At 43.8% G+C, this 72,089-nt stretch overlaps 1 protein-coding gene and 1 long non-coding RNA gene across 10 annotated transcripts in view; both read left to right on the plus strand.

Moving 5' to 3' along the window:
- The first annotated feature begins 1,061 nt into the window (after window positions 1-1,061).
- LOC109550763 (uncharacterized) lies at window positions 1,062-49,618 on the plus strand. Its single transcript, XR_002177422.3, has 4 exons — window positions 1,062-2,222; window positions 5,372-5,730; window positions 6,535-6,611; window positions 47,537-49,618. It is a non-coding gene; the product is annotated as an uncharacterized lncRNA (long non-coding RNA).
- Window positions 49,619-55,800: 6,182 nt separating this feature from the next.
- The window catches only part of ATXN7L1 (ataxin 7 like 1), a 360,884-nt gene continuing 344,595 nt past the window's right edge, over window positions 55,801-72,089 (plus strand). The window contains exons 1-3 of one of the 9 annotated variants that reach the window (XM_033862906.2): window positions 55,801-56,519; window positions 57,427-57,634; window positions 58,142-58,210. In XM_033862906.2, coding sequence (XP_033718797.1) covers window positions 57,454-57,634; window positions 58,142-58,210 — 250 coding nt within the window. In that variant the 5' untranslated portion in view covers window positions 55,801-56,519; window positions 57,427-57,453. The remainder of the gene's footprint in view (window positions 56,520-57,426; window positions 57,635-58,141; window positions 58,211-72,089) is intronic. The other 8 variants (XM_073810165.1, XM_073810164.1, XR_012334179.1 and 5 more) reach the window with 8 other exon arrangements.

Raw genomic sequence — 72,089 nt, forward strand, 5'->3', positions numbered from 1 at the left:
GCTGCAATGAACATTGGGGTGCATGTGTCTTTTTGAATTATGGTTTTCTCTGGGTATATGCCCAGTAGTAGGATTTCTGCGTCATATGGTAACTTTATTTTTAGTTTTTTAAGGAACCTCCATACTGTTCTCCATAGTGGCTGTATCAATTTACATTCCCACCAACAGTGCAAGAGGGTTCTCTTTTCTCTACACCCTCTCCAGCATTTGTTGTTTGTAGATTTTCTGATGATACCCATTCTAACTGGTGTGAGGTGATACCTCACTGTAGTTTTGATTTGCATTTCTCTAATAATTAGTGATGTTGAGCAGCTTTTCATGTGTTTCTTGGCCACCTGTATGTCTTCTTTGGAGAAATGTCTATTTAGGCCTTCTGCCCATTTTTGGATTGGGTTGTTTGTTTTTTTAATATTGAGCTGCATGAGCTGTTTATATATTTTGGAGATTAATCCTTTGTCCATTGATTCGTTTGCAAATATTTTCTCCCATTCTGAGGGTTGTCTTTTTGTCTTATTTGTAGCTTCCTTTGCTGTGCAAAAACTTTTAAGTTTCATTAGGTCCCATTTGTTTATTTTTGTTATTATTTCCATTACTCTAGGAGGTAGATCGAAGAAGATCTAGCTGTGATTTATGTCAAAGAGTGTTCTTCCGGGCTTCCCTGGTGGCGCAGTGGTTGAGAGTCCACCTGCCGATGCAGGGGACACGGGTTCGTGCCCCAGTCCGGGAAGATCCCACATGCCGCGGAGCGGCTGGGCCCGTGAGCCATGGCCGCTGAGCCTGCGCGTCCAGAGCCTGTGCTCCGCAACGGGAGAGGCCACAACAGTGAGAGGCCCACATACCGCAAAAACAAAAACAAAAACAAACAAAGAGTGTTCTTCCTATGTTTTCCTCTAAGAGTTTTATAGTGTCTGGTCTTACATTTAGGTCTCTAATCCATTTTGAGTTTATTTTTGTGTATGGTGTTAGGGAGTATTCTAATTTCATTCTTTTACATGTAGCTGTCCAGTTTTCCCAGCACCACTTATTGAAGAGACTGTCTTTTCTCCATTGTATACCCTTGCCTCCTTTGTCATAGATTAGTTGACCATAGGTGAATGCGTTTATCTCTGGGCTTTCTATCCTGTTCCATTGATCTATATTTCTGTTTTTGTGCCAGTACCATATTGTCTTGATTACTGTAGCTTTGTAGTATAGTCTGAAGGCTGGGAGCCTGATTCCTCCAGCTCCATTTTTTTCCCTCAAGACTGCTTTGGCTATTCGAGGTCTCTTGTGTCTCCTTACAAATTTTAAGATTTTTGTTCTAGTTCTGTAAAAAATACCATTGGTAATTTGATAGGGATTGCACTGAATCTGTAGATTGCTTTGGGTAGTATAGTCATTTTCACAATATCTTCCAGTCCAAGAACATGGTATATCTCTCCATCTGTTTGTATCATCTTTAATTTCTTTCATCAGTGTCTTATAGTTTTCTGCATACAGGTCTTTTGTCTCCTTAGGTAGGTTTAACCCTAGGTATTTTATTCTTTTTGTTGCAGTGGTAAGTGGAAGTGTTTCCTTAATTTCTTAGAAGAGGTATATTTTTAATGGAAACCTTCAATGACAACAATAATTAGCTATTCCATAGCTAATGGTCAGGCTGGTGGGGGGAGATGCTTTGAATAGGAAGCATCTATAGGGCCTCTCATGCCCCAGCTCTGCTGTGCAACTACGATCTTGTGTTTCACGGTGTTATGTATCTTGACTTAGATTTACATCTTCATTTGTTTGTTTAATGCCAGGCTCCCCAACTAGTCTGTGAGCTCCACTGGGGTGGGGGCTCGGTCTGTTTTGTTCACTGCTAAATGCCCAGAGCTTAGCACAGTGCCTGGCACACAGGAGCACTCTGATGAATGCTGGGGAGAAAAACCTCTAGAGTGACATTCGGTGAAGCGAGTGGAGACTGGGAAGCAGAGCCTACGACACTGGCACTGTCTAGTCAGAGAGGATGCAGTCTCATGATTCTCAGAGCCTGAGCCCCTGGTTCACCTGAAGTCTTAAGCTGGAGTCCCTTCCTCCTTTTTGAAGAGAGCATCGCTCACTGTCTCCTCGCCCCCTTCCACTGGGGCCCAGCCAAGCCTCCAAAAGGCCCCAGGCAGCACAGTTTGAAAACAACTGATTCAATCCCTTCATTTTACAGAGAAAGAAACCCATGGAAAGTGGAGAAACGTGGAAAGGTGACAAAGGTAAGAGACAGAAGACAAAAAAAGTGTATGTCAGAGAAAGAATCTGCTTTGTCATATTTTCCCCTGACAGCTCTTCACTGTAATTCAAGAACACCCGTCAGAGCTGTTCTCCCTCATCTGGGAATTAACTGTGAGAAACATCCCGCCTGGCCTGGAAACAAAAGAGGCCTGGAGAGAGTGTCAGGGGCTTGGTGTCCAAGAGGAACCAAGCGGCTGGAGGAGGTGGCTTTGAGGATCCTGATGATTAAGAGGGTGTGTACGTTGTAAAGGGCCCATCTGGGAAATAGCAGCCACGTTGAGACGTTGAGGACAAAGGCTTTTTTGTCCTTTGCCACCCGTGAGGCAATGCTTTTCTGAGCAGCTCTAATTATAAATCCCTGTCCCGCTAAGATGGGTAAACTTGGCAGCATTTGAGGTCTGCCTTGTGTCTTGACTATTTCTCAGTTGGTTTAGGTTTGGCAAAACCCCAAGTGCATTTTGCCAAGCACTCTTTCCCTTAATTTCTAATCCCCTGAGTGGCTTAAGGGAAATTTCATCCATATGTTTCTGAGTCATTTACTGTGAACTCATCTTTTTGGTAAAAGAAATATGTTCCCAAGCCAGCACAGTCTAGAGAATAGCAAATTTTTCAGGCTGAAACAGGTCATGCTTTCTTTGGGAAGAATTTCCTGAGTTTTCTGAGTACAAGTAGGAGGGAAGGAGAACAACATTTCCTGTTCTCATATTCCTTCCCCTGCCTGCATGTCCTTTCTTAAGGCTTAGTTGAAAACCTCCTCTATTTTCTAGGAAGCTGGTGAATGCCATATTTGCATTTGGATCTAAACAAACTCTATAGACTTGTCATTTCGACACAAATTCTCCTTTTTAACCTACGTTGGAAAAGAAACAAGCAATTATTGAACACATATACTACATGGCAGGTGCATCTTAGCGGCCTGGTGAGATAGACATTATTCTCACATATAAAGAGTCTGAGACTAAAACATATTAAGTTAATTAGACAAGGCATGAACTTAATAAAAGGCAAAGTCAGAATTCAAATCTGGGGCTGTCAGTTTCCCAAGTTCACGCTCCTTCCATCTGTCCATGCTCGTTCTCATGCACAGAGAGGAGGCCCAACACGTTCTAGTTGATAATCATCATGGAGCTAATGATGAATTCTGGCCAGATGTTTTTGGTAAAGTCAACAGAGACTAGATTTGACATTATTGAAAAATAGTTATCTTCTTTTCTATTACCTCAGGAGACTTTGGGACGTACTTACTCACTGTGGGGAGATGTCATACATAGAAATTACGAGTCTTGATCATACTACTATATATAAAATAATCAACAAAGATCTACTGTATAGCACAGGGAACTCTACTCAATATTCCATAATAATATATGTGGGAAAAGAATCTGAAAAAGAATGGGTATATGTATATGCATAACTGAATCACTTTGCTGTACACCTGAAACTAACACAACATTGTAAATCAACCATACTCTGATATAAAATTAAAATTAAATTATAGAAAAGAAATTGTCAGTCTTGGAAGTGAACTCCTCTATATTACTAATATCCAAGGTATAACTCTTAGTTTACAGAAATTACAGGTAATCAAGGAACACGTTAAACAATACCATGAGGATGCAATCAGCAAAATCCAGAATGTTGAAAATTCTGTGAGACAGATGGCCCAGTTTCTTCAATAAACAAATGGCTAGGGGGAAAAAAGAGGGCAAGGAAGCCTATAGATTAGAAAATGCAAGAGACATTTCAATGGAATGCAATGTGTGGATCTTATTCGGGTGCTGATTTGAGCAAACCAAGAGTAAAAAGAAATCATGAGCTAATCAGGGAAATTTAAGCGCTGCCTGAATATTTTATAATATTAACAAATTATTGGGTCTTTTTTTTAGATGTGATGAGGGTATTGTGATTGTTTTAAAAAAAAAAGAGAGATAGACCTTATCTCTTAGAAATACTACTTAAGTAAAACTTTATGTTGCCTTGGACTTGTTTTAAAGTAATCTGGGGTGGGGAGGATGTTGCGAATGGGATGAGGGGACAGATAAAAGGAGACTGGCCACATTTGAACAAGGATTGAAGCTGGGTGATAGGTACAAGGGGTTCATTATATTAGTCAGACAGATGTTTATATGTTTGAAAGTGTCCATAATTTTAAAATTGTTATGATTATAATGATCAAAGTTATTCTAATTAATTTAATATTTCCCCTTTTCTCCCACATTTGCATCTTAATCTTTACAACAACTCCATGAGGTCTGACATGAACATGCTATGGGTTTTTGTGGTGGTAGTGGTGGTTTAAAAGAAGAAAAGGAAGGAGGGAAGAAAGGAAGGGAGGGAGGGAGGAAGGAAGGAAGGGAGGAAGGAAGGGAGGGACTAAGGAGGAAAGAGAAGGAAATGGAAGGGAAGGGAAGGGAAGAAAAGCTGAGCTACTGGAGGAGAAGGGAAGTAATTTCTTGACAAAGAGAGTCAATTTTCTGCAGATTCAAGTCCCCAAATACCTGGAATTCATGTGTGTTCAGTCTTAGCCTCTTGACTCTCTGATATCTGGATTGTAGAACTGAACTACAGGCGTGGGCCTAGGTGCCAGGACCTAGGTAAAGGAGCACTTCACCTTGGCTTTTGTCCCTGACTCCATGGAGTTTCCTTTAATGTTGACCTTTTAAAGCTGCTCTCAATAATCTGCACCATAAAGGATATTGGACAGCAAGCGGCAGACATACTTGTAATACTCTTCTTTAAAAAAAAAAAAACAACAACTCCCAGATATTTTGTTTCTTGGATGAAGTTGCTGAGGAAACAATTATGAGTGATGTTAGGCTGATGGTAAAGTAAATGTATGCTCCCTCTCAGGTATCACATGAAAATGAGAGTAAGAACTTTACATTCAGTTGTATAACATCATGTGCTTTCTTCTGTAACTTTTTTTAACAGACATTTTCTAATATACATAAAGAGAACGCATAGGATATGACCTGCTTCCATGATGTCCAGCTCTAACAGTTGTCAATAACCATATTATGTCATCTATGCCTTTCCTTCCCTCCCTGCCAATGGATTATTTAAAAACAAATTCCAAGCATCCTTATCGTATCATCTGTAGAAGTTCTGTGTGCATCTCTTTTTATTTCAGATAAATGGGATTAATAGATGAGCCGCAGATGTATCTGTAGAGCGAAGACTACACCCAGAGATAACCAGTCTTGTGGCTTTGGAGGTAGGAGGAGACGGTAGGGCAGTTGGCAGAGGCTGCGAGGAAGCACGGCAGCGGGTACTGCGTCAACAGTGAGAACCGCAGATTAGAGGCCCAGAGCCCTGCCTGAGCGCTGCAGTTTCAAGGAGGGGACTTCCGTATCCGATGCCGGAAGCCGGGCAGGGCTGATTATGGAGCGGAGCAGGGAGCATCTGGTCCTCTACGATCACCACCTGGGCAGCGTCAACGTGACGGCATCAGAGCTGCCAGGGAGGGAGCCGCGCGGAGGGAGAGTCCAGGTTTGGGACACTGAAAATTGTTCATTTGGTCTGTCAAAACGTTTATTCCCACCCAATTTGATAGAACCCTTTCTAAACCTTTTTTTTTTTCTTTTTTGCGGTACGCGGGCCTCTCGCTGCCGTGGCCTCTCCCATTGCGGAGCACAGGCTCCGGACGCGCAGGCCTAGCGGCCATGGCCCACGGGCCCAGCCGCTCCGCGGCACGTGGTATCTCCCCGGACCAGGGCACGAACCCGTGTCCCCTGCATCGGCAGGCGGACTCCCAACCACTGCGCCATCAGGGAAACCCGTTTCTAAACCATTTTACACACTCCTCTGCCTTCCTAAGGAGAGAAGTGCAGGGAACTTTCAGCCGTTTCTTAATGACTTCAAGGCATTACCATCAAGGACAGTTTTGTGTTGACCTCACGTATGGCCATGCCTCCAGCGACTGAGAATTATTTTACATGTGTGCTCCTAAACCAAAGGGCCACTAGATTTTTCTTTTTTTTTTCTTTTGAAGTATTTATTTACTTGTTTTGGCTGCACAGGGTCCTAGTTGCAGCGTGTGGGATCTTTAGTTGCCGCTAGCAGGATCTAGTTCCCTGAACAGGGATCGAACCCCGGCCCACTGCATTGGGAGCATGGAGTCTTAACCACTGGACCACCAGGGAAGTCCCTAGATTTTTCTTTTTCTTTTTTAAATTGAAGTATAGTTGATTTACAATATTGTGTTGGTTTCAGGAGTGATTCAGTTACATATATATGTATTTTTTCAGATTATACTCAATATCTTATAATAATCTATCTTTTTTATTTTAATAGGATAAGGTGAAGGTGGAAGGCATTGTCTCTGCTCTCCTGTCAGCTGTCACTTTTTACAGCCATCAACATACCTGATGGTAAGAACCACTTCTGTTCTGCTTCTAATGTGATGCTTCTAACCAGGCTGTGAATATTGTTACACCTGTGTCTGAGGTAAGAGTAAACTGACTGTGCGTGAGAATCCAGGAGACTCACTTTGGGGTAAAGTGTATGGGTTTTGTGACACCAGTTTTGTGTCTTCAGAATCTCTTTGTGGCTTGCTTTTTAGTTATTAGCTAAGTCCTGGGTAGTTAAGGCTGCTGAGTAGGTGATACATTACTTCTGTATTGCTCACAGCTGTTTGACACAAGCTCAAGAAAGACCCTAAATCAGATCTCAGCATCTCCCAGAGATAAGAAAATGATAGCAAGGCATAGGACATGAGCAGTAAGTAGCCTGAAACTATAGATACACCATGGTAAAAACATCCTCTTGGATATCCCTGGGTCTTGGTGGGAGAGAATTGAGAATGGAAATAGTAATTTTCTAAAGTATGTTTTATTCAAAAAAACAAAACAAAAAGACACAGAACTTATCTTTAAGAATGCATTCAACTACATAAAAATCAGTAAGTCTGGGAGTGAAAAGATGCTCATCCAAGGAAGTGGATGAAAGATGGTTTCCCAAAACATAACATAAACCTTTGCATACAGCTAAGAAAGTAAGGCCAGAGTGCTCAACCCCCCAGACTTGTGCTACAAGTTTCAGTTGCCCACAGGAAGTGCAGGTAGTTACCTTTCCAGTTATCTTCCTGACAATTCCTTGCTCAGCAAGAAGACCCTGTGTTTTAGATTTATTTTGACCAACAGGGACGTGTAGTTGGCATGCTGGAAATGAGGACCGTCTTAGGTGAGAAGCTCCTGATGTTCTGGTGTTCTGAGTTACGGGAAATTGGGATGCAAGATGCTGGCAGACAAGGGTTCTGGGTGTTAGGAAAGAAGGTTCTCAAACTGCAGAGAAAAGATAGAAATTTTATGAACTGAGGCCCTGTAGCATTGACTCTCAACCCTTACTGTGCAGTAAATTCATCTGGGGAATTTTGTTCATTGAACTTTCCTGATTGAGGTATAATTTATATTAATCAAGTGTATAGATATAAATGTACCACATTTAAGACCCCACTTTGAAAATGAATTTGGACAAATGCATATGCCTTGTAACCCACACCACTATCAAGATGCAGGACAACTCTACCATCCCTGAATGACCCCTCGTGAGCTTCCCAGAAAGCCCCCCTTTTTTACAAGCAACCTATGTTCAGATCCCTGTCTCCATATCTTGTGCCTATTCTAGAACTTCGTATAAATGGAGTCATATAGTAGGTACTTTGTGTGTGTGGGGGGTGGTTTTCACTCAGCATCATGATTTTGAGGTACATCCATGTTGTCACATGAATCAGTAGTTTTCTCCTTTTCTGTTACCAGATCGTATCTTGTTATATGGATATACCACAATGCATTCATCCATTCTGTAGTTGAGGGACATTTGGATTGTTTCCGGTTTGGGGCTGTTATTAATGAAGCTGCTAAGTCTTTTTGTGTGCATGTATTTTCACTTCTCTTGGATGAAAACCTTGAAGCAATGTTGTCATTGGGTAGGTGTATGTTTCACTTTATGAGAACCTGCCAGACCAATTTCCAAAGTGGTCACATCATTTTGTTCTCCCAGCAGAAATGAATGAGAGTTCTAGTTGCTCTGCCGTCGTCAGTATTCTTTTAATTTTAGCCATTAGTTGGTATCTCATTTTGGTTTTAATTTGCATTTCCCTGGTGACTAATGATATTGAACACTTTTTCATGTGCTTATTGGCTGTCTGTATTTTTTCTTTTGTGAAGTGCCTAGTCAAGCTTTTTGGCCAGCTTTTCAGTTGGGCTATTTGTGTTTTTAATTACTGAGTTATAGGAATTGCTAAAATATCCTGGATACAAGTCCTTTGTCAGATACACATGTGGCAAATATTTTCTCCAGGTCTGACTTGTTTCCTCTTTTTATTAGCAGTATATTTTAATGGGCAGAAGTTTTTCATTTTAATGAAGTCCATTTTAACACTTTTTAAAATGATTATCTGGATAACCTAAAAAAAAATACCCATGACTTGGCCCTACCCCAGAGATCTGGTTCAACTAGTCTGTGTTGGGGCCAAGCATCAGTGCTTTTTAAAGATTCCTTCAGTCTTTCCACTGTGCAGCCAGGGTTGAGAACCCCAGAACTAAAGGGAAATACGACTTGAAATATAGAGGGCTCTAAAAAATGAAATTCTGAAAATATGATAAGGCATAATCCCAGTTAACGTCAAAGAGGTACCTAAAATCCCCTGTTCATCAGCACAGGAAATGTTTACAATGAGGAGACAGAGTCAGCAGGTAAGGACAGGCTATGGTGCTGTTACAGCTCTGGCCTCAGGCCTGTGGGATGCTCAGAGAGGAAGAAAATGGACCTTAGAAAATTGTGTTTGGGGCAAGAAGATGAACAAGAAAGGCAACATCCTAGAGTAGCTGGGAAAACAGATGATGGGAGTGCCCAGCTGGGGTTTTATTTCTGCCCTTGCCATCTGGAAACAGAATCTCCAACACCAGTAAAATGGAACATAGGTGGTTAAGAGGGAACAGAAGCTGAAGATGGATGAAGAGGCAGCGAGGGAGACCTGAGCGGCTCCCAATGAGTTCAGGTCTCCAGGCCATGTGAATCACAGCCCTGGGAACGGGAGGACCTTGAGAGGTAATTGAGGAATCACTCTGTAATCTTCGAAAATCACGGATCAAGGGAACAGTGCCAGAAAACCCCAAATGAGAAAATGCTCCAAGTTTCAAAAATGGCGCTGTCAGAAACCATCAGGTCACAACAGTGTCCAGCAGCTGTCCTGGGGATGTGCCTCTTGAAGACTGGGCAGCCCCAGGCAGTCCCCAGGAAGCTCAACCCCACCCTGCCCCCCTGCCACACACACACAAAGCAGCTTTGACTTCAAATCCAGTTGACAAGACTCTCCTCTGGGGATAAATCCTATGAACACAGGCCCTGCCCAGCCCTGCTTCACTACATTTTTAGCTTCTCTTATATGAGTAATAATTCTGTCATTAGTTATTTACATTTATTGCACACCTACTATATGCTATGCTACTATATACGTTTCTCAAGTTCTAAAACTCCCGAGTCCTCAGGAATACAGGCTCAGCCCAGACAGAGATCCAAAGACCTCTGTTTGAAAAGCACTGGATTAAAAGTTAAGAGCCAGTAGATGGATAAATAAACTGTGGGACATCTAGACAACTGAATATTGTTCAGCACTAAAACAAAATGAGCTATGAAGACACAAAAAGACTTGGAGGAACCTTAAGTGCATATTACTAAGTAAAAGAAGCCAATCTGAAAAGACTATGTACTACATGATTCCAACTATATGACATTCTGGAAAAGACCAAACTGTACAGTAAGAAGATCAGTGGTTGCCAGGGATGCAGGGGGAGGAAAAGAAGGATGAATACACAGAGCACAGAGGATTTTTAGAGAGGCGAGACTCTTCTGTATGATACTATAATGGTGGATACACGTCATTGTACATTTGTCCAAACCCATAGCATGTACAGCACTGTGAGTGAACCCTAATGTGAACTGTGGACTTTGGGTGATAATGATGTGTCAGTGTGGGTTCACTGATTGTCACAATGTACCCTCTCATAGGGGGGATGTCGATGGTGAGGGAGGCTCTGCATGTGTGGGGCACGGAGCATATGGGAACTGTGTACTTCCACTCAGTTTTGCTCTGAACCTAAAACTGCTCTAAACAATAAAGTCTGTGTTTAAAAATTAAACAGTTAAGAACAGAAAATAAAATTTTTGTAGAGAACATTTGGGCCCCTCAAAGTATACCCATGCACCCAATTGAAGAAATAGTGTGTGAGATGCTTCATATGCATTCTTTCTAATTCTTAAAGTCACCTGCAGGATACATATTATTATTTTTCAAATTTTAGAGATGATTTAACTGGGACAGGTTTTTGGTTTTGTTTTGTTTTTTCCACCGTACTTGGGCCTCTCACTGTTGTGGCCTCTCCCGTTGTGGAGCACAGGCTCCGGACGCGCAGCCTCAGCGGCCATGGCTCACAGGCCCAGCCGCTCCGCGGCATGTGGGATCCTCCCGGACCGGGGCACGAATCCGTGTTCCCCTGCATTGGCAGGCGGACTCTCAACCACTGCGCCACCAGGGAAGCCCTTAACTGGGACAGGTTTAAGGAAAGTGACCCAAGTCGCATTGCAAGTAACTGGCAGGACAGGATTAAACTCAGGTCTTCCATGAGGGTGAAAAATGCATGCCCTTGACAGTGACTCCTCACTGCCTCCCACCTCGACCTCCACTTACCTGTTGTGCACTTACCTGGATTCAGTACCGTCTCAGACCTTTCTCAGCCTGACTTTGTATGCATGCTCCTCCTTTGACCTCCTCTTAGCCCAGCCCTCAGTCTTAATTCCCAGGCCTGCTGACCAAATACTTGCCAACCTCATTCTAAGATGGCCAGCCCCTTATGCAGCACTCTTTCTATCTCTAGCTTTGATTCTGCCCTAACCCCCACCTGTATACCCAGCCGTGCCTTGCCCAGCCCAGCCCAGCAGCAGGAATCAGAGCCTTGTCCTGGCTCAAGGCCCAATCATAGCAATTTGAGCCATGAAATGGAAGAACTCAGGGCCTCTTCTGCTGCATCTAGAGGAGACCACATCTTTATCACTTCCAGGAAGTGATGCTGTCATATTGTCTAACATCAATTAGAGACCAGTGTGGGATACGATCTATGAATTTGAGGTGCTTTGCTTTGTGAAGAGGCTTATAGTCCCATTTCTGGTGCCTTTTGGAATGAATGGGTGTTATGTCAATACCCTGAGTGGTAGAAGGAGAGCAACAGTCATGGGCTTCCTCACAAAGTAAAAAATGTGAGTAAAAATTCTGGCATTGTTAGAATGAACAACTGTTCATGAACTAGTGCATCCACAATGCCTGTATCATGACTGCTTCTCTTCCCTAAGACATGGGCGCAGATGGTCCATACTTGTCTGGGAGCCAGGTTCAGTAATGCTGTTATTTGATCTGTCCGAAAATGGGTAGCAATATCTGTTACCAGCTTAAATACCTTCTGCAAGTTTGGATGGTACATATCTATAACATGGTATTTAAACTTTTTAATGAGCTCATGTTAAGTCTAATTGCCATTCTAACTTTGTATGTGAAGTCAAGTTCATAATAAAGCTGTTATTAAATGAAAAAAAGTGGACAAATGGTTAGCTAGCCAGTAGGAGTTAGAATTGGTGGGCAGAACTCCAGAGCCCCTTGTGGCAGCTGTGACATCTTTTCTCTGTGAAGGTGAAGCAGTGCCTTCTGGGAGTCTAGCAGGAGCTATGCCACAGAAAAGGAAGGCATTGTCAACTGAGCTCCATCTCCCAGTGTCCCAGCCATGGTCTACTGAGGGACGTTGAAGAGGCTGGCAAGGCTCAGGGGCATTCTCATCTGAGCCAAGGCTAACACCATGAATTTCAAGGCCATTAATGATTTCGTATTTGAGAGTTGAGAACAGAGTTAGTCCTCAGAAGCTGTGATCCTGACCTCCTGACCCATGATGGGCATAACCACCAGCCTGACACTGGTGTACACTGGGGTACAGGTTCCATGGTACCCACCCACTGCCCCTACAAAGAGTTCATCAAGACCAAGTTTTTCACAATGATTTATTCTCCATCCATCTTCTTTGGTCCACTTTTTGAAAAAATAAAACCAGGGAGCTAAGGCTATGAGACATCCAGAAGGCTTTTAATACCACAGTCATGCAGGACTGCTGCCGAACTCACTAGGCCAGTTCTCGGCAGGTATGTTCTGTACCACATTACACTTTCAGAGGCCTTACACCTACCCAGGTAAGTAAAGGGTAGAAGCAGACATAATAGCCTTCTGGACTCAGCCTAATTACTAAGCAAGCTTCCTATGCTCACCAAGAAACAATTTTGTTACAATTTGGCTTCATACAGAACTGTCTGCAAGCTAAAAAAGCACTGATTAGTGAGCATGAATATTTCATTCTCTTAACAGCTCTATTTTTCAAAATAAGTTATTTAATAATCCTCTACTCTATAAAAAGTGATTCATTTCCTATTGCTACTATTAACAATTACCACAAATGTAGCAGCTTCAACAGCAGAAAATTCTTATGTTAGAGTTTCATCGTAGGTCAGAAGTCTAAAATGAAGGTGTGGGCGGGGCTGTATTTTTTCCAGTGGCTCTACAGGAGACTCTATTTCCTTACCTTTTCCAGCTTCTAGAGGCCTCCTGCATTCCTTGGCACGTGGCCCCTTCCTTTACCTTCAAAGTCAGAAACACTACATCTCTCTGACCCTTCTTGTGTTGGTCACATTTGGTTCAAAATGAGTGAAACTTGAAATCACGGTAGTTTATTAAAACAAACCAAAAAATAAGGGTTTTCTTGCTTCTAAGTTCAAAGTGAGCAAAGAGACCTACTCAGGGCTCCACGCCTACCAGGCAGCAAGGCTGCTCAGATGGTGTCCCCGGCAAAGGAGGCAGGGACCCCCCCTGCTGTGAATGTAACACCCAGCTCCCAGTGGTGTGCACAAGAGGGAATTTGTAAATCTGACAGCGGCTGCCTCTAGGGAGCGGAATTGGGAGGAGCAATTTTTTTTTTTTTTTTGCGGTACGCGGGCCTCTCACCGTTGTGGCCTCTCCCGTTGTAGAGCACAGGCTCTGGACGCGCAGGCTCAGCGGCCATGGCTCACGGGCCCAGCCGCTCTGCAGCATGTGGGATCTTCCCAGACTGGGGCACTAATCCACGTCCCCTGCATAGGCAGGCGTACTCTCAACCACTGCGCCACCAGGGAAACCTGGAGGAGCAATTTTATACACTTCAATTTAACACTCATTTAGCATCTATTTACTTGCATTTAAAAACAAAGGAAGAGGGGCCTCCCTGGTGGCGCAGTGGTTAAGAATCCGATTGCCAATGCAGGGGACATGGGTTTGACCCCTGGTCCGGGAAGATCCCACATGCCCCAGAGCAACTAAGCCCGTGCACCACACACTACTGAGCCTGCGCTCTAGAGTCCGCGAACCACAACTACTGAAGCCCACACGCCTAGATCCCATGCTCCACAACAAGAGAAGCCACCACAGTGAGAAGCCGCGCACTGCAACGAAGAAAGGCTCGAATAAAAAGAAAGCCCACGCGCAGCAACGAAGACCCAACGCAGCCAAAAATTAATTAATTAATTAATTTAAAAAAAAAAAGAGTGCAGAATTTGGAGTCGAACAGATTGTTCAAATTTTAATTCAACTACTTATTAGCTGTGGGAACTGAGGCAGGTCACTCACCTTGACTGGCCCTCGGTCATCTCTAACACTGGAAAGATACCTGCTGCATAAAGTCCTCATGAGAGACAACCTAAAAGACTTGTTTAAACTCACTATAAACTCACTCCAACCATATTCGTGGATGGACAACCAAGAGCCCAGAAATGGCAAGAGAGACCCTGAGAAGGAAACAGTTGCTGTCTTCAAGTGTTGGGGGGAAAAGCGGAAATGACTTTTTTCTGTGTTGCTCTAAAAGGCATAACTGAGACCCATAGGGTGAAAGTTTTGTGGCGGAAATGCCTTTCAAGTCACAGTAAGGAGGGACTGCTCCAGCTCAGGCCACTTGTGAAAGGCAGTGTGTGCCTGGTGGCTGGAGGAATCCCAGTGCAGGCTGCATAAGTACCTGCCAGAGACGATCTGCAGGAGAGTGTTGCCCTGGGAGCCTGTTTCGTGAGTGGTTTTGAAACCAGGCTGATCATCGGAAGCACAAGGAGAGCTTTACAAAATGCAGGTTTTGTGTCCACACACAGTCCTAATGAACCAGAATGGTTCTGTGGGGACCAGAATATGTATTTCAGAAAAATTCATCAAGAGAGTCTGATGAAAAGGAGAAACCAGTGGATTATGACCTCTCTGATACCTTGAGTTCAAGAATCCACGACGTGATATTTACTGAGTTGAATTTTAAAGAGTGAAGCAGGGCTTCCCTGGTGGCGCAGTGGTTGAGAGTCCACCTGCCGATGCAGGGGAACACGGGTTCGTGCCCCGGTCCGGGAAGATCCCACATGCCGCGGAGCGGCTGGGCCCGTGAGCCATGGCCACTGAGCCTGCGCGTCCGGAGCCTGTGCTCCGCAACGGGAGAGGCCACAACAGTGAGAGGCCCGCGTACCACAGAAAAAAACCAAAACCAAAAACAAAAAAAAATAAAGAGTGAAGCAACGGTAAATGAGGGCCAGAGTGTCTTTGTAGGAAATGGGAAAGGGGAAAGAGTGCAAATAAGAGGGGGACCCCATCTCTGTGACAACCCAAAAGCATGGCCAGGAAACAAGGATTCCTCATCCAGGAGATGACCTGGATCCATGGAGACCCTGCTGCCCTCTGACAAGGGGACCCTTAGGTATATATCAACTTCCTGCAAACCGCTAGCATAAATTTCCTTTGAAAACCAGAGTTACAAACAATCCCTCCCCACTAGGAACATTTGACAGATTCCATTTTGAGAGATGAGCTACGTGTTAGACAAAACTGGCGACAGGGAGAGATGTCATGATTCTATGGCCAATGAAGGAAACAGAGGAGAGGTGCAGTCTTTGTTACTTTTTAATTGGAGGAAGATGTTATCTCGGCAGCAAGACATTTAAGAGGTGCCATTAATTGTTTGTTGCTGTCACTGATGAGAAGAAGGAGAACAGGCAGGGAGTAGACTTTGAAAATTAACCATCTTCAAAAATTAAGGAGGAGTTCCTAGACCTAGTGGGGAGCAGCTTAGAGTATTAAAAATGAGTAAAGTACTAGTTGCAATGACAGCCACTTTCCTAGTCATCATAACTAGGTAAGTACCTCTTGGTTATAATATTGGGATACTACCTTATTCTGGGAGCAGCATTTCCCAAATCCTGTTCAGAGGAGGACACCTAAAAACTTGAGAATGCAAATGTGCACCAAACTTTGTGTGTAGCTGGATAAAATGGTCTCCTGCATAATTATTTTACTACTATTTTCGAAATTTATGTAGACACTATTGTAATTAATAAAATATATACATAGTTATTTAAAACTTTACTGAACACAAAGCAGCTTTTCATCACCAAGACCTATTCCAGTTGATGGGTACCAAAGTACAAATGCTATCATCTGGGCGTGCACAAACCTCCTGCTTGAGAGAGTGAAAGCTAAGCTCAGTCATTTAGGAAGGGTCTCTTTGTGTTCATTTTCCTCTCATGCACTCTACAAATAGCTTTTCCTTGCTTTACATTGAGCTGGCTCTTCAAGTGTCGAGAGGAAAGGAGATGGGAGTGCAAAGACAGGTTGGAGGAAAAGAGCAGTGATTTAGCTGCTTTCGTTTTTTGATGTGGGGAGGTCCCCTTCCCACCAAGTAAAAATCTTCATGTGTTTTGCCAGCAAACAGAGCTCTCTGAGGCTGCCAACATAAGTGAAATAAAGTGTAATTTAGTTTATTAAAAGAAAAAAAACTCTGCTATTAGAAAACCTAAGAATTATTGGGAAGAGGGATTGCCTGAATTATTCATTGCTTCAAAAAGTAATCATTGATTTTCTCCGACATACAAGGTTTGTAGACTGCCCTCCGGCAATTTACAAAATAGTGGGGATGCTACCAGAAAAGGAACAGGGAAGGAATGTTTTGCATACTAAAAAGTCAGACACAGTAATTTATTATCTTACATTAAATTAGACTATAGCTGTACAATTTGTAAACCTCTTTCAAATTATGAAATTCAGTGCTGGCAAGTTGTTGAAAATGATACGCCCACACCCCATGGTAGCAGTGTAAATTGATACAATCCTTCAGCAAAGCAGTTTGATGGTGCATTCAAGAGTCTTAAAATGTTCAGCCCTTGATCCCATTATTTATGGGAATTTAATTTTAAGTAAAAAAGCCAAAGGCAGTTAAAAGTTACATGGAGAAATATTTTCATTGAGCACAGTTTCTTTTCTTTTTTTTCTGGCTGCACCACATGGCTTGTGGGATCTTAGTTCCCCGACCAGGGATTGAACCAGGGCCCTTGACAGTGAAAGCACAGAGTCCTAACCACTGGACTGCTGCGGAATTCCCTGAGCACAATTTCTAATATTGATATTTTGGAAGCCATCTAAGGCTTAACAATGGAGGAACATTAAAGTAAATTATAGTAAGGCTACGCAATTAAATACTATGTAGCTATTAGGATGTAAGTAACGAACGATAGAAACAAAATGCAGAAGATACAGTACTGAGTGAAGAAAATAGAATATAAAATTGTATCTATGCCTTAATTGTAGTTGAATAAAAATATATTATCTATATTGATGCTTCCAATCCAAGAACATGGTATGTCTCTCCATCTGTTTGTGTCATCTTTGATTTCTTTCATCAGTGTCTTATAGTTTTCTGAGTACAGGTCTTTTACCTCCCTAGGTAGGTTTATTCCTAGGTACTTTATTCTTGTTGTTGCAATGGTGAATGGGAGTGTTTCCTTAATTTCTCCTTCAGATTTTTCGTCATTAGTGTTTAGGAATGCCAGAGATTTCTGTGCATTAATTTTGTATCCTGCAACTTTACCAGATTCATTGATTAGCTCTAGTAGTTTTCTGGTGGCATGTTTAGGATTCTCTATGTATAGTATCATGTCATCTGCAAACAGTGACACTTTCATTTCTTCTTTTCCAATTTGTATTCCTTTTATTTATTTTTCTTCTCTGATTGCCATGGCTAGGACTTCCAAAACTATGTTGAATAATAGTTGTGAGTGTGGACATCCTTATCTTGTTCTTGATCTTAGAGGAAACGTTTTCAGTTTTTCACCATTGAGAATGATGTTGGCTGTGGGTTTGTCATATAGGGCCTTTATTATGTTGAGGTAGGTTCCCTCTATGCCCACTTTCTGGAGAGTTTTTATCATAAATGGGTGTTGAATTTTGTCAGAAGCTTCTTCTGCATCTATTGAGATGATCATATGGTTTTTATTCTTTAATTAGTTAATATGGTTTATCACATTGACTGATTTGCGTATATTGAAGAATCCTTGCATCCCTGAGATAAATCCCACTTGATCATGATGTATGATCCTTTTAATGTGCTGTTGGATTCTGTTTGCTAGTATTTTGTTGAAGATTTTTGCAGCTATGTTGATCAGTGATATTGGTCTGTAATTTTCTTTTTTCATGATATATTTTTCCGCTTTTGGTATATGGGTGATGGTGGCCTCGTAGAATGAGCTTGGGAGTGTTCCTTCCTCTGCAATTTTTTGGAAGAGTTTGAGAAGGATGGGTGTTAGGTCTTCTCTAAATGTTTGATAGAATTCACCTGTGAAGCCATCTGGTCCTGGACTTTTGTTTGTTGGAAGATTTTTAATTGCAGTTTCAATTTCATCCCTTGTGATTGGTCTGTTTATATTTTCTATTTCTTCCTGATTCAGTCTTGGAAGATTGTACCTTTCTAAGAATTTGCCCATTTCTTCCAGGTTGTCCATTTTATTGTCATTTAGTTGCTTGTAGTAGTTTCTTATGATCCTTTATATTAAAGCAATCTACAGATTCAATGCAATCCCTATCAAATTACCAGTGGCATTTTTCACAGAATTAGAACAAAAACTTTTACAATTTGTATGGAAACACAAAAGACTCTGAATAGACAAAGCAATCAATCTTGAGAAAGAAAAACAGAGCTGGAGGAATCAGGCTCACTGACTTCCAACTATACTACAAAGTTACAGTAATCAAGACAGTATGGTACTGGTAGAAAAACAGAAATGTAGCTTAGTGGAACAGGATAGAAAGCCCAGAGATAAACCCACGCACCAGTGGTCACCTAATCTATGATAAAGGAGGCAAGAATATACAATGGAGATAAGACAGTCTCTTCAATAAGTGGTGTTGGGAAAACTGGACAGCTATATGTAAAAGAACAAAATTAGAACACTCCCTAACACCACACACAAAAAGAAACTCAAGATGGATTAAAGACCTAAATGCAAGACTGGACACTATAAAATTCTTAGAGGAAAACATAGGAAGAACACTCTTTGACATAAATCACAGCAAGTTCTTTTTTGATCCACCTCCTAGAGTAATGAAAATAAAAACAAAAGTAAACAAATGGGACCTAATTAAACTTAAAAGCTTTTGCACAGCAAAGGAAACCATAAACGAGACGAAAAGGCAACCCTCAGAATGGGAGAAAATATTTGCAAATGAAGCAACTGACAAGGGATTAATCTCCAAAATATACAAACAGCTCATGCAGCTCAATATCAAAAAAAAAAAAAACCCAATCAAAAAATGGGCGGAAGGCCTAAATAGACAATTCTCCAAAGAAGAAATACAGATGGCCAAGAGGCACGTGAAAAGATGCCCAACATCACTAATTATTAGAGAAATGCAGATCAAAACAACAATGAGATATCACCTCACACCAGTCATAATGGCCATCATCAAAAAATCTACAAACAATAAATGCTGGAGGGCTTCCCTGGTGGCGCAGTGGTTGAGAGTCCGCCTGCCGATGCAGGAGACACAGGTTCGTGCCCCGGTCCAGGAAGATCCCACATGCCGCGGAGCGGCTGGGCCCATGAGCCATGGCCGCTGAGCCTGCGCGTCCGGAGCCTGTGCTCCACAACGGGAGAGGCCACAACAGTGAGAGGCCCGCATACCACTAAAAAAAAAAAAAAAAAAAAAAAAAATGCTGGAGAGGGTGTGGAGAAAGAGGAACCCTCTTGCACTGTTGGTGGGAATGTAAATTGATACAGCCACTGTAGAGAACAGTATGGAGGTTCCTTAACAAACTAAAAATAGAACTACCATATGACCTAGCAATCCCACTACTGACCTTATACCTTAAGGAAACCATAATTCAAAAAGACACATGCACCCCAATGTTCATTGCAGCACTATTTAACAATAGTCAGGACATGGAAGCAACCTAAATGTCCATCGACAGTTGAATGGATAAAGAAGATGTGGTACATATATACCATGGAATATTACTCAGCCATAAAAAGAAATGAAATTGGGTCATTTGTAGAGATGTGGATGGACCTAGAGTCTGTTATACAGAGTGAAGTAAGTCAGAGAAAAACAAATATTGTATATTAACGCATATATGTGGAATCTAGAAAAATGGTACAGATGAACCTATTTGCAGGGCAGGAATAGAGACTCAGATGTAGAGAATGGACGTGTGGTTGCGGGAGGGGGTGTGGGATGAACTGGGAGATTGGGACTGACATATATACCCTACCATGTGTAAAACGGATAGCTAGAGGGAACCTGCTGTATAACACAGGGAGCTCAGCTCGGTGCTCTGGGGTGACCTAGGTGGGTGGAATTGGGGTGGGGTGGGAAGGAGGTCCAAGAGGGAGGGGATATATGTATACATATAGCTGATTCACTTCGTTGTACAGCAGGAACTAACACAACACTGTAAAGCAACTATACCCGAATTAAAAAAAAGAAATATATATATGTGTGTGTGTATATATATATATATATATATATATACACACACATATATATATATATATATATATAATCTATATTACCTACCAATAAGGACTGAACAGAAACATGAAAAATCTGAATGATTTTATTTACTCCTGGGAATTTGTGAATTTTATCCACTTTTATGTTAGAATGTATTTACATCATTATAGAGCTTGGTACACAAAAGAAAGTCTGAGCATGAGTACAGAAGGGATTTCTACCAGGCTCACCGTCTCCTCCACTTACATACGTATTATAGACTCGAGAAACCATTATCACTAATTCCCAAACTAAACGGGTCCCTTCTCTCAGGTTGGGGGAGAAAATTGAACCTATAGTACAAGATACTGCAGTGTAGGGTTTTCCCACAAATAAGGCCCTGGATCTCTCTTCTGGTCTAGAAGGAGATGCAGAGAGATGCATGTTGACCATACAGTGTTTGACACTGTTATAACTGAGAAACTGGTCTGTTTCATGTAAGCCTCACAAAAACCCTATGAAATGGAAAACAAATGCTCAGAGGGGTTATGTGGCTTGCCCAAGGTCACACAGCTAGTTGGTAGTGGAGCCCAATTTTCCAACTGATTCAAAGCCTTCTCATTCTACTCTACATACCATTTCCAAGCCCGTTTGGGAAAAGAAGAAGGTCCATTGTCTGTGATGAAGTTCAAGTCAGTTTGAACATAGGTCATCAGCCCATTTGGCCCTTGAGATTTCAGGCTAATGTTCTCAATCCCAGTTGTACCTTAGAATCACCTGGGGGCGAACTTTAAAATTTTTGATGCCTAGATCTCACCTCCAGAAATTTTGATTTAATTGGTTTAGGTACAGCTAGGACAAGGGAATGATATAACCACTCCCCTCCTCCGCTCAGTGATGCTTCATGCACCAAGGGCTGAAAATCACTAATTTAGGCCTTTGCATTTCAACTGGCCCCATGATTTGAGTTAGAATACTCCATTCACTCGTTTCATTTTTTTATTGTTATGAAATACACATAACGTAAAATTCACCATCTTAAGCATTTTAAAGTGTACAGTTCAGTGGTAGTAAGTATAATCACAATGTTGTGCAACCATCATCAGTCTAGTTCCAGAACTTTTTCATCATCCCAAAGGGAAAGCCAATCAGCAGTCACTCCCTATTCCCTCCTAGCCCCAGTTCCTGGCAACCACGAGGTTGATTCCTATCTAAGAATTTGCTTATTCTGGACATTCCATATAAATGGAATTATGTCATAGGTGCCCTTATGTGACTGTCTTCTTCCATTAGGAAGTTTTCAAGGGTCATCCATGTTGTAGCAGACTCAGTACTTCATTCCTTTTTACGGTTGAATAATATTCTGTTGTATGTACAGATCACGTTTTGCTTATCCATTCATCTGTTGGTGGTCATTCAGGCTGTTTCCATCTTTATGCGTCCATTCACTCTTCTCCCCAAATACGAAGTTCCTGAGGGCACACCTTTTGCAGAAAAAGGAACTGGAGAGAAAAAGCTTCATAAGTTCACAATGGGCTCTGGAGTAGACTTGTGGTTCTCCAAGTGTGATCTCCAACCAGCAGCATCAGTACCACCTAGGAACTTGCTAGAAATGCCAGTTCTCCATCCCTGCCCCAGATCTAAATCAGAGTATCTGGGGGTAGGTAGTTATGAAACTCTGTTTTAACAAGCCCTCCAGGTGACTCAGACACAGACTGAAGTTTGAGAACCTCTGGCATAACTGACACTGGAGTGGCGTTTCAACTCAAGGCATTTCTGCTGCTTTCACTCAGGTCAAGTGGGCCCACACTGCAAATGAAACCCATTCAGAGCAGCGCGGTACAGCCCTGCGCAGCCTCCCTGGTGGATCAGTAACCACACCCATGTGTCGGGATCCAGGATGCTAGTGTCACTGAGATCAGCTGGTACACAAGATGAGGCTGACACGACACCCTCCAGTTCTCACAGCTCTCTGTATAAACAAACACATGTTGTAAGAAAATAGACTTCATTAGAGAGCTGCAGCCTAGCAGTTTACATTGTTGAGTGTCTCGTACGTGGGGAACCGCAGTCAACATGTTCACTTTGGAAATTCAGAAAACAATTGGCAGGATCTCCGCAGTCAGAGGTCTGCTTCTGCCCTCACCTGTGAGGGTCTTGTCTTTCCTGCCAGCCTGGAGTCTGCTCAGCCCTTGGTCCAGTGGGTCGTGTGTCTTGCTGCCTCCACGCCTTCGCTCAGTCTGTCCTCCTCCCAGGAACCCCCTCCTCCTGATGCCCCACTCCTCGAAGCTGGTCCATCCCTTGTTACTCAATCAGCCCTTCACTTTCTGTCCTGAGAGCCAGGCGGGGCATCCCAGCTGACAGCCGTCCCTTCTCCTCCCTTATTTTTGGCATCACCATTCCTTACTTTATCATAATGTGTGGCCATCTTCTGTTTGGGGTCATTTTTTTTAAAGAATAGACTTTATTCTTTTAGAGCAGTTTTTTAGGTTCACAGTAAAAGCGACCACATAGTACAGAGATTTCCCTTACACACCCTGCCCACCTCACACACACAACCTCCACCAGAGAGTACATGTGTTATAGTCGATGAACCCACATTGACACATCACTGTCACCCGAAGTCCATACTTTACATTACAGTTCACTCTTGGTGTTGTCCATTCTATAGGTTTGGACAAATGTATAATGACATGTATCCACCATAATAGTTTTATACAGAATCGTTTCACTGTCCTAAGAATCCCCTGTGCCCCACCCATTCATCCGTCTCTCCTCCCACCCCCTGAGAAACACAGGTCTTTTTACTGTCTCTACAGTTTTGCCTTTTGCAGAATGTCATAGAGTTGGAATCATACAGTAGCCTTTTCAGATTGGCTTCTTTCACTTAGAAATATGCATTTAAGTTTCCTCCATGTCTTTTCATGGCTTGAAAACTCATTTCTATTATATTCTTATTTTGTCCTTACCTTGTAAAAATTTAATTCGCAACTATTCTGTAAGCTCTGATATATATGATATAGCAGGGGAAATGCTATTGAAAACCACTACTGTGGCCACTTTCACATATTAGGACATAAATTATCTTACAGTGAAGAAACGTATCACGTGACCCTTGATGAGACTCTGGGTGACAAAGGCAAGCTCTGGGCATGGCCTGGGAGGTTAAGGGGAAAATGGGAAATGAGATCAGTTCTGCTTTGTAGGAAAGTGACTGGAACTCAGGGGTTGGAGGAAGCAGTTAGTTGGCCTGATGGCAGCTCCTGGGGAGGAGCAAGCCCACGAAGAAAGTGACAAGCCAGGGCCTTAAGGAAACATGGCGTGTGATTTCGATAAGGGGCAGGGCGTTTTGTCTATACTCTGCTGTGCTACAGTTCCTCTGCGTTAGACCAAATTTCAAGTCCAGGTGGGCTGCGTATGCAGCCTAAGGCACAAAGGAGAAGGGAACTGGGTCCCCATGTGGCAGCGGGTGACATGGGCAGGGAAAGGGAAGTCACCCCCAGGCCCTGACAACCCTGCACAGGGGTGGTGGGCTGAGCCAGGAGACCACTAGTCCTCAGGGGCAGTCTTGGGAAATCTTGAGGAGGGCCTGGGTCTCACGGAAGGGGAGATGGGACTGCTGATTAGTCTGGATCACAAGAAGAGGATGAGCCCAGAAGGCTGGACCACTCAGAGTCCTGCTTGTGTTACAATTATAGCCATGAAATGTCTACCAGGCGGAAACAGCACGATGCTCTATTTGGCCTTTCTGGATCACTCTGCTGTGATGGTGGTTATCTGAGGGGAGAAAGGAATTTGGGAGTGTTTCCTGCCAGATAGTTTGGGGATCCAATATACTAGGCAAAAATCCTAATAAAAGGAATATGTACAATAAGTCCCTTACATACGAACCTTCAAGTTGCGAACTTTCAAAGATGCAAACGTGCATTCACATGTCCAGTCACGTTAGTTCATGTGTCTGCCATACATTGTCATGTGTGTGCATCCTCTACAAGTGGTTGTGCTTTTGTGTACTTTACTGTACAGTACTGTATAGAGTACAGTAATACAGTATCTTTATTTCTTGCCTGTTCACTCGATGCCAGCCCCTGTATGCCTGCTGTTGTACTGTACTACTGTACTTTTCAAGGTACTGTACTGTAAGATTAAAAATGTTTTCTTTATTTTTTGTGTTTGTTTTTTATGTATTATTTGTGTGAAAAGTATTATAAAGCTATTACAGTACAGTACTATATAGCCTATTCTGTTAGTTGGGTACCTAGGCTAACTTTGTTGGACTTATGAACAAATTGGACTTACAAACGTGTTCTCGGAACGGAACTCGTTTGTAAGTAGGGGACTTACCGTACTGAGTATCCTATGGGTACCATATACAGTAGTTCCGCCTCCCCCCCACCATCACCGCTTATCCATGGTTTCACTTCCTGAGGTTTCAGTTACCTGCAGCCAATTGTAGTCCAAAAATATTAAATGGAAGATTCCAGAAATAAACAGTTCATAAGTTTTCGTAAGTTTTAAATTGTGCACCCTTCTGAGTAGCATGATGAAATCTCAAGCCATCTGTTTCTGTCCTGCCCAGACCGTGAATCGTCCCTTTGTCCAGCGTATCCTCTCCTTAGTCACTCAGTAGCCGTCTCAGCTATCAGATTGACTTCCGCAGTATTGCAGTGCTTGTGTTTTAAGTCACCCTTATTTCACTGAATAATGGCCCAAAGCCCAAGAGTAGTGATGCTGGTAATTTGGGTATGCCAAAGAGAAGCCGTAAGTGCCTCCTTTAAGTGAAAAGTGCAAGTTCTCGACTTAATAAGGAAGGAAAAAAAAATCGTATGCTGAGGGTGCTAAGATATTTAGTAAGAATGAATCTTCTATCCATGAAACTGTGAAAAATGAAAAATAAATTTGTGCTACTTTTGCTTTGCATCTCAAACTGCAGAAGTTGCGGCCTCAGTGGTTGATCAGTGCTTAGTTAAGATGGAAAAGGCATTAAATTTGTACAGTAAGATATTTTGAGAGAGAGAGACCACATTCACATAACTTTTATTACAGTATATTGTTAAAATTGTTCTATTTTATTACTAGTTATTGCTAACCTCTTACTGTGCCTAATTTATAAATTAAACTTTATCATAGTTTTATATGTATTGGAAAAAACGTAGTATATATGGGGTTCGGTACTATCTGTGGTTTCAGGCATCCACTGGGGATCTTAGAATGTATCCCCCATGGATAAGGGGGAACTACTATATTCCTTTTTTTTGAAATAGCCAAAATAGGAACCTAAGTGCTCTGACACTGTTTCAGACTAAACTTATTATAGCCATGATACACAGAGGACTTTGGGTCCTCAATCACCCCTGTGTCTGTGCACCAGTGGACTGAAGGTCGCTTTCTGAGGTGGATCTGGCCCTGCTCCCCTGTTTGCCCTCCCTTTTCTGCACACCTTCAGTTCAAGCCCTTGAACAAGTCTGCTGGCCCTGTTCCATCTTGGCTGAGGGGGAAAGCACACCACTCCACATAACTGGCCCCGAAGAACATCTGCCTCTCAGAAACTCATCAGGATTTAGACCTTTTCTTGAATTCACTGCTGCTTAAGATTTGACAAGGACCATCCCGCGGAGGTTGAGTCCAACCAGTTTTCCAGAGTGACAGAGGGGCAGTGGCACGGGCTCCAAGGCCTGGGTGTGAAGCCTGGCTACAAATCATGAGCTCAGTGACCTGAGCAGTTTTCTTAACCTGTTTTCTGGGCTTCAGTTTACTCAACTGCAAAATGGGATGATCCTCTTGTCAATCCCATGGTTCATCCCTTTTTGCAGTTGTTGTAAGACTTACATGAGGGCCGAGGGCTCAGCACTCTCACTGGCCCTGGAAATGCTCAGTAAGCATTAGCTATTATCGCCCCCGGTTAAGTCACAACAGCCCAGAGCGCCTTGCCTGGACTCTACTACGCCGGCTGTCAGTGGAACGCTTTCTATTGGATTATGCTGTGCCTTGTTTCCATTAGCCTCTATTAAGGGACAGCCATTGGCACTTGTCACTAGGCTTACTCTAACGTTGTTGAAGACACCGTTTATAACATTGCAGTATCCTCCTTACAAGGACTCAAGAGAGATCTTTCCATCTAAGCCTGGGGAGGTGGCTCTCCAGATGGAGAACAGTTTCCCTCTTATGAGTGCCGCAAATGATTTAACAACTGGGTGTCTCTCCTCCCACTGGTCCTGAAAAAACGAGTATGACTTCGTGATGGGTATTTTTGTACGGGTCTCACATCTGGCTTCATTTTATGACCCTGCCCCTTTGTTTTCCTTATGCTGCATCATTCTCTGCCTGGTAATAATAATGACAATCCAGGGAGCACGTCCTATGGGCCAGCCTTATGCTAGGAGCTTTAGGCGAACTGTCGTCATTGTTTGCCCAGTTCACTAGGAAGGCATCATTCCTAATTTAAAGATTAAAAACCTGGACAGATGATGGGTCTTTCCAGGTCCCTGGGGAGGGGAGTTAGGAGAGCAGGAATCCCAGACTCACTGTCACACAAGCCTAACTGATGCTCTGCCCCAGCACGTGAGGCATTTCTGTATACTGTCATAAATCCTTTCGGAAACAAGGCATGGTATAAATCAATCAGTCAATTACATTTAAAATGATGTCTTCCCCTGCCAGTTCCCTTATTTAACTGGTGGGACTTTGACTATGGCGTCTGTTGCTTCGAAGCCCCCTCAAGAGTTCCAGGACACTGTGATCAGCTTGCCCTCGGGTGAAATAAAAAAGAGATCAGGAAGCAGCAAAAGCACACTTGAATTCTGCTCCTCGTGCCAGAGACATAATTTGTTGACCACAGGGGCTGCCTCCCTTGCTCCCCTTCAGGCCCCAGAAGCAACACCAGGACTGATGGGGTGTGCATTCTGCGCCATGCTGCTAGTTGCTGCAGATTAGTTACATGATCGCATGTGGTCCTCAGTTACTCCCCGTGTGAAGTGCGGGGTTGGGAGATGTTCCCACATGTCCCTGGATGAGGTAGCATGACATGGCTGATAAGACCCAGGCTCTGGAGTCTCTTGCCTGCTTTTGAATTCAGGGCTACTTCCTCTCACTGTGCCTCAGTTTCCTTATCTGTAAAGTGGGTATGATGATACTACTAAAACCGCCGCCTGGGGAGGTACTGTAGGATACTAGTTAAGAATACAGAACCCAACGATCTTAGTTTGAATTCAGACTCTGACACTATCTGAATGACACAGAGCAAGTTACTGAACCTTCCTGAGCCCTTCTTCATCTGTAAAGTGAGGATGCTGGTAGTTATTACTTGAGGGAAGTACTGGGGAATAACAGTACTTAAATATTATAAACTAATATTTATAAACTAATTTAAAGTATGCTTGGTATATAGTTAGCACCATATTAACTGTTGGCTGTTACTATACATGTAAAATGCTTAGAGTGGCTGGCAGTTGATGTTAACTAGTATCCCCTCCCTGATTATTAAGACTCAGTGGTAAGTGGCACTCTGGGAAACTGTGGTCTCCTCCAGGATGTGCAAGGGGCAGCTCTTTGTATCGGAAGCTGCGTGCAAATCCTCCCAGCTCCTCCAGCCTTGCCGAAGCAAGGAGGGAAGGCTGGAAGGAGGGAGGAGGGTGAGGACAAATTGTCTTAGATGCAGCTGGACGTGGCTTTCTCAGCTCAAGACAGAGAGCCTCACCTTTGAATCTCCAAACTAAATAAATCCACAAGCTTAACTCTAAGCAGTACCCAGAAAAATGAGCTCCGAGACCTAAGGACTGAGGATGTGTTTCTGATGTAAAATCACATGAACAAATAGAGACTATTCTTCTTCCTTTTCCGAGTGACTCAGCCCGGGAACAAGAGGTCGACACCTGTTAAGCAGCGGTGAGGCTGTGGCCCGGGAGGCCCACACCAGCCTTTCTTCCCCCAAACCCTCGCAGTGCCTCATCTCCTCTAGGCCCTCCTGCGTCATCTTCTCTCTTTTTTTTTTTTTTTTTTGCAGTACGCAGGCCCCTCACTGCTGTGGCCTCTCCCGTTGCAGAGCACAGGCTCCGGATGTGCAGGCTCAGCGGCCATGGCTCACGGGCCTAGCCGCTCTGTAGCATGTGGGATCTTCCTGGACCGGGGCATGAACCCGTGTCCCCTGCATCGGCAGGCGGACTCTCAGCCACTGCGCCACCAGGGAAGCCCACGTCATCTTCTCTTACTGTTACACCTCCAGGCACAGAAAGTTACCCTGGCAAATTAGAAATGAGGTCAGAAATAGACATGGGGCATTTATTGAGAAGAATTTCTTTTTTTTCTTTTAATTGGAGTATAATTGCTTTACGATGTTGTGTTAGTTTCTGCTGTGCAATGAAGTGGATCACCTGTATGTATACATATATCCCCTCCCTCTTGGACCTCCCTCCCACCCCCACCCCCATCCCACCCATCTAGGTCATCACAGAGCACCGAGCTGAGCTCCCTGTGCTATACAGCAGCTTCCCACTAGCTATCTATTTTACGCATGGTAGTGTATTTATGTCAGTCTTAATCTCCCAGTTCATCCCACCCTCCCCTTCCCCCCCACACCATGTTCACACGTCCGTTCTCTACGTGTGCGTCTTTATTCCTGCCCTGCAAATAGGTTCACCTGTACCACAGAAACAGATGCTGGGGTAGAACAAGAAGAGGATTCTAAGGCGTCAGGTACAGAAACAAGCATGTGGGCTTCCCTGGTGGCGCAGTGGTTGAGAGTCTGCCTGCCGGTGCAGGGGACGCAGGTTCATGCCCTGGTCCACGAAGATCCCACGTGCTGCGGAGCGGCTGGGCCCGTGAGCCATGGCCGCTGAGCCTGCGCGTCTGGAGCCTGTGCTCCGCGGCGGGAGCCACGGCAGTGAGAGGCCCGCGTACCGCAAAAAAAAAAAAAAAAAAAAAGAAAGAAAAAAGAAACAAGCATGATAGAAACACAAGTAGGGGAATAGGATCCGAGAATCAGGAAGTATGAGCATCTTTATTATTTAGCCTTTATTAAATGCTCGCTGTGCGCCAAGCATACATGCACCATCGCATCTGATCTTTAGAGAAAGGTAGATAGTGTGATCCTAACCACTTTACAGATGGGGAAACTGAGGTTTAGAGAGGCTTGGAGATTTGCCTGCTGATTACTGTGCTCAGTGTCAATCAGGGAAGATTGGAGAAGTTCAGAAAAGATCCATAAGATAAAGAAGGGATCTAAAATTCACAGCTTTTACCAAAGTTTAAAGGTCCTAGAATTGTTTAGCATAGTGAAAAGGGGACTGTTGGGGAGTATAGAGGGAGGAAAACTTTGTACCAACATCCACTGCCCCTTGCCTTTTCCTGATGGGTCCCTGGGTGTCACAGGGATGTGGCTGGGGGAACCAGCCCCACCCTCAATCCAGGAGTGGCTGTCACATGCTCAAGCCAGTCAGGACTCATCATCTCTCCCACACACACTCCCCTACACTGAGTGGTGCAGGGGTGGGTTCAAGACCCAATTTAAGCCAATGAGACATGAGGTGTGATTTCTGGGATCTTCCAAGAAAGAAACATCTGTTGTCTTCTGTGGAAGCTCCCCCAAAAGACATTGTGTGTCCTCTGGGCCTGAATAAGGAAGTGTGTGGCCCTCAGTGGCAACAACCGCAGGTTGCCTTCAAATACTCTTTCTCCCTTTCTTCTTGAAATAAGAATGATTCAGTTTCCAGCTGGGCATATTCAAGTCCAACATGGTTCTGTTTCCCAGTGTCCTCTGCAACCGCCCTATGTGACTAAGTTCCAGTTAATGAGATGGAAGAAAAAGGGCTGTGTGGTACTTCCAATGAATCTCCTTACAAGAAAAGAGGCAAGCCTTTCTCATGTTCCTTCCTTTTGCCTAGAATGCAGATGTAATGGTTGGAGCTCCAGCAGTTCTTTTGGACCTTGAGGTGGCCTTGAGAAAGGGAACCATGCCCTAAGATGTGGAGCATCCAGTTAGACATCAGGGCCCATGATATGATGGAGCCACCATACCAGCCCTAGACTCCCTATCTCTAGATTTCTCTTATATTGGGGAGAAATATACTTTTATCTTGTTATAGCCAATATAACAGTAGTTTTTCCATCACATAGAGTAAATCGATGCTAACAGATGGACCCAGACTTGTGCTGACATCCATCTTGCAGCCACAAAGGCAGACTTGGAATAAAACTGATGCCATGGGTAGCAGAGAAGAAACAAAAAGAAACGGGATCTTTCAATACATCATGGAGCTGCTGGGTCAAGCTTTTCCTGAAGCTAATTTTGTCACAGGACATTACAGTTCTATGAATCAATAAATTCACTTTTTTTTTTTTTAAAGCTAGAGTTGGGGGGTTTGCAACTTGTAACTGAAAGCATCCTAGTGGATACATGCTTAATAATACTCTTTAGGAGATAACACATTAGCACAGTATTTCATTTCCAAGGAAAACAGTATAAGCAGAAGTGTATTTAAAGTGCGTCTGGTCTTTCCTTACAGTAGAATCATCAAACACATGAATAAGGCCGGAATGATTTTTTGAGTCACATAACATTTACTGAATCCCTACTATAGGCCAGGTATTTGATGTAAATTATCTTTCATCCCTACAGCAGTACTGAATACAGAAATTATTATTCCAGTTTTATAAATGAAGAAATCAAGGCCCAGAGCTTTAAGTTAGTTGCCCAAGGTCATATAACTAATAAGGACCCGGCTAGGACTGGAACCCAGGGTTACAGAGGTCTCACACCCATGCCCTTTGCACTGCACAGATCCCTGGCCACACATCCCTTCTAGACCTAATGCTCTGCATCTCCTGTTTTTCAATCTTTGCCTTTGGGAACCTCATAGCAAGGGCCATTTTGAAGAACATTTGTATCAGTCTCACCAAGAAGAGGGGCCTGCAGTTGGGTGACCCAGCATATCTTCCTGGTCAAAGATACACTGGTCCCCTCTCTTTCTGGCCCCATCTTGCCCTCTGTCACTCTCTGGCGCTCTCTGAGGAATGCACACTTGGCCACGTGGACTATTTCTTTTTCTTTGGGTCTGGACAGAGTGTTGAGAGCACCCATCCTAGATATTGGATCCAGCTCATTGTCTGTCTTAACAAATTATACTGTCTCACTAGTGTGCTTCCATTGCTTGGCTCAGTGTCTGAATCTCCTTTTCATTTAAGATTTAGAGTTGGGACATTATGCTCCAGAATGACCTTGGTACCAGCTGATTAGCACCGATGCAGTGCATCCAGACTGAACGTATCTGATATCCAATTCACACTGGGTCTTCAGGCCCCGTTTTTTGCCTATGAATGGACACACTGAAGAGTTTTTTTTTTATTTTTATTTTTACTTTATTTTTTGTTCGCACCATATGGCTTGCAGGATCTTAGTTTCCCGACCAGGAACTGAACCTGGGCCCATGGCAGTGAAAGCGCACAGTCCTAACCACTGGACCGCCAGGGAATTCCCGAGTTTTGTTTAGTTTTAAGCATGTTTGCTTCAGTTAAAGCATATTATGTTCATTTGCTGATACTATGTACTTAAGTATAAGAAAATGCTGGCTCCAAATGTGAAATCCTATGAGGTGTACTACCTGTGAATCTGTGCTATTGAGAAATGATCCCCTTCTGTGAAATATTTTAAAATATTTCAAAGTAAAAAAAAAGGCAGGTAAATACAATAAAATTTCTTTCCCTTAGCCAAACTGCCATATTTCTTCTTTGAATAAGTCACTTCATAATCCCCAGATGAGGTAGTATCAGTGAAAGTGGCAATGCAAAAGAATATACAAGTATCAGTCACTAACATTTCTTTGAATACTAATGATATTTTGTCTTCCCAAACAAGTCAGAGTCTGAAGTTTCTCTATACCTAAACCAGCGGAATAGGATTTATTGTGGAACTCTCACCACATAAAACAATATCCAAGCAAATTCCCAAATATACCAATTCTCTAGAGTGTTTACCACTCCCATGATCCACTTAAGAGCTTCACTAGTAACCAATAAAAGAAGCAATGGGCACCTTTCTACATCCAGGAAATAGGTATTTCCCGATAAGCAACTTAAAAGTAAGAAATTCTGTCTTAAATATGTTTTATATGCCCATACAACATGTAGCAGAGCACTGTTCAAATAGTATATGCTCAAGAGAATGAGACAACAAGCCACAGACTGGGAAAAAAGATTTCCAAAAGACACACCTGATAAAGGACTGTTAATCCAAAACAAGGAACTTCTAAAACTCAACAATAAGAAATCAAACAACCCGATTAAAAAATGGGCAAAAGATATAAACAGACATCTCGCCAAAGAAGAGATACAGATGGCAGATAAGCATATGAGAAGATTCTCAACTTCTTATGTCATTAGGGAATTGCAAGTTAAAACAATGAGATACTCCGATATACCTATTAGAATGGCCAGAATCCAGAACACTGACATCACCAAGTGTTGGCCAGAATGTGAAGCACCATTCTGCATCCCCCCTTTCACTCCCGGTGGGAATGCATGGGTACAGCCACTTCAGAAGAGAGCTCGGCAGTTTCTTACAAAACGAAATATACTCTTACCGTATGACCCAGCAGTCGTGCTCCTTGGTATTTACCCAAATGAATTGAAAACTTATTTCCACACAGAAACCTACACATGGATGTTTATAGCAGCTTTATTCATAATTGCCAAAATTTGGAAGCAACCAAGATGTCCTTCAGTTGGTGAATGGATAAACAAACTGTGGTACATCCAGTCAATGGAATATTATTCAGCGCTAAAAAGAAATGAGCTATCAAGACACAAAAAGACATGGAGAAACCTTAAATGTATATTACTAAGTGAAAGAAGCCAATCTGAGAAGGCTCTGCACTGCATGATTCCAACATTCTGGAAAAGGCAAAACTACAGAGACAGTGAAAAGATCTCTAGTTGCCAGGGGTTAGAGGGTGAGAGGGATGAATATGCAGACCACAGAAGATTTTTTGGTCAGTGAAACTACTTTGTATGATACTTTAACGGTGGATACCTACCATTATACATTTGTCCAGACCCACTGAATGGACAACACCAAGAGTGAACCATAATGTAAAGTGTGGACCTCGGGTAATAGTGACATGTCAGGGTAGGTTCATCGATTGTTACACATGTACCACTCTGGTAGAGGATGCTGATAGTGGGGCAGGCTGTGCATATATGGGGGCAGGAGGTATGTGGGAATTCTGTACTTTCTACTATATTTTGCTATGAACCTAAAACTACTTTAAAAAAAATAAAGTCAGTTTCACCAGGTAATGGAAAAGTCTCAACCAAAGCCAACTCTAACTAGAGACGCTACCGTATGCCTCCATTATCCTGGAGGGTGGGAGCAGAGGCTCTGCTTTCTGAAATGCAGAAAGTAATGCATTTCCACGGGACACAGCCATGGAAATAGACTACAAAAGCTTCTGTAACCCTGGAAACAAAGCCAGATATATCATTTCAGTCGAAAGGGCAGATTCTAAATAGCCCCAATGCTATCAAACGCCATTGTTAATGCTGCACATGGAATTTTCACACCACACACACCATTCGTGGGAGGTGTGGCAGGAAAGTCCATAGGAAAAGATCAGTACCTCAGGTCTGAAATTAAGTAAGTGTGGGAGAACGTTTAATGCTAATTATTTCTCTTCTAAAGCTTAGAAAGGTATTTTCTTGCCAGTCAGAAAGGCCCTTTACAACTACTGTCAGCTAAAAGACTAAAAGAAAACAACCCCACAGGGAAAATAGTTTTCCTGTGCCTCAAGAGTTCTGAGGAAGTTCGTGAACATCAATATGAAAGTGAACTCAAATAGCTTACACACCACACTATGCACTGAAGTTGGGAGGTTCATATTAAAAAGAAAATAAGCAGATAGTCTAGCACACACCCCCTCCCCATTTAGAAGCTCTACCAAGACCCAGACTTACAATTTGAAAGGACCTTGAAAGGCATTTAGTCTAACCTGTTACCCAGTGCAGGAATCTCTCCTAAAACCTAAACCGTCTTGCCACCTCTGCTTAGAGAGAGAATTTGCTGTTCTCTAAAACTCCCCATTCCACTGGTAGGACATTTTTGCTTGTTGTTAGCAAAACCTGTCTCCATCTAACTCCCAGTCACTGGGCTGTGCCCTCCCTCTAGAATCAGAGAATAAGGATAGCCCTCTTCCTGGCTCTAGCCCTTGCCAGCTGGGTGACCTTCAGCAAGTCACTCAATTCCTCTGTGCTTCATCCGTTGAAAGGGAGATGATAAGAGCACCTACCTCCTAGGGTGGAAATAAGGCTGAAATATTAGCACAATGCCTGGCTTATGAGCAGCATTCCATAATTATAAGCTATTATAATGAGCTGTTGTACACAACAACCCCTCCAATCGCTATGAAACGGTGCTTCCATCATCGGGCTTGCAAGGAATAGAGACATTTCAGATGACCTTAGTCAGTAATTGACAACCTTTCCGTCCATTGCTAGATGTGGGGGCTACACGTTTCAAGGGTTTTAAATGCCATCCAGCCATCCTGGGATTCACCTGGTCCCCTTCTGCATCACCACTATTTGGGTGTGACCCTACTTCCCCTATAGACCAAGTTCTCACGTGTTCTCATTTCTTTGGCGCCAGCTTGCCAGGGGGTTCCACCTTTGACCCCTTACCTCTGACCTGCAGCAGGCTGGACTCTGGCTGTGCACCACCTCACGGTGGTGCTCAGTTTAGCAATCTTGCTTTCTGGCATTGCCTAACAACAGAGATGCTTTTTAAAAAAGTCTTACACGTTGCCAAAATTTGGCAACACACTCAGGAAGAGTTTGAGGCCATGCAGTAAACCAAAATGTATCAATCGAGAAGCAGTGTCTTAAGTCACGGGATTTACTTGGGCACCACCCTAGGAGATAGAGGAGTCCAGGAGCTCCACCATGGAGCCAGGCCTCACAGAGACTAGAGCTCAGTCCAGGAACTAGGAGGCTGCTTAGGATACAACATGGCTCTGACAACTGGGTTATAACAGTAAATAAAATTGCCATCTGTTGAGCTCTTAATATGGGCCAGGCACTATGCCAAGCATTTTACAAGTGTTAGCTATCTTTTTTTTTAAATCTGTTTAAATTGTGGAATAAAATACTCTTCGATTAAAGTGTTCAAAACAAATGTACAGCATAATGAACAATCACAAAGCAAACACTTGTATAACTACCTACTCAGTGAAGAAATTGAATACCTTCAAGCACTGCAGAATACCCCTCCCCCGGGTATCGCCTTCTGGTCCCAGAGCCCTCCTCTCCCCCAAAAGCAACTGCTATTCTGACTTTTGTGGTAATCACTTTGTTACTTTCCTTTGTAGTTTGCTCAAAAATATATGCTATATAATACAAACTCCATTATATATAGTTTAGTTTTGCCTATTTTTAAATTGTAAAGTAGAATCATATACTATGTATTATTTCTTTGGTTCAACATTGTGTTTATAAGATTCATTCATGCTGTTCTCTATGACATAGTTCATTCATTTTCAGTGCTGTATAGTATTCCACTTGTGACTGTATCACAAAATAACTTATTCATTCTACAATTGATGGATATTTGTGTTGGTTCTAGCATGAGACCATGAACAAAGTTATGGATATGCTTGAGTATATGTTCTAGTGTACATGAGGAGTTCCTCTTAGATACGTATCTCCAAGAACAGAATTGCTGGGTTGTGGGATGTACATGTTTTCAGTTTTATTAGAATGCCGAAGTGTTTCCCAAATAGTGATACTAATCTACATCTCCACCAGCAACGTATGGATTTCGTGTTCCACAACCTCACCAATACTTGGCATTACCAGATTTTTCAAATTTTGCCAATCTGATATGTGTGTATAGTATTTAATTGTAGTTTTAATGCCTGTTTTTTAACTTTCAATACCCTGACTCATACTTCATACATTCATCTCTGTCTTGATACTTTTGCTCAATATTGCATTTATATGATTCATCTCTTGTTGCATGCAGAATCTCACTGTATTTCCCTTATTATTATTGAGGTTGATAATATTTTCATGTATTTTTAAGCCATGTTAATATCCTCTTTGGGTAAGAGCTTGTTCAAACCTTTTGCTTGTTTTTCTTTTGGGTTGGCTGTCTTTTTCTTATTGATTTGTAGATTTTTTTTCAACTTTCAATTCTGAATAATGGTTCTCCAGTGGTTTTGTGTTGCAGAAATCTCCCATTCTCACGTGTATCTGTTGAATCCTCACAACAAGCCCAATAAATAAATACTGTGCTGTCTATTTTATAGTTGAGGGAAGAGAGCAGAGCCTTAGAGAAGTTTAGTGACTTGTTCAAGGTCACCCAGCTAATCAGCATCAGAGCTGGGAAATCAAACCTCGATCTGCTCAAGTGGAAAGCTGGCCCTTAACCACCGGGCTAAGTTCAGGGTCGAGGGCCATCAGCCCTTCTCTACTGCTCTATGGGTCTTCAGCCACTTCTCCACTGGCTTTTCTCTTCTCTCCTCCTTCCTTCCTCATGACATTGGCTTACTCATGACTTTCCCTTCCTGCCTTTTTTGCATGACCATTCTTCTTTCCCCGAGTTCCAAATGTTGCCCCTCACTTGGGTTCTTCTTCAGACTCCCTGAAGGGGGTCTCATCAGCTCATTCTGGCACTGTCCCTTTCACGGGCAGGCTTCCATGCAGGCCAAATCATGGCACTCTCCCAGTCCAATTGGCTGTGACCAAGGGGCAGAATCACATGGTCCCTGGCCTTGGATGGAGCTGTGGGCTAGTGGCTGCTCTCCAAAGCAATTCTTTCCTCTGGATCTTCACTTTTCAGGCTGATCATCATCTGGTCCTTTGACATCTCATCATCCTGATGACAACTCCCATCTACAAACCTGGGAGTTTTCCAGGATACCACCCTCTTCCACACTCCCCATCCAAGCCAATCCAAGCATCAGTTCCTATCCATTTTGTGGCCTAAATAACTCTTAAATCTACCCACTTCTCTCCATGTCTAGGCTACACCTTAGTCCAGATTCCACCCTAATCCAGGCTACCATCATCTCTTACCTGGACTCCCAAAATAGCTACTCTCCCCTCTTCCTAATCCATTCGCCACACAACAGCCAGAGGGGTCTCTTCAAAATGCTGATCTGATCATGTCAGATTGTTCCAAGCTTTCCATTGGCTGCCCCTTTCTCTTGGGATAAAGACCAAAACCCTTATGATGAACCCCAAGGCCCAGCAAGATTTGGTCCTTGCCTTCCTCTTTACTCTCCTCCTTGCTCTCTGTTCTTTGCCCCCAACCCCCTGGAAGTTTTTTAGTGCTGTTGATATGCCAGACTTCCTCTCCCCACAGGGCCTTTGCACGTGCTGTGTGAACTGCCTGGAGTGCCTTGGTCACCCCTCACCTACCTCTGCCTGGTTAATTTCCAACCTCAGCAGTTCTGCCTCTCTGACTTACATAGCTGACCTACACATCCCTGCCTAACTGTTATTCTCAGTTGCAGGCCAAAAGTGGTTCATGTAAACCACAAGATATTATCTTCTGTCTATCAGACAGGCAAAGATTAAAATCACTGCTAATATTCTGTGTTGCTGAGGCTACAAGAAAGCATGCATTCTGATATGCACGCTCATTCAGGTACAACCTGAGTAGTAAGAAATATGGTAGCATCTATTATTTAAATTTTTCATACCCTTTGAGTCAGCATTTCCACTTCTATGAATTTATTCTTTAGAAATAAATACTCCCACCATATGTAAAAAGATATGCAGAAAAATGTTCTTTGCAACATTGTTTACAATAGTGAAAAAGTGGAAACAATACACACACCTATCAGTAAGACACTAGCTAAATAAACTGTGGTACATTCATCAAATGGAGTTTTTACTCAGCCATTTAGAAGAATGAGGTAGATTTCTTTGTATTCATATGGAAGAATGTCTAAAATACATTAACCTAAAAAAAATTAAAAAGAGTATGGTTCCCTTTTTATGCTTTCAAAATATATTACATGTGTATTTTTTAAAGTTGGAGAAAAATGCCCAAGCCCATTGACAGTGGCTATCTCTGGGGAAAGAAGATGAGTGTACTGGGGAAGGGGGTTCTTTTCTGTGCCATATATTTCTGTAACATTTGATTTTGCTATTTTATTACTATAAAATAATTTATAACCTGAAAAAAAATCTAATATAGGGAAACAGATAATAATTACACCATTAAGTCTACAGTGTCTCTTTTCTCCGTAGAATATAAGCTCTCTGAGGTCAGCAAATTCTTCTTTCCTATTCAGTGCTATTTCCCCACAATCTAGTCAGTGCCAGGCACATAGCATGTACTCATTAAACATTTATCAGTGGAATGAATGAATGAATGAACGAACTGTTTCTATGACCCCGTAAATCGTGGTACCCACTCGTCACTCCAGAAGCCTGTGGCTACCTCTTCCCTTGAACTGTACTCTGTACCTTAAAAACCTGTAAAAGTGCTTCCCCTTTATACAACAGTCCCGTCAGGTTCTTTGCTGATGTTGAGTTTTAGGGCCTTCACACAAGTACTGCACTCAAGCTGGGTTCCCCCTCTTGATTTAGGCAAGTAATTTTTTTGAGTCCCAAGTCAGGAATCTTTGGAGTTTTGCTCACATCTGCCAAGGTACAGTAAAACCCAGTCCCTGACATCTAACCCAATACAAGTTCTACCAGCCTTGTATTACCCACGTATTTGATAAATATGACCTATATGTTTACTTCCAATTTAGTTATAAACAAAGAAAACTACACAGGTCAGGGCCTCCAACAGAACCCTGCAGCCCTCTGTAAGAGAAGACTTTCCAGTTTGACTTGGAGGAATCTGGTCTTTCTGTGCATGATTAAGCTCAAGCATATTAAGCTCATTTCTACCTCAGGGCCTTTGTACTTCCAGCTCCCTCCACTTGGAAAGCTTTCCCAAGATGGTAACTTCTCCTAGATATTCAGGACTCAGCTCTAATGTTATCTCATCAGAAAGGCCTTCCTATTACCCAGTCTAAAATACCCGCTCCTCGAATCCTCATTACCCTAACTCTGTTTTCTTCAAAGCACTTGCCAATAACTAAAATTACCTTTTTTTTTTTTTTTTTTTTTTTGCGGTACGCGGGCCTCTCACTGCTGTGGCCTAATAGAAAGAAACAGAAACTAATACAACATCCTTACAGATAAACATGGGTATAGAAGACAATTTAGGCAGGCAGTTATCTGACCAACTCTATTTATTGTTCACTTGGCACATATTTATTGAACTGCAGTGTTCCAGGCACAGGAGATAAAGTATGAATAAGCTGACAATGTCCCCACTGACACTGGGGAGGGGGAGGGAGCAGGTAATAAGGAGGTTAAAAAATATATATTAAAAAGGTAATTTTAGGGCTTCCCTGGTGGCACAGTAGTTGAGAGTCCGCCTGCCGATGCAGGGGACACGGGTTCGTGCCCCGGCCCGGGAAGATCCCACATGCCGTGGAGCGGCTGGGCCCGTGAGCCATGGCCGCTGGGCCTGTGCGTCCGGAGCCTGTGCTCTGCAACGGGAGAGGCCACAACAGTGAGAGGCCCGCGTACCGAAAAAAAAAAAAAAAAAAAAAAAAAATTGAAGTGACAAAAAGGCCACACTCCCAGCAGAGGCTCTAGGAGAGAATCAGTTCCTTGCCTCTTCCAGCTTCTGGGGGCTGCCAGGGTTCTTTGGCTTGTGGCTGCATCACTCCAATCTTCAAGGCCAGCATCTTCAAATCTTTTCCTGCTTCATCTTTACATCGCCTTCTGCCCTGTGTGTGTCATTGTAAATCTCTCTGCCTCCCTCTTAAAAGGATAGATGTGATGGCATTTAGGGCCCAACTGGATAATTCAGGATAATCTCTCCAACTCAAGATGGTTAACTTAATCACATCTGCAAAGTATGTTTACCATACGTTTCAGGGGTTAGGACCTGACATACTCCTGCAGATGTCAATAGTGACCCAGCGAAATGTATTTGCAAAATCGAGACAGATCGTATATGCAGGATTTCTCTTTCCCATTTCTCTGGTACTGCCTGCCACAGAGGAAGCTCAGTAAATGTTTCTTGAATGAATAAGTGCACAGAAGATGTTATTCTGCTCTACCACTCCCCACCCAAGCACTCAAAAGGGGCAAAAAAATGGGCCTATCATTCCTTTAGTATCATTGGCTTCCCCAGTTCACAGATTCTTGAGAAGCCAGAATGGGTTTGAAAAATGAGGAATCTCTTCATAAGTGATCTCCATCTGACATGCTGCCAGTACCCCCTAGGAGGGATATATGGTTATCAAATGGGTAACAAGACTAAAATTATCTACAAATGAGCCTTGCCCACTAGAGAGGGTTTGGGCTCTGCTTGTGTTTGATTTCTCTCCCTCCCCAGCACTCTGAGGAGGGTTGTGTTGTAGCCAAATTAGTTCTTTGGCTTTTGTGATATTGAATGAGTATGGAGAGAGGACGTATGGCTAACTCACTTTGCTGTACAGCAGAAATTAACACAACATGGCAAATCAACTATACTTCAATTAAAAATAAAAAAGGGTATGGAGAGAGGGAGACCAAATGGCACTGACTAGGCACAAGGAAAATTGGTTTATCCTCCCCTGATTGAGGGGACCCCTGATGTACTTCATAGAGAAGTATAGTACCTGGGGAAGGGGCCACTCAAATCCATAATAGGGCCATTCCATAGTAAAAACTACTTTCAAATCCTTGGTCTGGTCACCTGAGTGGCATCATAAACCTGCTTCCCTGCTGCTAGAGCAGGTCTTCTAGAGTTATTGCATGGATTACTGTTTAGTAATTCCTTGGCAAAACCAGAGAGTAAACACCTCTTGGGGTGGGACCTTGGTCCCCATCCCCAGACTCCCACCACCATGGGGTTCTCTTGAGAAGCCATCAGCTGGTGGGGTTTGGTGCCCTGAGACTGCAGCTAGGCTGGGCCCTGGAGGCCCCACTGCTGAGCAGCAGGGGAAAAGCTCTGACAGCCGAGAACAGAGGTAAATTGCCCTATCTCAGCATCATGGTGGTGGTGATCATGGATCTTACACTCAACCCTCCCTGGTGCTCAAGACCTCCCCTCCTCCACCCCACAGGAAGAGGGCCTTGGATGAAAGGGGGTGTGGTTGGAGACACCCAAGGGGACTTCCATGAGGTATGTAAGTGGGGGAGAATCTCTTCTCTCCCAAGAATAAACACCGAGAGGGCCAAACAGGCACGGAGAGGGCCAAGGGGAAAGCAAGATGCATAGGTCTAACTTTGAGAGATGAAGAAGGGGTCTTTGAGGCTCACATGGGGTTCAACCCAGCACACCAGCGTGGAAGCGTGGATACAAGCTCAGCCACAACGGTCCCAGCTAGGACTAGACATGCATTTGCCTTGAGTGCTGTCCTTACGACAGAAGAGTAACTCTGCCATGAAGCCAGGAACAACATTCCATGGAAAGGTGCTTGCTTCGGGGGAGCTATGACCGTCTGCGGCATTCCCTTGACTGTGTATTGGAACCCTGGGTTGGTGCCACAGTTCCTGAGAACACATCCATGCAATTATAAAGCATATCAATGGGACAGTGATTCACTCAGCAGAAATCTAAACAAACTAGTCCCTTCTAACTCCCATTACAGCTTTTCATGAAGGAAGGCATACATGTTTTATGGTTGCGGAAAAGAATGCATATTACCAGTTCTTACTTGCAGTAACTTATCTGTGAATTTGTAAAGTGACTAAACCCCTTCTGGGAGATATACTGAACCATGGAAACGGAAACAAAAAGTATGTTTCATCCATCTACAGTGCCTACCCTGTAAAGTTTGAAACAAGGAGCTCAAGGGGTTTGAGAACATCAGATAAAATTAAGAAAATTTTGCACGTTAATTGTTGAAAACCTAGTCCTTTAAAAAAGTACATAACAACATAAAGGGAAAGACTGATAGGTATAATTGTACAAAAAGTAAAGACTTCTGAATCTACACATGTCCATGCACACATATAAATCTACCATACATAAAAGACAAATAGTAAATTAGGAGAAAAAAATTTTGCAACTTATAACACAAAGGGTTACTTTGTTTCAAATACAAAGAGCTTTCACATTTCAATAAGAGAAAGGTAAACACTTTAATAGAAAAATGAGCAATTTATTCAAAAAGAAATATGAATCATCAACAACCAGAGGTACAACTCAAATAACCAAGAGATGAAATTCTTTCCTGTCAGACTGAAAAAATGAAAAAGAATAACAGATACAGCACAGATGAGGCCGTGAGTGGGAATTCTCACACATTCTGGCTAAGTTTAACAATCAAAAAATTTTAAATGCATATCCCCTTTTACTTATCAATTTCATTTATAAGAAAGCATCCTAAAAAATCATGAATGTGTGGAAAGATTTAGAAAACATTCATTACAATATTGTTAATAAATAAAAAATAAATAAAAAAGAACCTAAATGCCTCAAATTGAGGATTTAAAAAAATTTTATTTTATTGACATATAATTGATTTACAATGTTGTGATACTTTCTGGTGTACAGTAAAGTGATTCATATATACATATATTATTTTTCAGATTCTTTTCCATTATAGGTTATTACAAGATATTGAATATAGTTCCCTGTGCTATACAGTAGGACCCTGTTTATCTATTCTGTATATTAGTTTGCATCTGCTAACCCCAAACTCCCAATCCATCCTCCCTTCCCCCCAACCCACCACAACCACAAGTCTGTTCTCTATGTCCGTGAGTCTGTTTCTGTTTCATAGATAAGTTCATTTATGTCATATTTTAAGATTCCACATATAAGTGATATCATATGGTATTGGTCTTTCTCTGTCTGACTTACTTCACTTAGTGTGATAATCTCTAGGTCTATCCATGTTGCTGCATTATTTCATTCTTTTTTATGGCTGAGTAATATTCAATTGTATATATATACCACATCTTTATCCATTCATCTGTTGATGGACATTTAGGTTGCTTCCATGTCTTGGCTATTGTAAATAGTGCTGCTATGAGCATTGGGGTGCATGTATCTTTTTGAATTAGAGTTTTGTGCAGAGGTATGCCTAGGAGTGGGATTGCTGGATCATATGGTAGTTCTGTTTTTAGTTTTTTGAGGAATCCCCATACTGTTCTCCATAGTGGCTGTATCAATTTACATTCCCACCAACAGTACAAGAGGGTTCCCTTTTCTCCACACCCTCTCCAGCATTTGTTGTTTGTGGACTTTTTAATGATGGCCATTCTGGCCAGTGTGAGGTGGTACCTCATTGTAGTTTTGATTTGCATTTCTCTAATAATTAGCAATGATGAACATCTTTTCATGTGCCTTTTGACCATCTGTATATATTCTTTGGAGAAATGTCCATTTGGGTCTTCTGCCCATTTTGAGGATTTAAATACCTTATAGTTTAAGAACAACCTTTCATTAGAATACTGTCCTGTCTTTAAAAGTGATTATTTTAGGGCTTCCCTGGTGGCGCAGTGGTTGAGAGTCCGCCTGCCGATGCAGGGGACGCGGGTTTGTGCCCCAGTCCGGGAAGATCCCATATGCCGCAGAGCGGGTAGGCCCGTGAGCCATGGCCACTGGGCCTGCGCGTCTGGAGCCTGTGCTCCACAACGGGAGAGGCCACAACAGTGAGAGGCCCGCATACCACACACACACAAAAAAAGTGATTATTTTAAAATGTCATTACATCTATATCTATCTGTATTGATTATGTTAGTATATAGTTCTAAATATATAATTTTATGTAGTAGCCATATCTATATATTTATATTTGGAATGCTACTCCAAATAAAGTGGCTTGGTTTGGAGATTAGGGATCTAAAAATATACAAATGACAAATTAATAGATATAGTTATGCATCTATATCAAAGTATTAACATTTCCAGATTTTTGATAATTCATCTTATTTATGTTGGTTTTTTTTTTCTGAATTTTTTGCAAAGATATGCAAGGGAAAAGAACATTTCAGAAAGACAGAATGCACATGTGGGCAAATACCCTTAAGCTGGAAGCATCCCTTTTGGCCACTGAGCATTCACAGAATAAGAGTCCAAAGTGGCTCACTTAGAATTAGGGTAGTCACACAATTTATCACCCAAACCAGGACACTTTTGAGACTGCAAGAGGAAGCAATTAATAATTTTGCATAATCCGGGACTCCCTAGGCAATCTCAGCCTTTTGGTCAGCCTGCCTAGAGTGGAAGGTCTGTGGAACTTGTCTTTGAAGATGACCCAGTATTGGAATGTTAAAGGTAAACCACAGAGACTGCCCTTTTATCAGTACAATTGGGTGCAATTTCTAAACATACTGGCCAGATGGCTAAAGAACCTTGAAAACTTCAAGTTTCTCACCTCATTAGCTCATTTGGATCAATAGAGCCCTAATTTTAGAAATTTGTTCTTGATTAAATAGTATTTCCCAAAGAAATATGCCATTTGACTAAGAACACACAGTATTATTACCCACATTCTCTCACACTGCAGATTTTCATCTTGGAAACACTGTGTAACAGTTTTAAACCCTTCCTGATTCCAAATCCCTTCTTGCCTTGCCTGTTTTCCACTAAGAGCTTTGTTTTAGGGAACTATTATCGGTGACCTGAGGCACTTACTTAAGATGGCCACTGTCCCCATCCATCACTCTGTTCCCTTCCGGCTATTTATATCTCCCAGTCCTTCACCGCCCAGCTCAAATTCCTCCTCTCTCCCAAGCCTTCTCCACCCACCACAGCAATCTGTCCTGCTGAAACACCTAGGCATTTATTATCTGCACATCAGATCAGCACCTTCTCACCGGCTGTTCTGTTCTCCAGTGATTGATTGCATCTACATCGCCCTCAAACTAGTCTGTAAGCTCCTCGTGGGCACAACTACTCACATTCTATGCCACCTGGCATGTGGCCAGGCAAGGTCAGTCTGTCAACCTTTCTTATTCCGATCATAAATTGGGGGTTGTTAATTCATTTATATACTCCGCCTCCCACCCCAGTTTGGGTGGTTGCTAGGCATTAACAGAGGCGATTATTTCGATTACCCAAAGTGTCTAAATGCCAGGGTGTTTGCATAGGTGGAAAAACTAAAGCCTTCTCAAATGCAGCAACTGGTGAGGTCTTTCTTCCCTTAACACATCATGAAATGGCACAGTAAAGATTCAGAACAAAGGTAAACAGGACAGTTATGTTGTAGAGTACTGTCTCTGTGTTAAACATGGTTCTGTGGGCATAAAGGATGAAAGCTCGGACAGGCTCTGTTAACACCTGCAATACTATCAGTCCCATCTTACAATATTTTACTTGTTTTTTTTTTTTTTTTTTGCGGCGTCACGCGGGCCTCTCACCGTTGTGGCCTCTCTCGTTGTGGAGCACAGGCTCCGGACGCGCAGGCTCAGCGGCCATGGCTCACGGGCCCAGCCGCTCCACGGCATGTGGGATCCTCCCGGACCGGGGCCCGAACCCGCGTCCCCAGCATCGGCAGGCGGACTCTCAACCACTGCGCCACCAGGGAAGCCCCTTTACTTGTATTTTGATTCTCCCTGTACAGGGCCAAAACATGGAGCCCATCAGTCAACAGTGCTCCAACATCTGCCCTCTCCCCTCCTGAGAGTCCAGAACCTACCATTACTTAGTATCGATAAACTAGGCAACACACATTGCTATTCAATCACAGGTCAATCCATAATTGAAATGATACTCTCTGTACCTCCTGCTGCCAAATTTATCAAACTGATATACATGTCAATGTCTGTTCCTCCAGCCTTAAGATGACTTAAACTGTACCTGAAGTGTGAACAACCAAATTTAGATACCAATATCGTTTTCTTTATTCCAACACTCAAGGCACCATATTTCTCATATGTGACAGTCTTCTTGGGAAATCTGCCAACTCAAATGCATTCATCAGGGCTTCCCTGGTGGCACAGTGGTTGAGAGTCCGCCTGCCGATGCAGGGGACACGGGTTCGTGCCCCGGTCCGGGAGGATCCCACATGCCACAGAGCGGCTGGGCCCGTGAGCCATGGCCGCTGAGCCTGCGCGTCCGGAGCCTGTGCTCCACAACGGGAGAGGCCGCAACGGTGAGAGGCCCGCGTACCGCAAAAAAAAAAAAAAAAAATGCATTCATCGTAACCTGCCTCACTCTCCAATACTTTACAATTACACACGTGGTCAGCAAGGGAGGGTGACCTCTGTTCAAGCAAAAAGTAAAACTCCAGTTGAACTGTTAACATAGACAAAGAGGGAGCAGTAATCCCCTTCCTTTTGCTAGTTCATCTGGCAGCATAGTGAGCATCATGAAAAGGCACACCTTCTCCAAGAAACTTTACTTCCATCTGTTAGAAAATAGTCTTCACATTCCTGATTTGGTTAGAACAGGCACTTCAGTGCCATCCATCAGGAAGACTGCCACAATAAATCTATGATGTCTGTGATGTGAATGGTGGTCCCTTAAAAGTGGCCCAACTGTGCAGTGCACAACCTATGCAGTAACCCTGGCCAGGGGTTTGATAACTTCAGCGCGAGGGAGTTGTGCTTTATTTTACTTCCCCTCTGCACCTCAATTTCATCATCTATAAATTGGGAATAATAAGAGCTATCTAGCATGGGTGTCTTAGCGCTCATCAGCCTTCCCATTAGAATAGGAAAGCAATGGTCTGTAAAGGATTCAGAGAATAAGAAAGAGACGTCCATATTACTTGATTATTGCCTAAGAACTATATCCCTAAGATAGACAGCTTACACTTTCTTCGATTCTACAAACAGAATTCATCCAGTAACAAACTCTGGCTTACATATATTGAAAGTGGAAAGACTTGAGTTTTTCTTGTAGCGATGATGGCTCTCATAGCACCCCCACCCCCTTGCTGGGTGTCTGTGTGATTAAAGAAGCCCACGATGGCAAAGTAGTTGACAGGGTTAGGGGTTCATCCTCTGGACACAAAAAAGAAAATTGGAAATCCATTGTCCTACATCAGGGTTTCTGGACCCCCTCACTGTCATTTGGGGCTGGATAAATCTTCACTGATGGGGAGATGTCTGCATCTCATGGTAGGATGTTTACCAGCATCCCTGGCCTCCACCCCCTAGATGCCAAGACACGATTAGAACCCCTCCCCTCCCTGTCACAACAACCAAAAATGTCTCCAGGCTTTGCCAATGTCCTTGGGGTGGGGTGGGGCAGAAAAGGGGGAGGCAGGAAAATCATCCCTGGTTGAGAAACCCTGGCCTATGTGGAAATTTAAATTTACAGCCTTAGAATCATTCTTGAGGCGTAGTCATCTACGAGCAATCTGGCCTCCAAACAACAGGGACTTTGTTTGAACAAACCTGGGCTTAGCTCTGAGTTCCACAATGATTGTTTCATGACCTTAAAGACACTAGGCTTCTATTTCCTGTCATATAAATATAACCCAAACCTTGGCCTCTTATTTTCAGGATTTCCTCCTTATGGGGGCCGGGGCTGGAGGAAAGGTGTTGGGGACTGCTGAGGGTTGAACCGAGACATTGCAACCTACGCATCCCCCTGCTGACTCTGTACCTGGCCACCTCCTGGAGTCCAGGGGCTGCCATTTTCTCTTGAATAATGGTTACCACACAGGGCTGGCATGAAGTGAAAATAGCAGCTTTCAACCTTGCCACCATGGCTTCCATGTAAGTATAAGCCCATCACTTAATTTCCCACAACACAGCTACCTAAGACCAGGTCATTTAAAATCTTGAAGGAAGCAAGGGAAATGACATTAGAGAAAACCTTATGAATGGATGGATACTGGACTGAAGGATTCCAGAGTCATACCCAGATCATCCCAGACAGGTCCCCAACTGGATGCTACCTGACCGGCTCCCAGCCTGCAAAAGGCTCTCACCTGCCTCGTTCCCACCACCTGGAGGATGGTCAGTCCTCTGCCGTCTGGGAAGTGCAGAGGCCCAGCGCTTGTCTCAGGCCTGCTCCCTCCCTCTCCTCCAGCCTTCATTTCCTGGGGCTCCTTTTTGCCCCCCAGCACCCCAGGATGACTGACAGATGGGAATATCCACACAGAGGCTCACCCACTACCCACAGGGGCTGGCCTTTTCAGAATACTTGAAAGACAATTTCTCAACAACTCGTTTCCCTAAGTCTGAGGTATTTGGTTTGGAAAATCACCTTGAGGGAGGCTTTCACCAAGAATCCAAGCTGGCTGTAGCCACTGGGTCCACCTTTGTGGTTCCCTGTGAACAAGAAATGAAGTAAGGCTTCCAATGATCTACTTGATCTGGCCCAGTCTCCATCATGAAATGTCTTATGACAAATGGTGAACAACAACACATATGACACAATTCCCAGGAATAAAAAATACATTTTTAGAGATAAGAGTGCTATGGTCTGAATAGTTGTGTTCCCCCTGCAAACTCATATGTTGAAGTCCCAATCCTGAAGGTGACAGTATTACGAGGTGGGGCCTTTGGGAAGTGATTAGGACATGAAGGTGCAGCCTTCATGGCTGGGATTAGTGCCCTTATAAAAGAGACCCCAGAGAGCTAGCTCACCCCTTCTGCCATGTGGGGACATGGTGAGAAGGTACCATCTAAGAAGCAGGAAGCCCTCATTGAACACCAAATCTGCCTGCACCGATCCTGGACCTCCACCCTCCAGAACTGTGAGACATAAATTTCTGTTTTTCTTAAGCTACTTAGTCTGTGATGTTTTGTTACAGCAACTCAAATGGACTAAGATAGAGTATTCTAAATACATAATGGCAAAGAAACATTTTTTTCCTAAAAGACAGCAAAAAATATTATGAAACAGGAGTAATTAAAAGAGGAATTGGTCAAGAAATGGACAGAAGACCTAAATAGACATTTCTCCAAAGAAGACATACAGATGGCCAACAGGCACATGAAAAGATGCTGAACATCACTAACTGTTAGATAAATGCAAATCAATGAGGTATCAGCTCACACCAGTCAGAATGGCCATCATCAAAAAGTCTACAAATAGTATCAATAAATACTAGAGAGGGTGTGGAGAAAAGGGAACCCTCCTACACAGTTGGTGGGAATGTAAATTGGTGCAGCCACTATGGAGAACAGTATGGACTAAAAATAGAGTTGCCACATGATCCAGCAATCCCACTCCTGGGCATATATCCAGAGAAAACTCTAATTCAAAAAGATGCAAGCACCCCAATGTTCATAGCAGCACTGTTTACAATAGCCAAGACATGGAAACCACCTACATGTCCATCAATAGATGAATGGATAAAGATGTGGTGTATATATATATATACACACACATACATACACACATTGGAATATTATTCAGCCATAAAAAAGAATGAAATAAGGCCATTTGCAGCAACATGGATGGACCTAGAGATTACCATACTAAGTGAAGTCAGACGGAGAAAGACAAATATATGATATAGCTTATATGTGGAATCTAAAAAATGATACAAATGAACTTATTTACAAAACAGAAATAGACACACAAACATAGAAAACAAACTTACGGTTACCAAAGGGGAAGCGGGAGGGATAAATTAGGAGTTTGGGATATAGATATATACTGCTATATATAAAATAAACAACAAGGACCTACTGTATAGCACAGGGAACTATCTTCAACATAATAACCTATAATGGAAAAGAATATGAAAAAGAATATACACACACATATATTCAATATATATATCTGAATCACTTTGCTATACACCTGAAACTAATAGAACATTATAAATCAACTATACTTCAATTAAAAAAAAAAAGAGGAATTGAGGCTGGAAAAGACAGTTCAAGCAATGGAACAGAAAACAGCTCAAAAACATACCCATATAATGGATCTCTATAGAAAGGATAAATTATTCAATATGTGCCCAGGAAAATTGGTAACTGTTTGGAAAAAGATAAAAAATTATTTTTTTATTTCACATCGGGACTTCCCTGGTAGCACAGTGGTTAAGAATCTGCCTGCCAATGCAGGGAACACGGGTTCGAGCCCTGGTCTGGGAAGATCCCACATGCTGTGGAGCAACTAAGCCCATGCGCCACCACTACTGAGCCTGTGCTCTAGAGCCCATGAGCCACAACTACTTAGCCTGCGTGCTGCAGGTACTGAAGCCCACACGCCTAGAACCTGTGCTCCGCAACAAGAGAAGCCACCGCAATGAGAAGCCCGCACACCGCAACAAAGAATAGCCCCCCGCTCGCCACAACTAGAGAAAACCCATGCGCAGCAGCAAAGACCCAACGCAGCCAAAAATAAATAAATTAAAAAATTTTTTTTTATTTCACGTCATTAACCAAAAATGTCTGAGATCTAAATGTAAACACAAAAACCTATGAAGCATTAAAAAAATACACAAAAATATTTTATACCCTTGGAGAAGAGGAGTTCTTCTTAAGAAAGACACAAAGAGTAAAAGGCCTCAAGGAAAAGTCTGATACATCTGACTACATCCAAATGAAAAAAAAAAGTGTATGGAGAAGATGCCATAAACAAGGTTAAAAGAAGCAAAGCAACAAGCTGGAAAATTACATTATTTTCAAACAGACAAGAGACCTAAATCTAGGATGTACAGAGAATTCCTATAAAGCAATGAAGATCTAAACAAATACCAATAACAACTCATCAAAAGATACTAACAGCGATTTACAAAGTGAAAATACAATGGACATAAGAACAAAAGTTCAGAAACATACTAGAGAGAAATTCAAATTAGATAAGCTACTTTTACCATAATAATGGCAAAAATTAAAATGTTTGAAAATGTTAGGCGTTAATTAGGGCGTGAAAAAATGGGCACATTCCTGTGCCACTAGTGGGGGTATAAAGTCGTCAGCTACTTCAGAAGACAATTTGACAGAACTATTAAAATTTAAAATGTACATGCCCAGCAATTCTACTTTCAGGTAGAAATACTCCCTCATGTGCTTAGAAAGCATGTATAAAAATAGAGATGTTGGGCTTCCCTGGTAGCGCAGTGGTTGAGGGTCTGCCTGCCGATGCAGGGGACACGGGTTCGTGCCCCGGTCCGGGAAGATCCCACATGCCGCGGAGCGGCTGGGCCCGTGAGCCATGGCCGCTGAGCCTGCACGTCCGGAGCCTGTGCTCCGCAACGGGAGAGGCCACAGCAGTGAGAGGCCCGCGTACCGCAAAAAAAAAAAAAAAATTGAGATGTTGATGAGCCTATTTTTTGTAAAACCAGAAACCTAAATGTCTGTCAATAAGATAATAGATAAATAGAATCTGGAACATTTTATGGGATACTTGGGAGCAGTTTAAAAGAATGAGGGATTTCCATATGTAATGACATGTAATATTATGTGTGAAAAAAGAAAATTGCAGAAAAATATCCACAGAATGGTCTGTTGCACGTGTCAGTCTTGTTTGTGCTTATGCAAGGCTTCTTTCTCAAGGAGGATAAAATATATATATATATATATATGCACACACATATGAGTACACACACATATATATACATACATATATACGCACATATACACATATATGTATGTATCTCCACAAAATGATGCTATTCATGTTTTAAAAAAATAGAAAAGAACACACACACAGCAATACCATCTACAGCTGTAATGCTAAGTCTATATAGGAGGTAAATGTATAGAAAATGGTATGAAAAAATGCCTTCAGACCTGGGGGTATAGTAGTGATCTGGGGGCAGGGGAGTGACCACGTTTGAAGGGGGCGATTCTAAGAGAATTTTCCACTTATATCTGTTGTTTTACTATCTCATAAGAACACATTTACACATGATTTTTAGAATTCAATATTGTTTCTTTTACAAAAGAAAATAAATTTTTCTCAGGAAAAAAATAATCTGCAGAGACCCCAGTCCATTTACTATTTTTTTAAGTTCTTTTTTTTTGATGTGGACCATTTTTAAAGTTTTTATTGACTTTGTTACAATATTGCTTCTGTTTTTATGTTTTGGTTTTTTGGCCACAAGGCACGTGGAATCTTAGCTCTCAGACCAGGGACCGAACAGGCACCCCCTGCATTGGGAGGCAAGTCTTAACCACTGGACCGCCAGGGAAGTCCCCTCCATTTACTATTTACATTGTCATGCAAAGACTGTCTTGTCTCCAGTCACACTTTGGATTTTGCAGTTCTTGTGCATAACAAAAGGGTCTTCTAGGGTCTTTCCAGAACAAAGGGATATCTACCCTGCCCTGAAGTCCATGTCAGGATGGAGTTCCAGGCAGAAGAAGTTTCAGACAGAAGTCTCCACCAATTGATGCAGGGCAGCAGCCTCATGCAAAGGAGAGAGAATAGCTTTAGTTTCCTTTCTAAGGAGAAGGACCTTGTCAGAAGCGACCATAGTAGCCCTTCTAGCATCAGAGGGTTGGCCTGTTTTTGCCTGGCAGCTGTTGTCTACAGGATGCATTGCGACCAAAGTAATAATCATAGCAAACATTTACAGGCCCTGTGCTGGGGGCTGCATATCCAGAATCTCACTTAATCCTCACAACCATCTGAAGAAAAGAGCCTTAGTACTCATTTAACAGATGAGGAAACGGAGGGTGAGACGGATTAAGAAAGGTTCTCGAGCAAATGACTCAAGCACAGTTCTAAGTCACACCTGCCAACCTCAAGCCTGTGCTCTGGCCTCCACCTGCATTGCCTCCCCAATTATATGACTGGTGAGTTTGGATGGGGTGGGTGGGCTTTGTTCCGATTAATTTGTGTACATTAACGTTAAATTTGTATTTATTTATATTTAGGGTAAGGGCTCAAAGTGATTTCTACAACAAGGCTAAAGAGAAGCCATCTTTTTTCCTGCCCACCCCACAAGAAAGAGCAGTGGCTAGGGGTGGGGCTGGACCTACCACACTCTGGGAAGCAGAGGTCTCCTCAGCCTGCAGCATCAGAGCCAGTCTGGGGAGCCCCAAGTGATCAAAGTCACGGTTGAATCTGCCAGGGGATTCACGGCAGCTCTACCTCGAGATAACACACTCCCATGTTGGCTTTTCTGCCCCAGTCAGAATGCAAATTTCATGTTTTTGTAGTGATATTTCTTAATAGAGTCCATGTTTATTCAGACCAGGCACGTGGCTAGGGTCTTATATTGAAACCAATAACAAAAAGCCTGGAGTTCCCATTTTCTTTCCTACTCCTGGTGCTTCTAGGGTCTTCTTATCCCAGTCCTATTTGATCCACCAACACACAGGGATCAGGGAAGAGGCAGGCAACTTAATCTAACAAGGTGAGAGAGACAGCACATCTACCCTCCAGATACAGGGAGCTTTTATAAAAGGTAACAATGTATGTAAAATTTCCCCCCAAATTACAATTCTCAGAGAGAGAGGGTTAGGAAAATAAATTTAGAGAAAAGACTGGCAGATGGGATAGATGGATTCAATTAAAGCAAAGAACATCAAACAATTCCAGGGATGCCTCATTTTAATGGAACATGTCATTTTCTCTTCATCGCCTCCAGGTAACTCCCAACATCGGTTTAAGTAGGAAGTAGGGTGCGCACACAGCGCCTCAACCCAAGCAGGAGTTTAATATCCTCAAATGAGAGAGCTAATATTCCCTCCTCTCTTCTTTTCAATAATGTGGTGAAACAGCACATGAATCACACTAAGCGAATGCTGGCTCTGTATTTGATGCATTTCCCCAGAACCAGGTGTTATTCACATTAAATAGGTATTTTCCATTGTCATCTCCATTGAACTGATTTCTTTATTTGGTCGTTGGGAGAGTCTCCTTTTTAATTAAACCAACCACTGTCATTTTTCCAAGAAAGATAATAAAACAATAAAAATATTTACACCCCTTTTATCTTCCTAAACATTAATCATGCGGGAAGAAGGTGTTACCCCTCTGCTAGACAGTTTTATCACACAGACATTATACTAACGTGCTTTAAATTACTGTTTTGCAGGTCAGCTTATTCCTATTAAGGATGTATAAGATTCTTGTCACTAATAATATTTGTGACTATTTACTACCAAAAGGAATTCAAGTCTGCAATAAATTTGCCATATACATAGTTGGTATATAAGTATAGACATGCATATAACAATATATATGCACCACGCTGACCCCAATACTACTCCCAACTGACCTCAATTTTCATCTAAAGTCAAGTGTAAAAATCTAGTAGTTGGATGAGCAATGCCTTCTTCATTCTCTGGCTCCCAGCGGTGTAATTTAATCGACAGCCATGTTATCCATAGTTACGAAGTCATAGGTGGGTTATAGTTTCACAAAGATGGTATTATTATCTCCATAGTCAGAGAAACTGTGGAAGGTAGAGTAGAAACTACAATTATACCTTATAACTCTAACTGCAATAACGTATACGTGTTCTATCAGTTAAACATGGCAATGGTATCCAAAGTCTTGTTTTGTAGAGAGGCCAAATCACTTTTAGATTCCAGCCCATACTTTACTATGTTGCAAACTAAAATCCCCCCAGCTAGAAGGGAATAATGTTTGGGCTGTCGTATCATCTTCAGGGTGCTGGGCAGAAATAACTTGAGAAACTCAGCTGGGGTAGTAAACTAATGTTAAAATAGTGAACCACTGCACCTTAGATGCCCTTACTTTCCCTGCTGATAAACAAGCTTTGATTTTTCTTGAGTGACTTAAAGTGGCTCCCAGGAGAGGAGACAGAATTTTCTGGAAGCTCAAGTCACTGACTCCCAGCCCCTGGGCTTGAGTCCTTCATCACTGTACCCTCCACATACCTCAAGGAGGGTAGGGTTGTAACAGCCACCAGTGTGGTGGCATCGCTGTCACTAAAGACTTTTTCCCAACAGTTACATCATGACCTTGTCCTTGGTGAACTCTCTATAAAGTAGTGATTGAGTTTAAATAGCAGAAACTTGAGTACCCAAAGGATAAAGATAAATTACTATACTCAGCATGTAGGAGATACTAGTGTAAACCAGCTGCACAAAGCTGGCCAAAAATTTCGAGAAGGATGATACACAGTTCACAGGAGGCTCAAAAGAGGAACAAGGGAACGTTGCTCAGACTCTTCCTTTGTTAAACGTATTTTTCTAGTAAGTTTTTTGTTAACCCATCACTTTACACCCAAACCATTCTGTATTAGTTATCTATTGCCATGTAACAAGTTACTTAACAACTTAAAATGACAAACGTTAAGGATCTCACAGTTTATGTGGATCGGGAATACAGGCTTGACTTAGCTGAGAACCTCTGCCTCAAGGTCTTTCACAACTGTGGGCCAGGGCTGTGGTCTCATCTCCAGGCTCGATTGGAGAAGGACACGCCTGTAAACTCTCGTGGCTGTTGACAGGAGTCAGCACCTCACAGGGTACTGAACAAAGAGCCTCACTTCCCCATGGCCTGTTGGCCAGAGGCCTCCCTCAGTTCCTTGCCACATGTACCTCGCCAAAGGGCAGTTCAGAACTGCAAGCTGTGGCCTTCCCTTAAAGCAGGCCAGTGACAGCAAGAGTGAGCAAGACAGAAGCCACAGTCTTTTTGGAACCTAACCTCAGAAGGGACATCACTTTGCCACATTCTATTTGTTAGAAGCAAGTCACTAGGTCCAGCCCACAGAGAAGGGGAGGGAATCACGGAAGGGCATGCAAACCAGGATGTGGGGGTCATTGGGGTCATCTTAGAGGCTGCCTACCACCCTTGCATGCACAATGAGGAATAAACACCAAAATGGAAGGAAAATTGGAAAGCTGTAGGGAAGAAGAAAATGTTCTATGATCTAATTACTTCTACCTCTGAGCTCGCTCTCTCCCTTTCCCCAAATCCAGTCATACAACGTGCTCTCTGATGAGGCCCTTCTTCACATTGTCTCTCATACCTGTCTCCTCCTCTCCACCTGCATGGGACCATCAAAGTTCAGGCCTTCCTTTCTTCACATAATGAATAGTGCAGCACTACTTTTCTAACCAGCTTCCAGAGTCCAGTACATCCTAAACCTGGCTTTGAGGTACAGGATGCCAAGTGCAGGAGCATAAGATGACAGGCACAGCAGACCTCAGTACAAAGCAACTTCAAATCCATGCTCTTCAGCCATGGGGCAGAAACAGAGGTTGTAAGAACTAAAAGGGTGCTGGGGGAAATGAGGGAAATATATTGATTGTGGGAGAGTGTCCGTATATTTTAGGTAATTCCTAGTAAATTAAATGACTTTTTTTTTTTTTTTTAAGAGAGAGATACCAGAAGACCTTCTAAGGCCTTTGCTGCCAACCCCTAGGGAGAGGGGGGGAAATCTCAATTAAAGCCTCAAATGTCCAAAATCCAGAGAAAATTTAATGCTTCCTTTCTAGCTGGCCAAAGAAGTTAAGCCTGAAGTGAATTCTCCCAGCAATCAGATTCCCGGCCGTCGGTTGCACGCGCTAATCCGGGCCATCCTCATCTCACAGTGGGGAGCGCTGGAAACGGCTCCAGGGGCTTGGCCCGCTAAGCAGCATCCTCCGACAGTGGGTGAGTCCGCTCTCCCACTATCGTGATCCTGGAGCAAAGTCTACGCAGTGGTTCTCTGAGAGCCGGAGACACGCGTCGCGCGGAGAATCTGGGGGGACCCCGGCCCTGAGTTTTGAGCTTTGAACGCCCCGCCGTCTGAGATGGGAAGGCAGCTCCTCTCGCTGAGATGGGAAGGCAGCTCCAAATACATATCAAAATATGTATTTGATATATGTATTTGTCCCATCTCGCTGAGATGGGAAGGCAGCTCCAAACTCACCTGCTTTTTAGAACCACTTCCATCTACCCACTGGTCTCAGCTCCCAAAGGCATCCGCAGAATCCTCCACGGCCCAAGGTACACCGTGAAAGAGAAGACACGGTGGAGGGAGAGGTGGCTGGGAGGAGAGGTCACCAGGGTCCCCTCCCTGGCTTGGGGTGGTCGTCGCGGAAGGGGGCTGCTCGGCCCCTCCCCACTAAGCGGCGGGGATCCTCGCGGGGGCGCCTCGCCGTGGGCGACAGGCACCGGCGAGGGAAGGACGCGCTGGAGGGGCTGCGTGCAAAAACTTTCCGTCCTCGAGCGCAACTCTGCGGGGAAGACCGTCCTATCCACGGCCCCAAGTCGCGCCTCTCTCAGGCCATCCCCGACCCCTGCCCGCACGCCCAGCCCTTGCGACCCCGGCTCCCGGGTGCCGGCGGTGGCCACGGCGCCGTAGCATCCCAGAGCCGGGCGCTGCAGCCTCGAGTCCCGGCGCGCGGCCCCGCCCCCGGCGGCAGGCGTGCGGGCGCCGGGCCTCGGGGCGTCTCTCTGGTGCCCCTGGCGGCGGCGGACGCCGAGAGCCGAGCCGGGCCGGGCGCTGAACGCCGGCTCCTCCTCCTCGCTCTCTCCTCCTCCTCTGCCTCCCTCCCTCCCTCCCTCCCCCTTTCAGAACACTCAATGTCGGAACGTTCCGAAGATGACGTCGGAGCGTTCTCGAATCCCGTGTCTCTCGGCTGCTGCTGCCGAAGGAACAGGGAAAAAGCAACAAGAAGGAAGAGCAATGGCGACACTGGATCGCAAAGTGCCCAGTCCGGAGGCGTTTCTGGGCAAACCCTGGTCCTCCTGGATCGACGCCGCCAAATTACACTGCTCCGACAGTAAGAACCCCACCGCCTCCTCCTCCTTTTATTACCCTGTAACCTTTCCATTCACCTAGAGCCACTGGGAAAAAGTGTGTGTGTGGAGAGAGAGTGGCCCCCGGTGTCCTCCATGCTTCTCCCTCTCTCTAAATAAATACACACAGAGACAGATCATCAATGCACAGAGAGAGGCCCTGCTGCCAGGGCTGTCTGTCTGTCTGTCTGTGCCCGCTCCCCGTGGCAGCCCGCGGGGTGGGCTTTCACAGCCCCACGGTGTATCCGTTCAAAAGGCTACTCTGTTGCTGCTTGCATAGTTTTTTTGGTACCTATCTGGGCCAGGTAGATGGAAATACGGACTTGGGAGAAAATGTTGCATTGTCAATTTTTGAAAGATTTTCATATCCAGTATTTATATCGATCTGTTTGCAAATAAACACTCTCCCTCCCCCCCTTGACTTTGGCTCCCCCCCCTTTTTTTCTCTTTTTGTCCTTATTTTCTTTTTTCCTTTTCTTTTTCATCTGCAGATGTAGATTTAGAAGAGGCTGGAAAAGAGGGTGGAAAAAGCAGGGAGGTTATGAGGCTTAATAAAGAAGGTAAGTGGAGCTACTGGCATCTTAGTGTTAGCATGTGTGGCAGAATCTTCACAGGATTTCGACTATAATGTGAATTGTTCTGCTGGGTACAGAGTGACTAAGGCTTGTCAAAAATTGAGCACGCCCAGGTGACTACTGCTTCGTGTTAACTTCTTTCAAAGTATAAATACAACTGGGGGGTAGAGGCGGGGAGGTTGTTGACGGCAGAAGTTTCCTGCACTTCAGCTGGAGTCCACATTTGGACCTTCTGGTGCATATCTGCCATTCGCCTTTGGAGCATCATTGCCAAATGGTGTGGGGTGGAAGTCGCTGAAATGAGGAGCGGGGCTCCCTTCACAAGCACCCCAGCCTTCCTCGTGGGTAAATACACAACAATTTAATGAGCCCGATGTGGTCAATCATCCCAGCAGCTACTTCTCCACTCTCCCCTGAAAGCCATGGTACGTGGCAAACCTTTGCAGCAAGTTACGTTTGGCACACTTTGTGTTTGGTCACAGATTGTTATGTGGTGAGCAGGGTTAGGGGCATCTGTGTGTGCAGCCCCCAGTCGGTCACCCATCTCTGCTTCCCCAGCGTGGAATGGAAATACAGTACCTGAAATGGGACACAGTGAGTAGCTAGGTCATCCCAGATGGAGGCAGGCGAGTGAAGCCACAGCCTACTGGAACTGGGCATCAAACACACATGGTCGTCATAAATAAATCATAGCCTATTTGCGTTTGCAAGCCTGCCATATGTAACTCTGACCTGTGGGCTTCACATGGAGCAACTCCAGAGGCCACTTTCTGCTGAACAAATGGATGGGTTCATTTGAATTGTGATTTACTAACTGGTGTCTTGTAAACGTGGTTGGCTGAAATTGGGTGTGGGAGGAGGTGCAGGGGGGCAGAAGAGGTTGGCAGGAAGTGTTGAAAGAGTTCAGCCATAAGTAGGCCATAGGAGCCTGGCTCATCCAAAATGAATGGAGAAAAGGCCATTAGACACAAAAGAACGGTCTCCCTCATAAACCACGGTGTCACCCTGGTAGGCAGCTGAAACCTGCTTGGAAAGATGGAACTCATTTTGTGGATCACACCTCAGACAGACGGTTTTCTGTGCCCAATCATTTCCTGACCATCCAGTGAGAGGAGAATTTGTGCTTCAGAAAAAATGACATGGAGGTTCAAATGCATGCATATTCAAGGACAGCGCTCTAGCGTAATGTTTCTGCTAATTAAGCACTTTGGGAACGAAACCTTATTCTAAAGATGTTTGCTTCTAAATATCTTAGTGTGATCTTGACATGTGTCTTTAGGATGCACAAGGGAATGATGTCAAGTGGCCTTCTTACAAGCGGCAGCTTATTTGTGCGCAGTGTCCTTGTGTGTTGGCATTGGAAAGTATCACTGGAGATTGTTTTTCTTCACAAACTGTTAACATCTTTAAAAGCTTACGGGGGGCTTCCGTGGTGGCGCAGTGGTTGAGAGTCCACCTGCCGATGCAGGGGACGCGGGTTCGTGCCCTGGTCCGGGAAGATCCCACATGCCGCGGAGCGGCTGGGCCTGTGAGCCACGGCCACTGAGCCTGCACGTCCGGAGCCTGTGCTCCGCAACGGGAGAGGCCACAACAGTGAGAGGCCCGCGTATGGCAAAAAAAAAAAAAAAAGCTTACGGGACTCAGTTATCAGACCGCTGGCAATGAACAGGTTTCCACGAAAGGAGATGAAGTTGTAAAAACCTTTAAAGTTGAATAAAGGTCATGGTATGGCCCAGAATTGGCACCTCTCAGACCTGCGTGATAGATTATGACTATAGCACACAAAACTCATATTCTGCACCGTTCTCTGGGCTTCTGGTTCAAAAAACTCTCATTCTCAGATTCTCTTTGCATCATGAGAAATAGATTCTTTTAAGGAAAGAAAAAACGTAAAGCTCTCCTTTCCTCAGAAGTCACAAGTGGTACATCCCGCTTATTATATCCTTTTCCTGTAAAGGTACAAAGATTTAGCTCCTAATGATATGCATTTGCATTAAGGACCCCCACTGTTCAGTGTAACATGCAATTGCTGAGTTCACCAAATAGCCATGGATGGGCTGAAATCTCTTTGTTCGTGGGCCTGGTGGAGTAGGTCTGGGTTAGCAATTCCTGGAGGTCTTCCTGGCATGTGCACACAGTTTTCTTTATGGATAGCGTATACATATATGAACTATATATCTCTTCCCCATGGTGAGGAGTTTAAAGGTTGAGCTGAGACTTGGTGTCAGGGTGTTTGGTTGCCAAAGTTCCCGGAAACACTGGTTGCCTTAGTCTCGCTGTTGGCCTTCTTGTTGGAGTCATTGTGTGGCAGGTCTCAGGATGAATATGGTTGTGGATGGATCTCTGCAGGACAAAACGTGGCCTAGGTGTGATTGTGTTTCTCCGTGTGTGAGCATCCATAGACTGACCGGAATGTCATCAACAGTAAGCAGGTCTTGAGATTTGTGCTTTAATAGCAATGAATAGATAAAGTTTAGGAATTCCAATTAAGAAATGAAGGCATATGATCCAGATTTTGATATTTTTTTTTATTGTGGTAAAATAAACAGAACATAAAATTTACCATTTTAACCATTTTAAAGTCTACAATTCAGTGATCCTAAGTACATTCACCGTGTTGTACAGCCCTCAGCACCATCCATTTCCTGAACGTTTTCATCATCTCAACCAGAAACCCTGTCTCCACTGTATAATAATTTCCCAGTCGCCCTCCCCCAGGGCCGAGCCCTGGAAACCTCTGTTCTATTTTCTGTCTCTAGGAAGTTGCCTATTCTAGATACTATATATTTGCAATATGTGTCCCTTTGTGTCCAACTTCTTTCACTTAGCATCATGTTTTCATTGTTCATCCGTGTGGCAGCGGGTATCAGAATTTCATTCCTTTTTATGACTGAATAATATTCCATTGTATGTACATGCCATGTTTTGTTTATTCATTGTCTGCTGATGGACATTTGGCTTGTTTCCACCTTTTGACTATCGTCAGTAATGCTGCTGTGAACATTGTGATGTGATATTTTTTATAGACTAAGCTCAGGGAAAAAAATTAGGCTGGGAAAGTGAAAAAATAATCATTTTACCCTCTGCCTCCATCTGGCCACAGCTTCAGAAGGTACAGGAAGGACTTGCCAACTTTTGAACAACCTGATTATTGTGAGATAATTCCTTCTGCGTTTCTTGAACCTTTTTCTACTTCAATTCTCCACGTATATCAGTATGAAATGTTAACTGAATGCTTTGAAATTTCTGTAGTAAAGTCTTCACATTCATGTTATTATTTTGTCCAAAGTTAGCTACAATTATGGTCAAGAGGAATTTGGCAAATAACTTTTGAACCTTGCCAGATCATCACCTGGGTTCAGAAGGTGTTGTTAATCCCGTGCTTGTGTGTGGTCATGTGGTGTTATATTGAGGGCAGCCTGAAGCGGTGAAGGGAGCAGGGGAGAGGACTTTAAGCCCGCTTCCTCATCCCGTATAATATGACCTTGGGAATATCACTTCCCTTGTCTGGGCCTGTTTTCTTTCTTGTAAAGTAAGGGAGTGGATTAAAAGTCTCCTGAGGTCCCTTTGAGACCTCTGAACCTAAGTGTCTCTGTTGAATGTACCTACATTTGACATGCAGTCATACTAGACAGGCTGTTTTTTGAAGAAACTTAAAAAAAAAAAAAAAAGCAAGCCCTCACATTAAAAATACCTTACACTACTACATCCTGGCTTTATTTTCTCCTTTTATAATCTCTTGGTGGCAAACCTCACTGCATCTCCTACAAAAGCATATTGTGCTGCAAATAGTTTGTGAATGGTATGCGGCCTTGAGGACTCTGAGAAAACTGAGGGTCTGAGTCCAAAGCCCAGGGTGATGTGTTCCCCGTAGTGGAGAGGGGGTTGACCTCAGTCAGCTTGGATCCATCAAGCACTGAGATTTCCTAAGAGGAGGAGTCCCAGAAACCTGATCAGCCTAATCTAATATGTGAGCTGCCATTATGATAGAAAATTCCAAGGCCATTCATCTAGCTAACCTTTTAAAATAATTTTCTCACTCCAGCTTCATAGATTTATTGGAAGACTTTTTTCAAACTAATTGGGGAAAAGCTCTGTGATTTAGAAAGATGTCTCCCTTTTCTAATTGCCTCACCTGAACTTTTTTTTTAAGAACGTCATTTCATAAATAAGGACCAGGTGCCTATGGCTCGTAAGTGTCCTGGACTATACAGCTTCGGAGATAATAACAGGGTTGTTATAAGGATTTACTGAGGTGATACAAAGGGCTTAGCACAAAATAAGCACTTAATGAATATGTGCCGTTATTATTTTTTAGATGTTATTAGGATTATCATCATCATGTATTAATGAAGCTAGTTCTAGAAAATTTTATTATTATAACCAACTAGGACTTTTAACTAATCAGTGATGAACAGAAAAGATATACTCAATCAGAAATTTCATTTTTAGAGTAAACCATGTTATACTTTTATAAAGCTAAGGATTTTTTAAAAACTGATTTCTGTGCTATCCATGCTTTTAATGGAGTACAGCTGATATGTAGTCGTTGATAACTTTTATCAAGAGCTAGAGAAAAATACTTTGGCATTTTGGGGCTTATGGCTGAGAAAGATTTACAAAGTTCTTTCTGGGGACCAGGAGGTCTAAAAAATAATTTTTTTAATAATCGATCAGTTGTTTAATCTGATCAGTGAAGATAGAAAGTCCTAATAGATCATTGTTTGGGTCTTTTGGAAGCCTACCCTCATTACTTCGGGCGTGTGTGTGTGTGTGTGTGTGTGTGTGTGTGTGCGTGCGTGCGTGCGTGCGTGCGTGTGTGTGTGTGTGTGTGTGTGTGTGTCAGTGTTCCCAGGTGTTTCGATTTGATGTAGGTAAACTTGTGGAATGCTTCCAGTTTGAAAACTGTTCAGGGGACAGTAAGATCTTGCTGTGACTGTGAGAGTTTGCTGTTCTCCTGAGATGCTGGTGGAGTCAGGCTGGTCTACAGGAGGAAGCGCGGAACGTGGGAATGTATTCAACTCAAGTCTAGGAGTCCTGCGTTTATGGCTGGATGGGAGCAAATCGGAGAAAAGATGGCAACTGACCTGGTAAGAATGGAGGGTTCTTAGAATCCAAGCCAGGGAAGCCAGCGACAAGTGGTGGTGATTTCTAGTAAACTGCGGACAGTTCCCCTTTATCCTCATACGGACAACTCCATTATCTATGCTAATAGGCGATAGGAAGACACCAAGTCCACAGGTTATATCGATAAACCTCATCTTCGCCATTGATTTCAACTGCTTTCTCCATTAAGCCTACCTTCCTCCCCTTTTGCTAACGAGCAGCAACATTTGTTCACTTTGGCGCTTCATTATCATCTCTCTTCTTTTGCCCAGTGCTTGGGATGAAAGGACATGAGAGACAGAGTGGCCTCAAGGTGGTAGGGAGGAAAGATGAAAAGGAGGAGAAGGGCTTGGAGAATGAATCAGCTTCACAGCTGCATCCCGCCGATGGAGGGCGGGGGGCGGGGAGCGCCAGAACCAGGGCGGCAAAGCCGAGGGAGGGGATTTCCAGCACCATCTAGTTTTGAAAATACACAGCCTTTAAAATGACTATCTCTTTAAATATACAAGTATTTCCATGTGCCTGGGTTCTCATGTGGAGAAAATGTGGCTCTGGCTCCTTCCAGAAGGTACGGTCACCTTGTGCTGGGTTCTCGTCATATGTCAGTCTACAAGAATGATGCTTTTATCTCTGGAAAATGTAGACTGTTTCCCTCTGTCTTTCTATCTCATTTAAATGCTTCTTATTTTTTAAAAATAATGTTCACGTGTTACAAAGTTGAGAAGGGTATGCAGTGAAAAGAAAGTCTCCCTTTTACACTTGTCCCCAGTTGCTTGTGTATCTTTCCCAAGATAGTCTATGTGCATTCAAGTAGACACATAGATAGTTTTTCCTGCCTGCTTTCGCCACATGGCTGACAGCATCCTATAAGTATTGCCTAGTGTCTTGCCCTTTCCATTTATCTTAGGGAGTGGTCCGCATCAGTTCATGAGGAGCTACTGCAGTGTCTTTTTGGTGCCTGCTTAATGGGAGGATGGTTTAAGCCTCTGGGTGTCTTGCTTAGTTTTTAATACCCCCTCCTGCTTTCTTGGCCTCCGTCGTGCATTTGAGACTGACAGTGGGACAGCACTGGGCTAGGCCTGGGGGGACAGCAGTGAAAAAGCGCAGCCCTTGCATTGTGGCGCTCCCATCCTAGCAGCCAAGGCAGACATTAAAAAAGTCGTGGCGACCGTGGTGAGTGTTCTGAAAGGGAAAATTGGGGTACTGTTGGAAAGCACGACAGGGGGCCTAATTTAGGTTAGGGGTTCAGTGAATGCCTCCCTGAGGAAATCTTACTTATGCCAAAACCTGGAGAATGAATGGAAGTTATCCATATGCAGGGCTGGGTGGGACGGAGCTAAAGGAAACAACATGTGTGCAGGCCCAAAGTGAGAGAATGTAGAATGTTCTAGAAACTAAAAAGTCTGTTGCTGGTGTGATGATAGCAAAGCAGAGAGTGGTCTAAAGTTTCTCAGCAGGAACACTACTTCTTTGTGGTGGGGGACTGTCCTGTGTGTTATAGGATGTTCAGCATCCCTAGCCTCTGTCACTAGATTCCAGTGGCACCTACCCCTCCCTTGAGTTGAAAAAACCAAAAATGTCTCCAGACATTGCCCAAGGTCCTGGGAATGGGGTGGCAGAGTACCACATCACCCTGATAGAGAACCAGTGGTGTAAGGTGAGGCTAGAAAGGCTGAGAACACAAGAAAAATAGACTCAACAATATCCTGCTACCATCTTTCTGTTTCTTAGGCCTGAGTTCCCGGTGAGGCAGCCTTACTGAATGCTTAGCAAGCACGCGTGGAGCAGTGACTGTCCCCCGCACGGTGCTACCTTTGGGAGCATCTAAAGAGAGAAGACTCCATCCCTCATGCAGTTCTCCTCCAAAGGTTTCCGAGACGACCCCTCCAAACCTTTGTGTCCATTCTGTAGTAAATGGTGACAGCACTGAGATTCAGGTTCTAATTCCGGGTGGCCCAGCCCTCCCTCACTGCGGGTGGAGGAGACCCCAGGGCGCCGATTCGGATAATGATGGCATTTATCGTACGGGGGTCCCTGATGTCAGAAGCGTCACGGTGAAGCATTAAGGATTTCAGTTTATATTTAAAGTCAGGCTGGAAATACAACTGGCGTTCTGTGCAGTTGATTACCCGTGGGATTTGTCTGAAATGGGGATCCACATGATGGAAAGCAAAGCGGCTGGTTTCAGGATTTCCACATTAAGGATTAGAAAATAGGAAGGGCAGAAGAGGATCGGATTCCTGAGGGCTCTGGCCTGTGTGCCAAGTGGTCTGTGGCATTATTTAGGCCTGGAAGGCCATGTTCACTCTAGCCAGTGGCTCACAGAGGCCTGCTGCCTCCGCTTCAGAAGTGATTTAGGGAAGTTAGGCAGATTTGGGTTTTGCCTGGTTTTCTGTGTACATCGTGTTTATATCCTTTGGGCTAAGCTTTCATTCATGACGCTTTGTTTCATTCATGACGCTTTGTTTCATTCATGACGCTTTGTTTCATTCATGACATCCTTTGGAAGTAGACGTAAAATAGTAGCAGCAGACACAGGGAGACCCTGTCCTAATCAAATCCCTTTTATCCAAGGACCCCATCCTCTGAGGTGGCCCAATGTTCGTGTCTGGAAACTAGGGTCATTTAGTGACTGCAATAGAAGTGACATCACCAAGAGGGTGACATAGGTCATTCCCGACTTTGCCCCTCCTCACAAGAACAACTACCAGCTATTCACGGACAAGACACCACTGGAGAAAATCCTAGAACACAGGGGTGAGGCTGAAGCACACCTCTGTGCCACAGAGAGCAAGACAGATGGCTTTAGAAGGGTCAGAGGGGCAGCTACACGTGACTGCGTGCCCCTGCCCCAGGCCAGCAGCACCCTTGAGGAGACGCTGCCCCTCTCCTTGCAGAGGACCGCAGGGACATCCACACACCCGCCCCAGTGTGTGGGTCACTTCTTGGGAGCCCTGATGCCAGTCTTGCCTCGCAGGGACCACGGGGGAATCTCCAGGGCTTGACCACTGGGAGTCCAGTCATGACCGCAGCAATCAAAGGTAGCTCTGATGGAGAGCGAGAGGGTTGGCCGGTGGGTTGACCTTCTTCCGAATTGTAGAAACTGAATGTCAAGCGCTGACTTCCGTGTGTGTCTCTCTCCTAAAATTCTTGGTGCGATGTTCTGCCGAGGTGGGGCTCCCGGCTAATGCTGGTTGGCTGGCTCTCTCTTACTCTCCTGTGCCAGAGCTCAGATTGGCCACATCAGCCAAATGGACTTGGATTTGGACCCTGAGGCACTTGAACTAATGATGAGAGCCTAGGAAAGCCCTTCCTGCAAGTGAGCTGAGGCCGAGGACCCTTACCATGCCAGCGTTAGACTCGGCTACGCAGTTGCCTCTAAGTCAAGCTGGAATTCCACTGTGGGGAAAGCTTTTGTTTTTATGTGGATGCTTTATCTTTGTACCTGTGGTTTCATAACACAATTCTGCTTGCCAATTTCAGGGATCAGGTGCTTAAAGAAAAAAGGAAACCAAGTAAATACTCTCTAGGGCAGGACAGAGTAACATCAGGAAGATAAAAGTGACTCAGTGACGGGCTCCTTGAACATAGGAGCAGTTATCAGTGTACCTGTTCTGTGAAGCCAGTTGCGGTTCTCTGAACATTAACAGTTCAAGGACCCCTTTTGCCGGGGGATTGTGGGAGCAGGGGAGCTCTGTGACCCTGCCGCAATACACCAGTAGGTCATGGAGTCCTGGGTTGGGGGTGGGGAGACAGGACATCCAAACTGATGACACTAACCAGGGTATGGAAGATGGTTGAGACACATTCCTAGTTTGGTTGTATCAGACCAAGGTGGTGTCTAGCTCTTTCTCAGAGCATAGTGGCCACAAAAAGACAAATACCATATGATTTCACTTATATGAGGTTCCTAGAGGAGTTATATTCATTGAGACAGAGAGTAGAATGGGGGTTGCCAGGGACTGAGGGAGGGGGGAAGTGGAGAATTTGTGTTTAATGGGTACAGAGTTCCAGCTGGGAAAGATGAAAAAGTTCTGGAGATGGATGGCGGTGACAGTGAACTGAACATGTAAAAATGGCGAAAATGGTAAATTTTCATGTTATGTCTATTTTATCACAAAAGTGCATTGGCATTGCAGGCTTAGAAGCTTCATGGAGCATTATTTAAATCTGGACTCAGCCACTTAGTAGCTGTGTAATAGGATAACTTTTCTGAGCCTCAATTTCCTCATTTTCAGAATAAGAATAATAGCAGCTCTCAGGGTTGATGTGAAAACACATGAGATACTATGTGGCATACAGTAGGTACTCAATAATGTAAGCTTCTCTTATGGTGACTGTCACTTTTACCAGGAACTTGGGTCCTCTTCCTTGCCTTAGCCGAGCTGCCACTTCCAGGGGACAGACGGCATCCTTACTGCTCCAGGAGTGTGCCTTGACTCACTAGACATCTTTGGTCAATATTTTGTACCTCATGCTTTAAGGATGCCAGGAATAAAAACAAGAAGAGTTGGACCCATGTCCCTGTGCTGTGAGTTTTGAAGGGCAAGTCAGTTTCAGTTTTCCAAAGTGTGGTCATTTGGGGGACCCTGTGTTGAAATCACCTAGGTACTTAGCATCCCAGGCTGCAGTGACACTGAATCTGAAGCACTCAGAGTGGAACACAAGAATGTGCATTTTAACACGCTCCCTAGGTGGCTCTGATGTTTACTGAACTTTGGTTACAGGAAGTGGCTCTCGACCCTGCCCACCTTGGGAATCCTTTGTGAAGCTCTTTAAAGGCCGAGGCACCAGGACCACTCCCAGACACTTGGATTCCGTAGGTCCAGTTTAAGGGCTTCCGGGGAGCTGCTTATATGTTTTTTAAAATTTCTTCTTCTTCTTATTATTATGTGTTTTTAAAAATAACAATCGTAGCTGCCATTTACTGGGCATTGAGTAGGTGCCAGACATAGAGCTAAATGTGCGTTTTTCTCATTTAACCCTCATGACACTCTCTAAGGCAATTCCTGTATCAACCTCATTTTAGAGATTAGGAAACTGAAGCTCAGCGAGGTTAAGTGGTTTACCCAAGGTGATATAGCAGGGAAGAAGAGCTGGGATTTGAACCCAGAGGCAGGCTGATTCCAGAGGCAATACTCTTAAGCACTGTGTCATAATGTTGCCCTAGGAGCAGGGCTAGGACTAAGGGGAGGCCGGCGGGGCCCCCAGAACACACGTTTAAAGATGCACACACAGGCTACTGCAAATGCAGAGCGAGGGCCTCCTTAAATGCTGCACTCGAGCACCTCACTCACCTCACTCACCTCACCCTAGTACCAGCCCTGCCTCAAAGAGCATGTTCTTTAAGCAAAATGGTTATAGTTTTCTTCCCCCTCATGTGTGTAAGCCTGTGGCCTGCTGATGGGGCCCCAGGTCTCCCATCAGTGAAATGCTTTCTCATCCCAAGGCCCCAGCTCTGGGGCCTCTGTGGTCAGAGCCCTGGCCTCAGGGAAATCTCAGGAGCTGACTTAAACTGTTCCTTTTTGGGAGAAGGTGTTAGCAGAGATGGTTGCCAAGCAACTCCAGGGGCATCTATCTACAGTGATGATTTCTCTTTTTTTTCCCCCTTTTGAACATCTTCTAGGCCGCTTTTTAGTTTCCCTCTTGGCAGTGGGATTGTTAGTGATTTCATGAAGGGTGTGCTCCTTTGGATGCTGGAACGGAGATTCCTTTTCAGTACCCTCCAGTTAGAGATGACCTATTGATGGGCAATGCGCCTGCTAAGTTGGTGTGAAAGACCTTTGACTTCTTCAGCCACAGAGATACCCTAGTTGTGACTGGCTCTGAGGGGCAGTGACAAAGAAGAGTCTGTGACTGGACTGGCTGAGAGAGGCACAGAATGCATCTCCCACATGAGGATAGGGCGACGTGGTGATGTTCAGGTCCATGACTCTGGATTTCACCTACTCCCCATTGACTAGGGTACTTAGCATTTTGTACGTGGGGACCTGGCTGGTCCTCAAGGAACTGGATGAAGATCTCTCTCTCTCTCTCTCTCTCTCTCTCTGTCTCAGTGGTTTTAGAGACCAGGGGATCCCTCGACATGTGTTTCCTTTTCAGCACTGTCCCTCCTACGCAGTTCCCTCATCAGCGTGGGGTTTCAGGTGACCTTTGATGGGCCCTAGTCCCTTGGTCTGCCGGCCGGTGTTTTGATCCTCCTGAAGAGGCCCAGAGCTCGTGGGCTGGAACACCTTTCCTATGTGATGGAATCTGCCGCAGACTGTCAGGAAGAAAGGGGAACACTGGGAAAGTGAGACCGGTCACGTTTGGGTGAGGCTGGCTCCATTCGGCCCACCCACCAATGACAGCCCCGTGACCCTCGTCCCCAGACTCCAGGCTTCTGTTCCTTGGCACTACACCCTTGACCTTGACCATTGTGTCCTTCCTCACCGTCTTTTGCAGAAGCAGGGCAAATGGACTCAAATGAGTCCTGTCACTTTCAGAGGCTCAGACCAAACACGTAATGGCAGAAGACCTTTGAAAAGAGAGATGGCTCTGTTTTGTGCAAACCCAATATAGAATAATCCAGCCTTGGACCGATTAGGGGGCTGTTTGCTTTCCAAACGAAATTATTGGGGATTTCATTAGATAGTAGACTGCCCTTGAGCTTTTTGAACACCTTATTTTCTTTTCCAAAGATTTGGTGATGCCCACTTTTTAATTAATTTATTTATTTTTGCTGTGCTGGGTCTTCGTTTCTGTGCGAGGGCTTTCTCTAGTTGTGGCGAGCGGGGGCCACTCTTCATCGCGGTGCGTGGGCCTCTCACTATTGCGGCCTGTCCCGTTGCGGAGCACAGGCTCCAGACGCGCAGGCTCAATAGTTGTGGCTCACGGGCCCAGTTGCTCCGCGGCATGTGGGATCTTCCCGGACCAGGGCTCGAACCCATGTTCCCTGCATTAGCAGGCAGATTCTCAACCACTGCGCCACCAGGGAAGCCTGGTGATGCCCACTTTTAGGCCTCTCCTGCCAACCCCTCCCAGCTCCCCCCTTCCCTCCAGGGTTTGCTCTGTGGCAACCCGCCCTTCTCCTTGCTCACGCCTCTGGCATACTGCATTGGAAAGCCCCTCACAGGCATCCTTACTGCACCCCCAGTACCCCCCAGACCCAGTGCAAGTGCAGAGCCTTCTTTGTATCTTCCCTTAGCCAGTAGCTCTAGAAAGACCCTCCCTCCCTCCCTCCTCCCCTCCCCGCTCCGCGTAAGAGCAGTCCCCTGCCTCTCTCCCATCCCTCCTGGCCCTGAGCCCCCATCCCAGGCTAGCCCGCCTCATAGCCAACCTAGGTTTTTATAATAGCTGCTTAATTGGCCTCCCTGTCTCCGTCTTCCCAGAATACCAATTCAAAATTAATCTCCCGAAAAGTCACATTTTATCAGGTTGTTCCTGGAATGAAAACCCATCATCACTTCCCCATTGACCACAGTTAACGCAGTGTTCCAGGTCCCCTGTGCCTCAGTCGCTTCAAATCCTGACAGGCGGTTTGCCCCTTACGAGCCCTGTGCCCGTCTTTGGTTTTTGCCTTCCTCTCGTTCTGCGGGGCCGAAGCCCCAAACACTCTGCGGGAGCTTCCCCAGCTTCTCAGGCTGCGCAGCCCGTACCTCGACCCCGTGCTGCTGGCCGTACCCATCATGCACTTTGGCCCCTACATCGTACACTTCCTGGCCATTCCATTGCTCACCTGATGTATTATTTTCACAACTGCATTATAATCTTGTGGATTTGGGGGGAAGGGAGGAGGGACCACATCATCCCTTTTTCTTTCCTGAGTTATTTTCAACTAATAAGAGTGTTACAATTCAGCTAGACATCCAGTTTGGTTTTCAGGTACGTGTCTTGTGAGACCTGTATTTTTATTTCTTTTTTTTTCTTTTTAATGTGGTAAAATACAAATAACATAAAATTTACCGTCTTAACCCTATTTAAGGCTACAGTTCAGGAGTGTTAAGTACTTTCACATTGTCGTGCGACTAATCTCCAGAACTCTTTTCATCTCGTAAAACTGAAACTCTGTATCCTCTAAACAACTGTACATTTATATTTTCGTTTTTAAAAGCAGTGTGGAGATGACCTGTGAGTTTCTTTGATTTAGCACCTGATTTTTTGAAGTTGTTGAGATTCTAAGAACTGGCAGGCCTCCTGAAGCTTCTGTTCAGGTGACTATTTGGAGCCACAATGCAAAAAGGCCCAGTTCAGCGTAGCGTGTTGCAGCCCCAGGATCCTCCGTGAGTTCCTACATCAGTGGTGAAAATGCAGTGCAAAAGCACTGTAGTTTGGGCCCAGCGTCACAGACACCTTTGAGCAGCCTGAAGGTTCTCGGTTCGGATTTGCTGATAAACCCAGCCCCCTGCAGCCTTGTTTCTTTTTTGCCCCACCATCTTAATGTTAAAATTAAAAATTTTCCCATGTATCAAAAAAGTTGAAATAATAGTACCACGGTCATTCATATACGCACCCCTTAGAGTTAAAAATCAGTTCACATTTTATCTGATTTCTTATAAAGATATATATTTCTGTATCCTTTGAAGATCAGTTGTAGACATCATGCCACTTCACCTCTAAATATTTATCATTTTGACACATCTTGATTGTGTAACCTTGAGCTACTCACTTAAGTTCTCAGAGCCTCACCTTATATAAGTATGTATGTGTGCTTTTGCTGAACCATTTGGAAGTAAGTCAGAGACAGCATGACACTTCACCTCTAAATACTTCAGCATGC

Source organism: Tursiops truncatus, chromosome 9 (assembly GCF_011762595.2).
Source record: "Tursiops truncatus isolate mTurTru1 chromosome 9, mTurTru1.mat.Y, whole genome shotgun sequence".
NCBI lineage: Eukaryota > Metazoa > Chordata > Mammalia > Artiodactyla > Delphinidae > Tursiops > Tursiops truncatus.